At 38.7% G+C, this 72,089-nt stretch overlaps 4 protein-coding genes across 4 annotated transcripts; 1 reads left to right on the plus strand and 3 right to left on the minus strand.

The window, feature by feature from the left end:
- Nucleotides 1–2,758: 2,758 nt before the first annotated feature.
- Nucleotides 2,759–7,513, minus strand: si:ch211-153b23.4 (uncharacterized protein LOC335392 homolog). Its single transcript, XM_052573703.1, has 9 exons — nt 7,424–7,513; nt 6,855–6,968; nt 4,631–6,307; nt 4,443–4,542; nt 4,046–4,194; nt 3,855–3,967; nt 3,683–3,772; nt 3,478–3,600; nt 2,759–3,390 (listed from the first exon to the last, which is right to left on the minus strand). The coding sequence occupies exons 1-9, from the start codon at nt 7,476–7,478 to the stop codon at nt 3,163–3,165; spliced, it is 2,649 nt and encodes an 882-aa protein (XP_052429663.1). The 5' UTR covers nt 7,479–7,513; the 3' UTR covers nt 2,759–3,162.
- Nucleotides 7,514–8,258: 745 nt separating this feature from the next.
- LOC127970996 (glutamine amidotransferase-like class 1 domain-containing protein 3, mitochondrial) lies at nt 8,259–11,072 on the plus strand. The gene is made up of 5 exons (XM_052573734.1): nt 8,259–8,422; nt 8,893–9,005; nt 9,136–9,307; nt 10,380–10,581; nt 10,679–11,072. Exons 2-5 carry the CDS (start codon nt 8,898–8,900, stop codon nt 10,869–10,871), a joined length of 675 nt encoding a protein of 224 aa, XP_052429694.1. The 5' UTR covers nt 8,259–8,422; nt 8,893–8,897; the 3' UTR covers nt 10,872–11,072.
- Nucleotides 11,073–25,145: 14,073 nt separating this feature from the next.
- On the minus strand, nt 25,146–27,816 carry LOC127970995 (L-threonyl-[L-threonyl-carrier protein] 4-chlorinase). Its single transcript, XM_052573732.1, has 8 exons — nt 27,703–27,816; nt 27,572–27,612; nt 26,976–27,182; nt 26,285–26,558; nt 26,094–26,185; nt 25,873–26,012; nt 25,649–25,753; nt 25,146–25,561 (listed from the first exon to the last, which is right to left on the minus strand). Exons 3-8 carry the CDS (start codon nt 27,103–27,105, stop codon nt 25,472–25,474), a joined length of 831 nt encoding a protein of 276 aa, XP_052429692.1. The 5' UTR covers nt 27,106–27,182; nt 27,572–27,612; nt 27,703–27,816; the 3' UTR covers nt 25,146–25,471.
- Nucleotides 27,817–28,686: 870 nt separating this feature from the next.
- On the minus strand, nt 28,687–38,852 carry si:ch211-153b23.7 (uncharacterized). The gene is made up of 7 exons (XM_052573729.1): nt 38,638–38,852; nt 36,613–36,763; nt 35,916–36,059; nt 32,570–32,701; nt 32,280–32,486; nt 31,495–31,620; nt 28,687–29,534 (listed from the first exon to the last, which is right to left on the minus strand). Exons 1-7 carry the CDS (start codon nt 38,727–38,729, stop codon nt 29,307–29,309), a joined length of 1,080 nt encoding a protein of 359 aa, XP_052429689.1. The 5' UTR covers nt 38,730–38,852; the 3' UTR covers nt 28,687–29,306.
- Nucleotides 38,853–72,089: the final 33,237 nt, after the last annotated feature.

Genomic DNA, 72,089 nt, shown 5'->3' on the forward strand with positions numbered 1-72,089 from the left:
AATATTATAGGTCAGTCGTTTATAAATAAAGAATAATTTCAGATACTAAAATCATATGCAACTCAACATTATTAGGTTTCACTGACAAAAACGTTATACATTTTCGATGTGATTTGAAGAAAGCAATACTTATTGACCAGTTAGTGACTCCTGTAAATGTTTATGGTTATTTTAATGGCAGTTTGTCAAGTTATTTTAACCCGCCAAAGCGTCACCAACCTACAGCCTCACCTTGTGAGGTATTTGGCATTAAAACATTTGGTGTGTTACTGGAAACAGTTTACAACAATAGCAAACTACTGAGAAAACTTGATAAGCTTTATCTGAACATTATCTGACCCAGTGTTGAGAGGGATTTAATGAAGGCTGGGGATGAGTTTACCGACTCTAACCCTAACACTGTTTCTTCTTCATCTTCCAGAAGCTGTTTTAGAGCATTCAAAACAACGAAAAAAATAAAAAATATATATACATAGTGAATGAAATATAAAACTATATCCTTCCAGAAATATAGCCTAAATAAAGCCAAATTAAAGTCTTATGTTCATGGTTGAAACAACACGCAAACCGGTTTAAAACAATGCTTTTTCAAGAAATCTGAAGTTGCTTCATGTCACTCACTGTTTAACTTGTAATTAAGCTGCCAGTTTGTCAAGGTGTCAAGTTTTTCATTGTAATACTCCAAAGTGTTATCAAGCTACAACCTCACCTCCTGCCTGAGGTTTGCTGTCATTAAAATATTCTGTTTGCAGGAGTTTGAACATTTTCAAGAATTGGCAATGTTAGAACAACGCTGTATGATTTCTGAAATGATATTTAAAGGTACAATTTGTAAGGGATTTGCAGTAAAATATCCAAAAACCACTAGGCTAGTGTTATATATTTTGTCCAGCTGATTACAAACAATATCTCTAATGTTTTTAACTACTTGTAAATCATGAGAAAATTCCAGGGGGGCAGGGTTTCATATTTTTTTTGAAGCACCCCTGGGCGCCGCCATTGACTAGCGGACCCCCACCTGCTGTTAGCATTCCATTGACTCCCATTCATTTTGGCGTCACTTTGACAGCGAATAACTTTACATCTGAGGCGTTTAAAGACTCCATTTGTCCATTCATTATTTCTAAAGAAACACAAAATTTTAGGAGGCATGAAGTCAAGGGAGAAGCCCATAGAGAGTCCATAAAAGCAACAGGACAATATTATTCAACAACGTCTGCTAGATTCGGTGGGTGATTCAGATTTCTCTTGGCACAGCGATTAGAAGACTTACAATTGTCAGACAGGTTGCTCACGTGACATCTACGTCATCAAGCTCAGTGCTTGCTTCTAATTGACTTTATTTGTCTCTGTTGAATCCAATGTGGTCGCTGAGTCCATTTCTTTTACTGTCTATGGAAAATTCCCATTCTAAACAGTGACACGGGGCAGTGCACTCGCCTGTCAATGATGTTAGTTACCCTTTGTGACCGCCTTTACTGACGTAGAAACCACATGACAACAGTGTCATGGACAAATGCGGAAGTAGCTTCGCGAAAAACTTCAAATAGAAAGAGATGCCAATCTCGCTTGTGTTTTACTCGACTGGTGAGTTGTTTTGATTCATATCTTTACAGAAAACCTATGCTATTATAACGATCGACAAGATTAGTATTATAGGGCATACACGGCAAACGTGGGGCATCGCATCTCTAGACCTGCGCGAGGACGCGTCTGATCCATAGTCTGATCGCGTCTTTGAATTGACTTTGTATGTAATCTACTCACGCAAATCATCGAATTTGCATTGAATCCATGATTTATCTTTCCGTCTGATTGATTGCCATCAGTGGTTGGGTAGAAGACAACAAATCCCATCATTCCACGCTCCTTATTAGCGTCATCAAACCAGGCGATTGTTATTGTTTTGGTAGTGCACCCTCTAGTGGCAGGTCCTATAACCTGTATCTTTATATTAAAATGTGATAAAACAAAATAAGATTTTTGCATTTTTCTATTAATAACACTTTGAAAGAAATCTGTTATTATTAACGAAGTAGAAGGCCATCACACCCCAGTATTTGAAAAAAATATTAAGAAGGTCTTACAATTTATGCAGACATTTTTGTGTTATTTCTCTTATCAACTCACTGGCTGATCCTGCACATCTAAAATATGCTCAAAGTAAATGCACTAAGGGGGGCATCTTCCCCCATCTTACCGTATATATTTTTCTTAGAGTCATTGCCAAATTACTGACAAATTTGTATTATTTATGTTTTCACTGAAATTCACATGTACACTTCTGTGGCTGTGATTCCTACTAAATGTTGGTTCATTAGGCCAAACCAAATACAAATCCATGAAAAGTTTACAAAGTTTACATACATACAAATTTTTGCACTTGGTGGCACTAGAGGGTTCGAGGGGAACACCCTAATGTTGGCAGAACCTATTAGACCAGGGATCCTCAAATCTGGACCTCGAGATCCACTTTCCTGCAGAGTTTAGCTCTTTAGAGTTTAGCTCTAGCATGCTAATCAATGCCAATTAATGTCTATGGGATCATTAGAGAATCCCAGACAGGTGACTTTGATCAGGGTTGGAGCTAAACATTGCAGTGCATCGGACCTCCAGGGCAAGATTTGAGGAAGGGGGTTTTAGACCCATCCCACCCCAGCATTTTACATTGTCTGTTATTGACTCAGCCAGAAAAAAACAATCAATGTTACACACTTTCAGTGCTTGACTTTTCACTCAGTGGTTTTTTACCATCCTCTGCATGACTGTGAGTAGATGTATTCAGTCAGGACTCCATATTTATTTAATTATCAATATTTTATACAAATCTACAGTTTATTACAAATATAAAACAACACATTGACAAATATACACAATGTTACATTGTAATATTTCACAAAATGTATAAATAAATAGAAAAGGGTTTACAATTACTAGTAAGATAATAACTGCACTTATATGGTAAAAATGATTAACAATGCATTAATATTGCCTATTTGCAATATTTAGGCCTATTACCATCTTTATTCATGCATATAATTGTAATGTTTTTGTTTCCTGGCCCATTTGTCCAAAGCATCTCATGTTAACACACTAAATGGCTGTACAATACATATTGAACAATTACAGTACAATGGAAATGCATTGGGTGTTTGGCAGTTTCTATAAAGACTCTTCCTCCTCCTCCTGATGGTCATGTTGGCTGAGATCCAGAGAGCTCTGTGAGTCGGCAGGGGAATTTCGACCAATCCCAGAGTCCGTCTGAGTCTCTGACAAATTTGTCTGTGAGACACTGATATGACTGTGAGAATCTGTGACATCCATCTCAAAAGCTGTATTCATCTGACCATGCATGTGCTTCTTCTGAATGTCCTCGAAGATCTGAAGAACCTTGAGGAAATCACAGCACAACAGATTTGCTGTTAACTTCAGACAGCTGCATACGATTTTGAAAAATGGTACATGTGTGCTAGTTACCTTCGATTTAGGAATAAGCCCAACACGGAAAAACCCAATCTGGCCATTCTCAATTTTAGTGCAGTCTACCACTGTGGAGGCGATATTCTCTGGTGACGGCCCATCACACAACACCCCATCTACCTGCAGGATATACGCCAATGACAGTTAAGTCACTCAATTGGAAATACCTATGAATCTTCAAACAAATAAACCACCTACATACCTTGTCTCCAAGTTTAGAATAAACTTGGTTATGATGGGTAGTATCTGCCTCACCGGTTGGATTAGCAGAGGTTACCGCAATGGGACCCACCTAGTCAAACAGAAATGCATGGATAATACTGTAAAGGTGTATGTTAAACAGCTTTTTTATGAGCAAACATGACCATACATACTGCATTAATGAGGTGTGTAGCAACAGTGCAGTCTGGGTTTCTTATGGCTATGCTTTGCGGTGTGCCAATGTATTTGGATGAGTCACCCAATCCGAAGAATTCCATCCATGGAGCTACAAATAAATGGAGAGGTCTGGGTTATGACACAATGTGGTACACAACAAGCACAATGTGAATATCACAGTACCCACCTCTAGCTATAACTAAGCTAATGGAGGATGGCCAAGCAGCTTCCATAAAGTCCCAGAGGAGAGGGCTGATCTGGTCCCTGACTGGCTCCAACTGCTTTATAGATGAAACCCATAAGGACATGGGTCTTTCTTTCGCCTGTTTCTTTACCCTATTAATGTGGGATTGCATGGTTAGGTGACACTGGTGGAACAGATACCAAAGACTTTTAAGTATGGTTAAGGGATCTAAAATATGGTCATGCAGAATAGGCCATTAATATGTGCTTTATAAGTATTATTAAATAGCCAATATGCACATAATATGCATGATAGTAAGCAATTGGTAAATAGTGAGTTTTGGTCCTCAAACTGAAGTGTTACTGATAAACTTGAAATAGAAGTGGAGAAGGTAACTGACCTATAAGCTTTTTCAACAGCTTGTGGGCGGTTACATGCTGCTACAAGCACATAGACGGTGTCTGTGGGCATTCCACATATGCCCCCGTTCTTCATGATCTCTGTCATAAAAGAAAGCAAAGTATATTGGTATAGACACGCATGCATTCATGTGTACACCAATACATAGCAAATTTTCAAGTGACTCACCTGCAATTTGCTGAACGGATGAGGACTTCTTGGCTGGAAGGTGAGGACAGCTGTCTTTACCTCCTCCAAAGCCGCTCAACTTTATGAAAGGATCACCGAAAGGCATTTGTGGGCTTTTAAAGGTGCAGTTGAAAATGCTGGCCAGGAACATGTAGAAGCTGACCAGCCCGAGGATAATGGTCACGCCGATGTCATAGCCGTAGGGCAGCGCGCCTACTGCATCCAATAAGAAGCTAATGAGGATGAGTTGGAAGGTAAAGGTGTAAATGAACCAAGCCTTGTTGAGAAACAGGGCTCCAGCTGTAACTAACACATTGAAGACCATGAAACTGATGATCCCCACAGCTAGGTGTAGGCCACGCACATCTCCATAGAGGCCTCCGAAGCGCGTCAGTCCCCACACTGTCCACAAGATACCATAAAGAACGAAAGTCGTACTCTCTAGGGTCTTTCCTCGAGCGAATGCAACAGAGCCAGATATCAGGTGCAGCACACCACCAGAAACCACAGCCCAAGGCAGGATCAGAATGGACAAGGGGTTTCCACTAGTAAGCGAGGCTGTGATCGAAAATGCGGCCAGGACACTGCAGCCGTGGCCCAACACCTCAGCATCTGCATATTTAGAGTAGCCCAGATAGGGAGCGTGTAGCTCTTTACCATTGGTTTGTAAGACAAATCTATTACTGCGGGCCAACAGGTTCTTAAGGAAGCCTGCACCTGTAGGGATCTTGTTTGAGGAAGCCATGTTATAAAGGGTTATAAAGAGCACAAAAGCGGAGGCAACAAATATGGCGGCCTGTACGCCTTGTGTTCCCCTCTGAAAGAAGCTTTGGGGTTCAGATGCGATTGCAATGCAGTATGCCACAAAAAACAGCTGGTAGATGGTGTTCACAAACCCTCCCTGCAAGTTAAACAAGGCCAGGATGAAAAACAACACTGAGAATACAACTGGGAATGGCACTGGGGAATAGGGCACCTGCTTTGTGAAGTGCACCACTAGTGCGGTGTACCCTTCAGTGAACCTCAGGATGGATGTGAAACCATAGAAAGTGGCTGCCAGGGTGTCCATAGATCTGTAGCTCTTAACACACACACCCAGCTGGAAGACACCAGCGGTCCACAGCCAGGGCACATGGCCAGAGAAGAGCTTGGGGACAACACCAAGCAGAGGACAAGCTAGCACACTAGCTGACAACAGGTTCATGATCAATCCGACTGTCACAACATCATTAGCCTCTTGAATTTGCACTGGTTTCATGCTATCTTTGTTAAATGTTCCGGGGAGCTGAATCTTTCTCTGTGTGATGTACGATAACAAACGGCCGCTTCCGAAGTAAGCACCCACAAAACAGACCATGAGGTAGCAGACGGCGGTGGCTGCCTGTCCGAAGGCCGAATCTGCCAGACCTGCAATCTGGTGGGCGCACGCTAGACATATGCTCAGGGAGATGAATGAGAGGACAACCTCGTGACATAAAATAGCCACGATGCAGATGACAAGCAGTGCCAGAGTGAAAGCTGCAAGGCCTGGCACCATGGCATCCCGCAGACCTCTGCTGCTATTTATTATGTTTTCGCCTGCAAGTATGTGCACTAAACCTGAACCACACCATAGGGCTGACACCGTCAGACACAGACTACCAAAGAGTACATTGTGGGCCTGGCTGCGTCGAACACCTGGATAAAAGGACAGTGAGAGGAAGAATGATGGACAGAGAGAGAAAAGATTACACGGTATGATTTATGTTGTAAAGTTACACAAAAATAGTTTAAAGGTGAAATGTGTTATTCTTTACAGTATATATATAATAATATATATAATAATATATATAAAAAAGAAACTCTTGAATGTTGTCAAGTCAGAGAGCTCAAAAACAGCAATGTTTTGATATTGTCACAGTGCCACACCCTTTTCCTAAAAATCTATCTACAAATAATCTACTTTGAGCTTCAAGTCTACATGTACTACATTTGTAACATTTCAAGCTAGATATAGTGACATTTATTAATGAATTAATGAATTGAACAAGGAAAAAATCTTTTTGACACTATACAACTAAGACAACAAAGACTATAGACACAGATTAAATAAATAAATAAAACTTTTGATCAAATTGTAAATAATAAAAAAAAATCAGTGAATGTGATTTGCATTTCTGTGTGCAATACATTAAATCTTTTTTTTTTTTTTTTTTTTTTTTGTCCAATAATGTGTAAGACATACCTGAATAAACAAGCAGAGCAGCGAATATGAGGAGCAGAACTCCAAAAGCTGTGTTTGTGATCAGAGGTTCCTCTGGAGAGCTCGCATAGTTATTCACCAGAATCAACAAAGAACCTATTCACAAGACATTATTATTATTATTATTATTATTATTATTATTACTATTATCCTATGAACATTACGTTTTTTTTTTCCTTTTAGGGAGAACAGGGTTACCAGAGATAAACAGAATCAATGTTTTCACACCAGTGTAGTACAGTAAACACGTTAGTTTTGCCCTCATACTTGGATGAGGGAAATAATAAATAATCCTTAAATAATAAAACACATATTAAAAAGAATTAAATTTACAAGAATTACTATTATACTTAGCCTATTACAATGACAAAAAAAATTGTTATGCAAATGATTTTTTTTTTAAATTTAGACATTTCTTGCGAAAAGGTTTATTTATTTATGTATTTATATATGTAACTTCGAGATAAATAACTGCGATTATAACTTATATACTCTCTAATAAATAATTTCTAAAATATCTTATTTTGCTTCTTCTGTTTTCTGCCACCTACCCCCAGAGATGCCCAGGACACCGATGGAAAAGTGCAGTGATTCAGACTCCGCCATCCTCAGTCAGATGCGCTCTTCTCACACGCGCGCGGCTTTATACACACCCGTGACGTCATGCGACGTGACGCCAGACATGCGCTTAAAAAAAAAACTCTTTATTTCCTCCTATCCTGGAGTTTCCTCATCCTTTATTACACTTCTGGAAAATTACAACAACTCTTTTAATACAAAACAAAATCAATTCAATCAAATAACTTTTATTTATTCAAACCTTTGCCATATACGTAATTATTATATAACTTATTTTAGCCTTTTTGTTTAATTAACTGAAAAAAAAACATAAAATATAGATTTTGTATGAATGCAGATTTATTTTTAAAACCAAAAACACGTTTTACATTAATTATTATAGGCTACATTAGTTTCAAATGAATTAACGAAACAACAAATATAGAGCTCAAGATGAAGATAAGTGTTATGAAACTGTGGTTGTCAGATGGTAAAGTGATATGTTCATAACTGATGTGAAATACTGTTCCTGTGGATAGAACCTGTGTGAATCTGAGGAGAACTGACTTCATACAAAGAAAAGAAAAAAAAAAAAAAAACTAAAACACACGCAAAACTTGTGCTGCATTTATGCAAGTACTTTGATACTTATCAAATAAAGATATAGGCTACTAAAGTTTATAACCTAATATATACTCCAGAGCTCTCCACACTTCCCTCTTTCATTCACGTGAAGCTAATCTTCAGCCTCGGTACAGTGTGGTTAATATGGCACCAATACAAACACATACAGTTGAACTCAGGTATGAGGTATGACTAAGCAAAGTCTGTTCGGGAGAAGAGAGACAATAGCCCTATAGTTTAATTTTTCCTTCCATGAACACGCCTTCATGGGAGGAACTGTCCCGACTCGATATAAGCAGCACTCAAGTGCGTGGAGAGAGAAACACTCTTCACTTCTCACCTCACCTCAACTCAACTCTCTTTACAAGGTAAGCTGCAGCCCTGCATTAAACGACCGCAAGTCTAGGTTTCATGAAAAGTTTAAGATTGTTGAACATCGAAACATCTTTTATTTTAACAGCAGGTATGCAATTTTCTGTTTTAGCCAACAGTTCTGATATTTCTTAAACTTACTTCAAAATGTTAACCATCGTTTTTTATCAGCACGTGAAAACCTTTTGTAATAAAGAAATAATCCCTGAATCCGGGTTCTGTTCAGTGCTTGTTTACGTGAACTCCGTGGAAACTGATCTGGTGTTACCTTGGCAAGATCTCTAGGGCACGAGTGTTATGTAAATATTTAATTCTGTCTGTGTGTAGGTGATTGCCACCTGCTGCCTGCTTGCCACATCTTTTCTCAGTGCCAAGAAGAGTCCCTTACTGTTCGAATGAATGCGTGGAGTTAGAGGCCAGCATTAATATTTCGTTTCTCTCTTTCTGTGTGTGTGTTTGAGCACAGTAAGCATGGTAAAGCGCGTGGCAGTGATTCTGGCCGGCTGCGGCGTGTATGACGGCACAGAGGTCCACGAGGCGTCTGCTGTGATGGTGCACCTCAGTCGAGCAGGTGCCAAGGTAAAGCACGCAAATAAAACAACACAAAGCTTAAAAAGGGTTCGAAAGAACACTCTGAAAATCTTTTTTTTTTTAAACATAAACAGAACATGTGAAAATGCGCTCTCACACGCAGCTCGTTGCTTTGCAGGTCCAGATGTTTGCGCCTGATGCTGAGATGATGCATGTGGTGAACCACTGTGAAGGCAAGCCCGTGACGGACACGAGGAACGTGCTACAGGAGAGCGCGCGCATCGCCCGGGGTGACGTCACAGACCTGGTCAAGTTGGACGTCGGCGCCTTTGATGCGCTCATCATCCCAGGTGATCAAACACGCGCCCACTGCACGAAGGAGGACTATAGAAATAAATATAGAATGATAACTTCATTAAAATACAAATGAATGGACGGACGATCAAGTTCTGTTTATTATAAGTGCGTGCTGCAGTTTTGACTTCTGCTGCTTCATTATATTATGACAAGTAACGTCCTTGATATGAATGTTAAAATTAATTGAAATCAACATGGCATCCATTTTTATAATGTAAGGTGCACTTGTTGGCACTAGACTGTTTATTTATTTAGGCTACTTATTTATTTACCTACTTACCTCATAATTTAGAAATAAAATACTATTATCTCTGATTTTAAAATTGTTTACTTGTGCGGGTCTATTTTGGGCTTGTAAACACTTGATTGTGATGATTGTGTAGCATATGAAATATGTAATACATGTAAAACTATTTTGATTTATATTATTACAGCTTCCAAGAGTGCTTAATCATAAAAAGAGTTGCAGCAATATATGGGATCATGATTTGCTTGGGCTTAAGGGGAACAGTGCAAACTGTTTAGTCACTGGCTTGATTTATTGATGAATTAAAAACAATAAACCATTGTGCAGCATGAACCTCCGACTGTAGGTCTTACGAACCAAAAACCACTGATCACAGATGAGACATTAGAGTTAACACGCTTACATATTGTTCCATTAATTTCTGTAAAAGTCTGTTTGCAAAACTTGTCAAATGCCACTGGTTTACCAAAGAATCCACAGAGAAATTAACTGAACCAAACTCTACTGAGACTTTCACATAGCTGAAAATATGGAGTTTCAAGCTAGACCAATATCCATTTTTTTTTTTTTAGCAACGTAAAAAAAGAAAAAAAAAGAAAAGAAAGTTGACTAACTTGTAAGACTATCTATGCCTTTTATGCAACTGGCCGTGTCAGTAAAAAATGTTTTTAGACTAACAAGGAAGTTTTGAATTCTGAAACTGAAAGTCTGAAACTTTAATTAATAGCATAGTGACACCTTGTATGTTAATTTCAAGGAAAATTAGATTTCTTTCTTCATTCTTTGGTATTAAATTTAACTATTAATGTGCCGTACAGGTGGTTTTGGAGTGGCTAAAAACCTGAGCGACTGGGCCACCAAAGGCAAGGAATACTCAGTTGAACCTGAGGTTGAGAAGGTCATTAAAGCTTTCCATCAGGCCAAGAAACCCATGGGCATGTGCTGCATCTCTCCTGTGCTGGCAGCCAAAGCTATTCCCGGGTGTGAGCTGACCGTCGGCCACGACTCGGAGTGTGAGAAGTGAGTCTGGGCAGGTTTTTGCTCTGGGTTCTGATGATGTTAATGGTTCAGAGGTGCTTTGGATCTGAACTCAGTGTTGTCTTTCTTATGCTTGCAGGTGGCCATACGCTCAAGTGGCTAAAACCATGGTTGAAATGGGCTGCAAACACTTGAACAAGAACGTGGGCGAGGTGCACATCGATACCAAGAACAAACTGGTGACTACGAGTGCGTTCATGTGCAACGCTCCGATCCATGAGATCTATGACGGTCTGGGTGTCATGGTCAAAGAAGTTCTCAAACTAGCTTAACTTTCACTGTCTAAATATTGTTACATCAATAGATATGTTTATTTATTTATAAATGAATAATGTTGTCATCTAAACCCAGAAAACAACCCATCACAAAACCAATGAGACCAGTTCGTTTTCAGTAAAACAGGGCAAACATACTGTCAGTGTTTATATTTTTGTGGTAGTCTATTATCAATAAAACTGAACAGATTTTAAACATTTCCTTGTTCATTGATGTGTTAATGTTGTTCATATCATTATAGACAAGCTCAATTATTATTAGTATTAGTATTATTTTAACTTTTCTTGTACACTTATTTGTTTTTTCATTAAGATTGGCAGCTCACACCCCCAAACACTGGCATCACTAAAGTGGATTTCAATTTCATAAAAATAAAAATAATAATAATACATGCATAAAAATAAAACACATATTAAAAAACTAATATACATTTCAAATAATATTTTGTGACAAATAACACATTTGACAAATTAAAATTAAACAAAATACAAAGAGCCAAAAGTTCAATACACTTGGTTAAATCAGACAGTGTGATCATGTTAGATAAGAACCTAGGATATCACACACACACACACACACACACTCACACACACACACAAACACAGACACACACGGACAGACAGAGAGAGTGAGTCAAACTAAAATTTATTTCATTCAAGTTTTGGGGTATAATATTTATATTGCTATCTTCACTTATGTAAATGAACTATAGTGTCCTTCACCCACTAGTAAACAAATGTAAAAAATTATATCTGGTGCCTGAATAATTTTTGGTTTGACTATATATATGTATACAGGTGCATCTCAATAAATGTCGTGGAAAAGTTAATTTATTTCAGCGATTCAAATAAAAATTAAGAAACTTGTGTATTAAATCAATTCAGTGCACACAGACTGCAGTAAGTCCTTGGTTCTTTTAATTGTGATGATTTTGGCTCACATTTAACAAAAACCCACCAATTTATTTTCTTAAATGATGATGTTTGTTCCTCCAAATTAATTTAATAAATACATCATGTGACTGTATTACAGTCAACTCATCCTAATAAGGCCCGTACTCCAGGCTTTCAACCAAATGAAAAGGACGAGCAGAGACAAAAATCACAGATAACAAAATTTATTAATCAATTAAATTACTACCACCACATTAACTCGACAGTAATAATTAAAAGACCCTTTCGACCGATGGAAACAGGTCAACGAAATGGGCTTTGTTGTGGTTGGCCTACAGGGGCCGCCCACCATACACTGACCAACACAAAAAAATTCAAAAAAATACAAGAAAAGAGGAATATAAAAAAAATAAACTAATCAAGTTAGTTTATTTTCTCTGATTGCAATAACCAATTTACTGCTCAAATAATAAACACAAACACTTCAAACCAAATAAAGAACACAATTATGTAAATCCACCCAACACAAACCAAATAAGCCAAAATAAGACAAATTAAATGAATAAAAAAAAACAATCACCCACAATAACTACACTACATTCTTGAGCAGTTCTAATGTAAAGCAGATCAAAGAAATAATACAACTCGAATAACAAAATAATCAAAATACTAAATCAATTAAAAAACAACCTAAATGATAATAGCTAATAATTACAACAAAACCCAAAATAAAATAAAGAAACAAACAAACACACAATTTCAGTTAAACTCACACACACACACAACAACTACAATCGGCAAATAAATAAAAATCAAAAGGATTGCGTCACCGTTAATCTGCTCCGTAAGTGAGCGATGTCAATATGCAGGAAGCAACCCCAAATACAATAACCCCAGATTACTAAATAACTAAAGTTAAACCATACATAAAATTGCGCCAGCGTGGTGGCGAACACCATGCAATCCCGAAATCAAGTTACGTCCATCACTAGATGGTTCTAAGGTGGTAAAGTCAACTGCCACTATTTGGTTGGGCTTAGATGCCAACAAGTGTCCCGTAGGGGCACGAGCTACTGGATAACTGGGCTTTGAAATAGTACACTGTTGACAGTTCTGACAATGCTCTTGTACATAGGTGCTCATATTTGGCCAATAGCATCTCCTACGAATTAGCTCATAAGTCTGTTCCCTGCCTTGATGGCCATGCCCATCGTGCAACTGCGTAAATACCTCGTTCCATAAAACCTCTGGTAATACCAATTGGTCCACCTCCTCCCCACCATCAGGAAGTTGGAGGTGGCGGTACAACAATCCCTCCTTAACAAACAATCGACCCCATTGTCGCAAGAGCTCCAGCCCAGATTTCGACATTGACTGACGCTCCACCTTAGAAGGGTACTTATTTCTGGAAAAAAATGCAAGGAACTCACTCAATGTTGGATCATCTAACTGCATCTGCTGGAGCTCTTCCTTAGAATGAAATGGTAAGGCGACAATGGCATGTTGCTCTGCACCTACCAACTCACCTTCATCCTCCTGTTGGATGTCAACTGTATGGAGTATCTGGGGCAATGGCGTACCAAGGGACTGCGTCCGAGTGCAGGAGGAATACTGCCTTGATAATGAGTCGGCATTACCATTAACCCGACCAGGGCGATACTTTACTTCAAAATCAAAAATTGCCAACTGAGACACCCACCTCTGCTCAGTTGCACCCAACTTGGCTGAATTCAGGTAGCTCAGTGGGTTGTTATCTGTATAAACGGTACACTGATGACCCAGGAGATAATCCTTAAATTTTTCCACCATCGCCCATTTAAGGGCAAGGAGTTCAAGCTTCATGGAACTGTAATTTTCCATATTCTTTTCTGTAGGCCTCAGCCCTCGGCTGGCATAGGCCACTGGTCATAACTTTCCACCTTGCTCCTGACTAAGCACTGCCCCTAATCCCAAATGACTAGCGTCAATGTCAAGCACGAAGGGCTTCGTAAAATCGGCATAGGCCAACACCGGAGCTGCCACCAATTTCCCTTTGAGAGACTGGAATCCCTGCTCACACTCTGGGGTCCATCAGCTCTCTATGGGTCTACCTGAGCCCCTCTTTTTCTTTGTCCCACCCAACTCCGCTACCAGGCAATGCAGAGGAGCAGCCAACTTGGCAAACCCCTCTACAAAACGCCGATAATAACTCACAAAGCCCAAAAATGATCGCAACTCTGCAACGTTACTAGGTCGCCTCCATTCTGCCACTGTGCTAATCTTACTGGGATCGGTAGAAACTCCTCCTTTTGAAACCACGTGCCCCAAGTAATGAACCTCCTGACGGAAAAAACAGCATTTCTCCAGTTTGGCCTTTAAGCCCTCCTGCTGTAACCGGCTAAAAACCAACTCCAATCGTGCAAGATGTTGGGCAACATTGGTGGAAAAGACAATGATATCATCCAAGTACAACAACAAGGTTTGGAATCGTTGATCTCCAAACATACGTTCCATCAACCGTTGAAATGTACTTGGGGCATTGCACAACCCGAAGGGCATCCGATTAAATTCGAAAAGCCCAAAGGGTGTGCAAAAAGCAGTCTTACCCTTGTCTTGCTCTGCCACAGGAACCTGATTATAGCCACTTACTAGATCAACCGTTGAAAACCACTGAGCCCCAGAAAGTGCATCTAAGGTCTCTTCGATGCGGGGCAAGGGAAAGGCATCCTTCCTTGTCTTTTGATTTAACTGTCGGTAATCGACACATAACCGTATGTTGCCATCTTTTTTTTTTTTACGACAACTATAGGGGAAGCAAAGGGGCTACTACTTTCCCTAATCACCTGACTCGCAAGCAATTTTTGCACATGTTCCTTAACCGCAACATAGTCAGAAGGGGGGATTCGCCGATACCTCTGCCGAATAGGAGCAGAATCCAAAAGTGGGATCTCAACTGATCTCAAGTTGGTACACCCCATTGATTATTTTTTTTTACATGATGAATCTCGAACAAAAAGAGATAATGCCGGATAAACAAAGCTAGATACTCCTTCGACTTTGCTTAATCAATCAATCACCTTTATTTATATAGTGCTTTAAACAAAATACATTGCATCAAAGCACTGAACAACATTCATTTGGAAAACAGTGTCTCAATAATGCAAAATGATAGTTAAAGGCAGTTCATCATTGAATTCAGTGATGTCATCTCTGTTCAGTTGAAATAGTGTCTGTTTTTATTTGCAATCAAGTCAATGATATCGCTGTAGATGAAGTGACCCCAACTAAGCAAGCCAGAGGCGACAGCGGCAAGGAACCGAAACTCCATCGGTGACAGAATGGAGAAAAAAACCTTGGGAGAAACCAGGCTCAGTTGGGGGGTCAGTTCTCCTCTGACCAGACGAAACCAGTAGTTCAATTCCAGACTGCAGCAAAGTCAGATTGTGCAGAAGAATCATCTGTTTCCTGTGGTCTTGTCCTGGTGGTCCTCTGAGACAAGGTCTTTACAGGGGATCTGTATCTGGGCTCTAGTTGTCCTGGTCTCCGCTGTCTCTCAGGGATGTAGAGGTCCTTTCTAGGTGCTGATCCACCATCTGGTCTGGATACGTACTGGATCCGGGTGACTGCAGTGACCCTTTGATCTGGATACAGACTGGATCTGGTGGCTACGGTGACCTCGGAATAAGAGAGAAACAGACAAATATTAGCGTAGATGCCATTCTTCTAATGATGTAGAAAGTACGGTGTTATGTGAAGTGTTTCCGGTTCCGGTTTACCTAATTAATGCAGCCTAAAAATCCTTTAACGGATTTGGATATTAAAAGCATATTAGTATGTTATGTGTATGCCAGGTTAAGGAGATGGGTCTTTAATCTAGGTTTAAACTGCAAGAGTGTGTCTGCCTCCCGAACAATGTTAGGTAGGTTATTCCAGAGTTTAGGCGCCAAATAGGAAAAGGATCTGCCGCCCGCAGTTGATTTTGATATTCTAGGTATTATCAAATTGCCTGAGTTTTGAGAACGTAGCGGACGTAGAGGAGTATAATGTAAAAGGAGCTCATTCAAATACTGAGGTGCTTAACCATTCAGTGCTTTATAAGTAATAAGCAATATTTTAAAATCTATACGATGTTTGATAGGGAGCCAGTGCAGTGTGGACAGGACCGGGCTAATATGGTCATACTTCCTGGTTCTAGTAAGAACTCTTGCTGCTGCATTTTGGACTAGCTGTAGTTTGTTTACCAAGCGTGCAGAACAACCACCCAATAAAGCAGTACAATAGTCTAACCTTGAAGTCATAAATGCATGGATTAAGATTTCTGCATTTGACCTTGAGAGCATAGGCCGTAATTTAGATATATTTTTGAGATGGAAAAATGCAGTTTTACAAATGCTAGAAACGTGGCTTTCTAAGGAAAGATTGTGATCAAATAGCACACCTAGGTTCCTAACTGATGACGAAGAATTGACAGAGCAACCATCAAGTCTTAGACAGTGTTCTAAGGTTATTACAAGCAGAGTTTTTAGGCCCTATGATTAACACCTCTGTTTTGTCTGAATTTAGCAGTAAGAAATTACTCGTCATCCATTTTTTTATATCAACTATGCATTCCATTAGTTTTTCAAATTGGTGTGTTTCAACGGGCTGCGAGGAAATATAGAGCTGCGTATCATCAGCATAACAGTGAAAGCTAACACCATGTTTCCTGACGATATCTCCCAAGGGTAACATATAAAGCGTGAAGAGTAGCGGCCCTAGTACTGAGCCTTGAGGTACTCCATACTGCACTTGTGATCGATATGATACATCTTCATTCACTGCTACGAACTGATGGCGGTCATATAAGTACGATTTAAACCATGCTAATGCACTTCCACTGATGCCAACAAAGTGATCAAGTCTATGCAAAAGAATGTTGTGGTCAATTGTGTCAAACGCAGCACTAAGATCCAATAAAACTAATAGAGAGATACACCCACGATCAGATGATAAGAGCAGATCATTTGCATACCTGTCAAGTATCCCGTTTTGGCCGGGAAAGTCACGTATTTTACCCTTCTTTCCCACGGCCTCCCGTATTAGTATTTTCCCGTAAATCTCCCGTATTTTTATTTATTTATTTTTTTACCTGCGTTATTAATAAAATAATAATAATAAAAACATTCCCAATCTGAGCTCTGTCACTAGTCTCGTGATAACTCCCACCTGTAGTAGCCTGTCGCGAGGGGTGTTTGAGGTCAGATGACATGAGTTATAATGTGGGAAAAACAACAACAACGAAAGAAAAAACAGAGACGGATGATGGATGCTACAATAGAGAGTGAAGGCACACCTGCCAAAAAACCAAAACCCATGTGTAAATACCGTGATAAATGGGACTGCGAATTTACTTTTTTAAAGAATGCAAAGTCTGCAACAAATTGGTACAACAACTCACTAAAAGAGTAAAAGAAAAGTTGTGAAATGAAAAGAAAAACTGTAAAAGAAAAGCAATATGAAATGAAAAGAATGTGTGGAATTAAAATAAAATGTAAATGTAAAAACAAGCAATGTTAAATTAACAGAAAATATGCAAATAAGCCTTTAAATAAATGCTCTTCATATATACCCTTTTGTGTTTTCATTTGGGCTATAACACCTGTCTTAAAATGTAAGGGATACTGGAGCTTTGTTGGGGTGGTGGGACTGCTCGCAATGGGCGCTGGAAAATTTCCCTTATTTTCAAATCCAAAACTTGACAGGTATGATCATTTGTAACTCTAAGGAGAGCAGTCTCAGTACTATGATACAGTCTAAATCCTGACTGGAAATCCTCACATATACCATTTTTCTCTAAGAAGGAATATAATTGTGAGGATACCACCTTTTCTAGTATCTTGGACAGAAAAGGGAGATTCGAGATTGGTCTATAATTAACAAGTTCTCTGGGGTCAAGTTGTGGCTTTTTTATGAGAGGATTAATAACAGCCAGTTTGAAGGTTTTGGGGACATATCCTAATGACAATGAGGAATTAATAATAGTCAGAAGAGGACCTATGACTTCTGGAAGCACCTCTTTTAAGAGCTTAGATGGTATAGGGTCTAACATACATGTTGTTGGTTTAGATGATTTTACAAGTTTATATAATTCTTCCTCTCCTATAGTAGAGAATGAGTGGAACTGTTCCTCAGGGGGTCTATAGTGCACTGTCTGATGCGATACTGTAGCTGACGGCTGAATGGTTGCAATTTTATCTCTAATAGTATCGATTTTAGAAGTAAAGTATTTCATAAATTCATTACTGTTGTGGTGTTGGGAAATGTCAACACTTGTTGAGGCTTTATTTTTCGTTAATTTAGCCACTGTATTGAATAAATACCTGGGGTTATGTTTGTTTTCTTCTAAAAGAGAAGAAAAGTAATCAGATCTAGCAGTTTTTAATGCTTTTCTATAGGATATGCTACTTTCCCGCCAAGCAATACGAAATACCTCTAGTTTTGTTTTCCTCCAGCTGCGCTCCATTTTTCGGGTTGCTCTCTTTAGGGTGCGAGTATGCTCAATATACCATGGTGTCAAACTGTTTTCCTTAACCTTCCTTAAGCGTAAAGGAGCAACTGTATTTAAAGTGCTAGAAAAAAGAGAGTCCATAGTTTCTGTTACATCATCAAGTTGTTTTGAGGTTTTGGATTATGCTGAGGAATTCGGATACATCAGGAAGATAACTTAAAAAGCAGTCTTTTGTGGTAGAAGTGATGGTTCTTCGATACTTGTAACAAGGAGTAGAATTTACAATTTTGGCTATATGAAGTTTACACAGAACTAAATAATGATCTGAGATATCATCACTTGGCTGAATAATTTCAACACTATCAACATCAATTCCATGTGACAGTATTAAATCTAGAGTATGATTTCGACAATGAGTAGGTCCTGAAACGTTGTTGTCTAACACCAATAGAGTTCAGAATGTCTATAAATGCTGATCCCAATGCATCTTTTTCATTATCGACATGGATATTAAAATCACCAACTATTAAGACTTTATCTGCAGCCAGAACTAACTCGGATGTAAAATCACCAAACTCTTTAATAAAGTCTGTATGGTGCCCTGGTGGCCTGTATACAGTAGCCAGTACAAACATAACAGGGGATTTATCATTAACATTGGTTTCTCTGGATAATGTTATATGAAGCACCATTACTTCAAACGAGTTATACTTGAAGCCTGCCCTCTGAGAAATCCTGAAAACGTTGTTATAAATTGAAGCAACTCCTCCCCCTTTGCCTTTTAGACGCGGCTCATGTTTATAACAATAATCTTGGGGGGTGGACTCATTTAAAATAATGTAACCATCAGGTTTTAGCCAAGTTTCTGTCAAACAGAGCACATCTATATTATGATCAGTTATCATATTATTTACAAAAAGTGTTTTCAAATGGATCTGATATTCAATAAGCCAATCTTTATCATTTGTTTATCCATATTGCATTTGTTTTTTATTTGTTGAACCTCAATTAAATTGTTAACCTTAACTTGGTTTGGACGTTTTTTGTATTTTCTAGTTCGGGGAACAGACACAGTCTCTATAGTGTGATATCTAGGTGAAAGAGTCTCTATGTGCTGAGAATTAACTGACCTTTGTGACGGGAGGCAGCTAGCAGACGGTCGGTTTAGCCAGTCTGTCTGCTTCCTGACCTGGGCCCCAGTTAGTCAAGTATAAACACTAAGACTATGTGCCATATTTCTAGACAGAAGAGCAGCACCACCCCAGGAGGGATGAAGACCATCTCTTTTAAACAGGTCAGGTCTGCCCCAAAAGCTCGTCCAATTGTCTATGAAACCTATGTTATTCTGTGGGCACCACTTAGACATCCAGCCATTGAGTGATGACAATCTGCTATGCATCTCGTCACCATGGTAAGCAGGGAGGGGACCAGAGCATATTACAGTGTCTGACATCGTGCTTGCAAGTTCACACACCTCTTTAATGTTATTTTTAGTGATCTCCGACTGGCGAAGTCGAACATCATTAGCGCCGGCATGAATAACAATCTTACTGTATTTACGTTTAGCATTAGCCAGCACTTTTAAATTTGCCAAGATGTCAGGCGCTCTGGCTCCCGGTAAACATTTGACTATGGTGGCTGGTGTCTCTATATTCACGTTCCGTACAATAGAATCACCAATAACTAGAGCACTTTCATCAGGTTTCTCAGTGGGTGCATCACTGAGTGGGGAGAACCTGTTTAATGTTTTGATCGGAACAGAAGAGCGGTGTTTTGACCCACGACTACGCTGCCTCACCGTCACCCAGTTGCCCTGCTGCAGGGGCTCTGCTGGAACCGGACAATGTACAGGAGTCCCTGAGCTAGACGCATCCAAAGCCGTATCTAGAGCCCTAACATTCTTACTGTCCTCAATTAAAGTTTGGATGCGTGTCTCTAATTCTGAAATCTTCTCTGTCAGCCTAACTATTTCCCTGCATTTATCACATGTGAATCCCTCATCAGCGACAGAGATAGATAAACTGTACATGTGGCAAGAGGTGCAAATAACAGAACCCTAAGAGAACCCTGCCTATAATACTCAGATCTCTTTGTAGCCAATTACTGAATATACAGGTGCTGGTCATATAATTAGAATGTCATCAAAAAGTTGATTTATTTCACTAATTCCATTTAAAAAGTGAAACTTGTATGTTATATTCATTCATTACACATAGACTGATATATTTGAAATGTTTATTTCTTTTAAATTTGATGATTATAACTGACAACTACGGAAAATCCCAAATTCAGTATCTCCAAAAATTAGAATATAACTTAAGACCAATACAAAGAAAGGATTTTTAGAAATCTTGGCCAACTAAAAACTATTAGAATGAAAAGTATGAGCATGTACAGCACTCAATACTTAGTTGTGGCTCCTTTTGCCTGAATTACTGCAGCAATGCGGCGTGGCATGGAGTCGATCAGTCTGTGGCACTGCTCAGGTGTTATGAGAGCCCAGGTTGCTCTGATAGTGGCCTTCAGCTCTTCTGCATTATTGGCTCTGACACATCGCATCTTCCTCTTCATAATAACCCATCGATTTTCTATGGGGTTAAGGTCAGGCGAGTTTGCTGGCCAATTAAGAACAGGGATACCATGGTCCTTAAACCAGGTACTGGTAGTGTTGGCACTGTGTGCAGGTGCTGAGTCCTGTTGGAAAATGAAATCTGCATCTCCATAAAGTTGGTCAGCAGCAGGAAGCTGTGTTGACCTTGGACCTCAGAAAACAAAGTGGACCAACACCAGCAGATGACATGGCACCCCAAACCATCACTGACTGTGGAACTTTACACTGGACCTCAAGCAACGTGGATTGTGTGCCTCTCCTCTCTTCCTCCAGACTCTTGGACCCTGATATCCAAAGGAAATGCAAAATGTACTTTCATCAGAGAACATAACTGTGGACCACTCAGCAGCAGTCCAGTCCTGTTTGAAGCGAGACGCTTCTGACACTGTCTGTTGTTCAAGAGTGGCTTGACACAAGGAATGTGAAGCTGAAACCCATGTCTTGCATACGTCTGTGTGTAGTGGTTCTTGAAGCACTGACTCCAGCTGCAGTCCACTCTTTGTGAATCTCCCCCTCATTTTAGAATGGGTTTTGTTTCACAATCCTCTCTGGGTTGCTGTTATTCCTATTGCTTGAACACTTTTTTTTCTACCATATCTTTTCCTTCCCTTCTCCTCTCTATTAATGTTCTTGGACACAGAGCTCTGTGAACAGCCAGCCTCTTTTGCAATAAACTTTTGTGTCTTATCCTCTTTGTGCATGGTGTCAATGGTCCTCTTTTGGACAACTTTCAAGTTAACAGTCTTCCCCATGATTGTGTCGTCTACAGAACTAGACTGAGAGACCATTTAAAGGCCTTTGCAGGTGTTTTGAGTTAATTAGCTGATTAGAGTGTGGCACCAGGTGTCTTCAATATTGAACCTTTTCAAACGTTTCTAATTTTCTGAGATACTGAATTTGGGATTTTCCTTAGTTGTCAATTATAATCATCAAAATTAAAAGAAATAAACATTTGGAATATGTCAGTGTGTGTAATGAATGAATATAATATACAAGTTTCACTTTTTGAACGGAATAGGTGAAATAAATCAACTTTTTGCTGATATTCTAATTATATGACCAGTTCCTGTATTTTGAGCTTTAATTTAGGAGAAAATTTTAGTTCTAGTCTCTCAGCCATGTCAACACCTACCTTTCATTTGACTCATGAAGGCACAATATTTCACATTTTGTTTTATATAATTTTAATCCAGAAGCATCAGACAATGAATGTACTAACTGAAATATGGTAGATAATTGTTCTTTATTTTTCAAAAATAAAAAAAATATTATGTGCAAGTTGAGTTAATCTGATTGTTTATTAAAGATAGTAATTCCAATTCCACTTTAATGGAAATAAATTCTACTACAATAAGAAATAAAAATGGGGATATAGGACAAACTTGATGTACAACTCTAAAGATTGAAAATCTTTTAGAGGAATTAGGATATCAATTAATAGAACTATTCATATCTCTGTGAAACATTTCAATTACAGGAATAAATCTATCCCAAAAAAAAAAAAAACAAGATTGTTTTTCAACAAATTAGAAAACTTCATAAGACCAATACAAAAAAATAAATAAAAAAATAAATAATAATGATAATAATAATAATAATAATAATAATAAAATAAAAACATGTTTAAATAGTTTTCCTTCTGGAAAGTATGTTAATTTACTGTACATGTACTCAATACTTGGTAGGGGCTCCTTATGCTTTAATTACTGTCTCAATTCGGCGTGGCATGGAGGTGATCAGTTTGTGGCACTGCTGAGGTGGTCTGAAGCACAGGTTTCTTTGACAGTGGCCTTCAGCTCATCTGCACTGTTTGGTCTCTTGTTTCTCATCTTCCTCTTGACAATAGCCCATAGATTCTCTCTGGGGTTCAGGTCTGGTGAGTTTGCTGGTCAGTCAAGCACACCATCACCATGATCATTTAACCAACTTTTGGTGCTTTTGGCAGTGTGGTTAGGTGCCAAATCCTGCTGGAAAATGAAATCAGCATCTTCAAAAAGCTGGTCAGCAGAAGGAAGCATAAAGTGCTGCAAGATTTCTTGGTAAACAGATGCAGTGACTTTGGTTTTCAAAAAACACAATGTAACAACACCAGCAAATGACATTGCACCCCAAATCATCACAGACTGTGGAAACTTAACACTGGACTTCAAGCAATTAGGGCTATGAGCTTCTCCACCCTTCCTCCAGACTCTAGGACCTTGGATTCCAAATAAAATATAAAACTTGCTCTCATCTGAAAAGTGGACTTTGGTTGTGTATCTTTTTCTTCGACACTTTTTCTTTCCATTCAACTCTCTGTTAACATGCTTGGATACAGCACTCTGTGAACAGCCAGCTTCTTTGGCAATGAATGTTTGTGTCTTACTTTCCTTGTGAAGGGTGTCAATGATTGTCTTCTGGACAACAGTCAGATCAGCAGTCTTCCCCATGATTGTGTAGCCCAGTGAACCAAACTGAGAGACCATTTTGAAGACTCAGGAAACCATTGCAGGTGTTTTGAGTTGATTAGATGATTGGCATGTCACCATATTCTAATTTGTTGTGAATTGCTGGTTTCTTGTTAAATGTGAGCCAAAATCATCACAATTAAAAGATCCAAAGAATTAAACTGCACTGAAATTGCCCTGAATTTATTTAATACACAAGTTTTACAATTTGAGTTGAATTACTGAATTTTTTTTTTTTTTTTCACGACATTATAATTTATTGAGATGCACATGTATATATAAAATTGTGGGAAGTGTAGAGGTCCTCGCTTTGAAGGATTTTTTCAATCGGGTTTAGATCAGGACTCTGATCCATAAATTTAATCATTTCAGTGATCTTAGCTTCAAGGAACTGTTTTGCAGTGTTGCAAACTGCATGTTGCTGAAGAAGTTTCTGATAAAGATTTGCATTCACTCTGTCATGTAGCCAGGGTTTGTGGGGCCCCAGTGCAGGCTGAACTCGTGGGCCCTGTTTGAAATGGTGTAAATAGCACAAATGAAACAATGTTTAACTGAAAGTCATGACATTTGCCAAGTATGGTAACCCATACTCGGAATTGGTGCTCTGCATTTAACCCATCCAAGTGCACACACACACACAGCAGTGAGAAGTGAACACACCCCCAGAGCAGTGGGCAGCTATAGATCCAGCACCCAGGGAGCAACTCGGGGGTTCAGTGCCTTGCTCAAGGGCACTTCAGTCATGGGTATTGAGAGTGGAAGAGAGCACTAGTCATTCATTCACTCCCACCCACCTACAACTCCTGCCAGCACTGAGACTCAAACTGGTGACCTTCTGGTATCAAGTCTGGCTCTCTAACCATTAGGCCACAGCTGCCCCTGTACCCTAACCCTAACCCTAACCCTAACCTTCAAGGTTGTATGTGTCCAGATACAGAAACTGAATAATCAAATGTAAATAGCATTGCATTACAATATTTAAGATTTATTTTTGTTAAAACTACAAAGTAATTCAGTAGAGAGCAGTAAATTATTTTCTCCCATGTCATTTCTTGGATTAACATTAAGGACACTGACAGCAGCTAGTAAATTAGGCATGGTCACTTTAAGAGACAATACATTCAGTATAATGATACACATCTGATTTCTTTCTCAACTGTTTGCTTACATTTAAGACATGAACAACAACTTTTGAGAGGATACTTGCAAAGACGAGTTTGTGTATGTTTGTGTCGTTTCAATAGCCTTTGTCTTATGTGAATGACCAGCCTTTTTGGGGGACTATTTTGATACTATGAATTAGTTTCATCTGATCAGCAGTTCATTTTCAAATATCTCATTTAAGGTTTTATTATTATTTATTTGTTTAAATACTGTGCATCAGAATACAATAAGTTTATGAAATATGTTTTTTTTTAAAATCCTGTTAGGATGAATCTAGACCCAGAGCAAGAGACAAAGTAATGAGTCCAAGACACAGACCAAGACCATGCCTAAACTCTCTTTGGACTTCAAAAAACTACTGTCAGGATTTTCTGCAGAAATACCATTAAAAAAATAAAATAAAAATAGAGCTAAAAAAGCAGTGACCGTTATTTATTAGGCTGACCTTATGCATTTGTAGGTGTTTCTCTTTCAACATTTATTAAGGTTTGCAGTAATGAGTTTAGTAGTATGTGTGACATTACTTAAAGCCCAGGAAAAGCATGTCTTTACGTACTGCACTGGACCTGGATGCAATAGCTGCTAATTTGTGCTGCTCTCGGTGGATAGCATTATGTGCTGTTGTTGTTGCTTTGTCTTTCTCTATTTGTTGTATCATTTGCAAATGACTTACAGTAAACATCCAGAGGTAATATTTAACAATTTATTGAGCATTTCAGATCAGTTCCATATTCAGAAAGTGACAGTCAAAAGACACATACAGTTCAAAATCCCATAACACATGATTTCCTGAAACGCCTGAAAGATAAATACCCACATTTTAACTTAAAAAGGAATATATGACATATAAATATAAATATAAACTTTAAAATTGTCACAAGTAATGCTGAATAATAAGAAAAAACTGGTAGAATGACTGAAACGCTATTCCATGTGACACACACATTGTAAGAGCTTAATTAGTTCATAAAGCCAAAGCATCCATGTCCTAAACAAAGAGGTCATAATAAGCCGGTCACAGTCCGGAGGTTTTGGAGAAATGGTTGTATTTGTCAGTACCGCTGACCAGCACCGTGGCAGGAAAAGTCCTGGGACGCTCAGGGTCCTGTCAGCAAAACACACACATATTTATATGCTTTTTCTAGCTAAATGTCTGTGGATATGTGAAATGTAGACTAAGTGACATGTTTACCTGGATTGGAAAAGTGCATGTAGGGACATATCGGATCACATAGCCACAGCGCCTCCTATTAGATGTGTTGGGATCACTGGCATGAACCAGAAGTCCATCATGGATCTGAATCCAGAAGCAAACTTCAATTAAACTCAGATATAAGCTTGATTTGAATGTTTTTCATGGTTTTGACTGGTAGTGTGTTATTTTATCAAACTGTCTTGGCAAGGGATCATACTCACAGACATCTGACCAGCTTGAAGGGGGCATAAGATGGCCTTCTCCGTCTCCACCAGCTCCTCTGGGATCTCCTGATTGACACTAAGCATGTTGCCAGCTCGTTTTGCCTGGTGATGGGGCAGAAGACCAGCGTGGTGGCTTCCTGTTGGGAAATAAGTTTAGACACATTACGAACCAGACAAAGTGACACTGTCCATCTTTCAAACAGAGACTGTGTTCATACCTGGAATGACCTGGAGTGCTCCGTTGTCCTCGAGTGAGTCATCCAGAGCGAGCCAGACGGACAGAACAGGACCTCCATCAAAGCCCCAGTACCTGGAAAACAACACATGATAGTTACTGAACGCTCGGAACGCATATCTGAGCCAACAGAAACCGAAACTTTTTTATTTCCTTCTGTGGAATTGTGCTTACTTCATATCCTGGTGCCAGGCCACAAACGGCATCACTTCTGTCTTCTCAGTGCCGTCCTTTTCCTTATCACAGGTGTTGTTCAGTTGGATGATGCCATTGCTTTTTTGCGTTTTACGTACTGGATATTTACAAATGAATCTTGAGTCCAGGAGGATGACGTCTGGCCCCAGAACCGCTGTGACCGCCTCCAGGAGCTTAGGGTGCTTGGCGAGGCCCATCACCCACTCCAACTCCTTGTGGACATTATGAAGGCTGTAAGCGGTGTAATCTTCACCTGTTGAGGAACACGTGGATTAATTCAAGTCCAAACATCAATTCAAAGGCTTACCTGTGTCCCTAGAGCACAGGTATATTTGTAGCAATAGCCAACATTATATTGTATGGGTCACAATTATTGCTATTATTTTACTTTTATGATTTTTTTTTTTTATGTACTACCATAAATATATCAGAACTCATTTTTTGTGTATTAACATGCATTGCTAAGAACTTCATTTGGACAACTTTAAAGGTGATTTTTTAGGTTTTACTCCCTCAGATTCCAGATTTTCAAATAGTTGTATCTCTAACAAACCAGACATCAATGTAAAACGTATTTATTCAGCTTTTAAGATAATGTATACATCTCAGTTTCAAAACATTGACCCTCATGACTGGTTTTGTTGGCCAGGGTGGCAGCACTGAAGCTCACCATGTTTTCTCTCCAGCTCAGCGAAGGCGTCCCGAGCCTGCCGCAGCTCTTCAGGACTCAGGATGGGAATGGCCGACATGTACCCCTGCTGCTCGTAAAAGGCCTGAATCTCAGCCGCGTCTCTCTTCATGTCTGAAAGTGCAGTGAATCTTCCTCTGGTCTGCTGGAGATGTGCTGAGAACGTTTGCTTCTCAAGGGCTTTGCAAACTACACAGGGAAAGAAAGCCCGTTTTTATAACCTGGTCAGAAAGATGGGAAACAGAACTTTGCATCCACATTCAGTCATTTCCATTTTCGACCTCTGAAAAACCTCCTTGTTTTGGCTCTGCTCCACCCTACTTATTCATGGCACATTTATTCCTGGCTGTTTTTGCAGGAGCAGAGAGCGCTCTAGTGACTGGAGGCAATGGTCCATGAGCAATTAAATGGGAAGAACATGCTACTCTTAAGTGCTTGAGGGTGGAGGTGAGCCTCGGTTAGCAGATCTGGTAAATATTGGCAGCTAGAATGCATACTCAGGCCTTACCATCTATTTAGTAAACTCATTTCCATTGCTAAAGTTCACAGAGTTCACAGAGACAACAAAAAACACATACCTGAGATGCTGTTTTCCTATAGTGCTGAGTCTTGGTTCAAGCTGTAGACAAAGTTGAAAGCACAGCATAAAACAATTATAAATCTATGGAGGAAAGTATGGAAACTGATTCATATTTTATGCTGCCAATACCTGTCCTTTGCTCTTGGCTCTTCAGGCTGTTTCGTCCTGGGATGTCTTGCTCTTCACTTTCAACTGTGTTTTTATACAATCAGTTTTGTATTAGGCTCCTCCTCCAAAATGACATCATGGCACATATTTCTATTTTAGACACCAGGATGAAAAAGAAAATATTTGAACCATCCTATCATATGTGCTAGGGTGTGTAAGAATGACAAAACATGTCACAATATTCTGAGTTAGTCAGCTGATGATGCTGGAAATTTTAGGAAGCATTTCCTTTTGTGAGTAATATTCTTTGTGTTTATCTGTAACTGGATGATAATTACTCAAGAACACAATGCTATTGTTGTCTCTCTCGGTACGTGATGAAAAGGACCTACATCGTCACCTGCTGATAAAATAGAATCATTTATTCACACATGAACATTTTCCCAAACCATACACTTACCACACATTACACTATTTATTTAGCTACAATCTATTCAAATCTGTGAAAAACGTCTAAAGGTCAACAAAATGGCTTAATTATTAATATATATATATGTATATTAATAAAACAGTATTGCAGTACAAGTCAAAGGGGGAGATTTGGAACTATAAAAAAAAAAAAAAAAAAATATATATATATATATATATATATATATATATATATATATATATATATATATATATATATATATATATATATATATTTTTTTTTATATAGTTTTTAAATAGTTCCAAATCTCCCCCTTTGACTTGTTTTTTTGTCCAGGGTGACATTTTTTATTAAGTAGAAAAAGAAAAATCCTCCAATAATAATATGATCATTAATATACTAAATATGTGTTTTCAACATATATTTTGTTATGTCTGTTATATAATATAGAAATAGAGCTATAAGCAATTTCCTTCTGAAATATAATTATGTCAGTGTTTATTTAATATTTGTACAGTATGAGTAAAATCGTAATCAAAGAGTTTCGATGGTTAAGAATTTACTTGACAAACATCTTCTTTAGTAATGCAGTTTTATTAAAACAATACTTTTTTTAAAAACATTATAAATCTGATGTGCTATAATAACACATCAAAACCTGACCTATATAACATGGGCAATGTACAGAGGAACCACAAAATCAGACATGAACTTTAATAAATGAGATTACAACTGAGCAAATATCCTGGAAACAAAATAACAAAAAAACAATCAGTTTATCACAAGGAATGAGCTGAATGCAGGGAATTCCAGAGGCATGGGCTTCCTTGTCGCCAAAGGTTCAGAAATGTCTTAAATCGTTTCCTTCTTAAAGTGAATTGTTTTTCTGTAAAAAGTCAGTTAATATATTACCAATAAGTCAGTTGACATATTAACAAGACAAAATAAATGTGCTTATAAAGATTACGGTCTATACTATCTGACTCGGATCGTTTGAGATTGGTGTTTTCAGTCAGTGAAGTGGTTCAGATTTATTTACACAGAGACGAAAAGTGCACAGTTTCCTCACAGTCATTGTACAAACACAGTCCTTTCAACAATACAATAAAATAAGAACCTTTTATAAATAAAGCAGTCACAAGGAAACTCTGGAGTTTTTGAAGATACAGAGTAGCATGAATGTGTGTGTGTGGGTTCAGGGGAAGTCCGGCTGGCCGTGATGCTCACAGTGTTTGGGACACACGAATCCCCCGCGCTGCTCTTCTCTGGGCTTCCTCCGGTCAGATCTGGGCCGGTCCTGCTCGTTGTTGCAGCGGTGCACCAGAACCGGGTCTTTCTCGGCTGGAGATTTCTTCATCAGCAGTCTCTGGAGAATACGTTTGTCTGAGCGCTCCTTCTGGAAATCATCCTCGTACACCTTCAGCTGAGAAAACAAACCACATTTAAAACAGATGAGATATCTGTCTGATAATGTTTTTGCAATATCAGACTCTAATGATACAGAAATGAAATGGCAAATAAATAAATATTAATGCGCATATCCGGTTGTCAGTCCATAAAAATAGAAAGAGAAGATAAGACCAGATAATCATCAGGTTTCCTGTGAAACACTATCTATTTTAGTGTTTAAGTTTAGTAAGATGCATCATCTCCAGTTTTTTGTAACATAATCTAAAAACAGAATTAATTACTAACTACTAATTACGTCTTCAACAGTGTAATTAGATTACTGTGCTAATTGCTCTGTCTAAAAGCACTGTATTACTTATTACTAATTACTTTTTAATTAATAGACCAACCTTGACCGCATGCAACTGATCTTTTATTGAAATAATATAAAATTACATCAATTATTTTTGAACTGACCAAAGAAAGGGAGATGGTTCTGTTAGTAGAAATTACACTTTGGTGTTAAATCAACTATTGTTTTACATCAGAACAAACAAATTACACTACAGACAAACTGTATTCCCTTCCTTTACTCTTTTAAGGAAACATAATTCAATTATGAGAATTAATTCTAAAGTAATGGCCCATCACTGATAATCGTTTATGACATATTCTACGTCACTGCAGGGCATCACAATTAGTTTCACTAGAAACCATCAAACTTCATTTCCTCTTGCTATAATTTTTTTTAATACAATGGAATGGAAATCTTTGACATGGAAATCAGATGAGTGTGACCTGCATTGATATACACAGGTGACAACATAATGATGAAAAAATGGATTCATTTCCTCATAGAAACACTTCTTTCAACTTGTTCATGAACTGTTCATTATTCTGCTTCTGTGTTCAATAATCTTTGCATTAGCTCAATGGGTCTGCTCTCTGTCACTGAATCAAACACTTAACAGGGTCACAGCATTGTGATAGTCCACTTTATAACTCTAGCTTCCTCTCATAGAGAACTAGTAGACTGGGAGGTTAGGGCTTGTTTCACAAGTTGCCATGTTTTACATAACAAAGTTACTTCATAATGTTACTTCACCCAAAAAATGAAAGTGCTGTCATCATTTACTCACCCTCAGGTTATTCCAAACCTGTATGAGTTTCTTTTTCCGTTGAACACAAAAGACGAATATAGGTTGATTGAAAAGTTGATTGTCCCTACTGACTTCCATTGTAAAAAAAAAAACAAAACAATGGAAGTCAATGGGGACCATTAGCTTTTCTTTTCTTTTTATTCTTTTCTTTCCTTTCCTTTCCTTTCTTTTCTTTTATTTTTTTTAAATATATATATATATATATATATATATATATATATATATATATATATATATATTGTGTTCAGCTGAGGAAATTATGACAGAATATTCATTTTTGGGTGAACTGTCCCTTTAATTAAGTACCATCATAATAAAGTTTTAGCAGATATTAGTAAGGCAGTCTACTAAATCTAATATTCTAATAACTGCTAGCTGACATTGAGTTTGTCAGTTATTATAATTAGTAAAATGTCTCATTATAATTAGTAAAATCAAAATAAAGTGTTAGCCCAGAGTTGAGAGGAATCTACCTCCAGACAGAGGGAGATGACTGTGTTTGGTAGGAAACAGTGATTAGCTAGTAACATGTGCCACCTGGTGGTGTGTGTGTGTGTGTGTGTGTGTGTGTGTGTGCGTGTGTGTGTGTGTGTGAGCTCTCATGTGCCACCTGGTGGTGTGTGTGTGTGTTAGTGTTGAGTGTGTTTGAGTGCTCTCAGGTGCTCATCTGGTGTGTGTGTGTGTGTGTGTGTGTGTGTGTGTTAGTATTGAGTGTGTCTGAGAGCTCTCATGTGCCATCTGGTGGTGTGTGTGTGTTAGTGTTGAGTGTGTTTGAGTGCTCTCAGGTGCTCATCTGGTGGTGTGTGTGTGTGTGTTAGTGTTGAGTGTGTTCACCTGCTCCTGCAGCAGGGTCATCTGCTGACGCATGTCCGCCTCTCTGCGCCGCAGACGCTTGTTCTCCTGCAGCATCCGCTCGTGGTCCTTGTGCTCGGTCTTATAATCAGCCTCGTAGATCTTTGTCTGTGCATGGATAAAATCAAAGTCTTTTACAGTTACCACAGAGTAAAACATCCATGAAGCACACACACACACACACACACACACACACACACACATATATATAGGTAAATAAATGCAACTTACATTACTTAAACTATTACTTATATTAATCTTAAATTATACTACCAAATTAGCCTTTGTTTTCATTCCTAAGCAACTTTGGATGAATGCGTCTGTAGAATGTAAATATTTGACCTTTGGTTTGCCTCCTGTACTGGGGTTTAATGTTTAACTCTACAAAGCCCACTGTGTCCTGTCTGATATGCAAATATCACTGTGACAAAACCTGTTTCTCACACCTTCTGTCGTCTGTTTGCTAGTTCATACTTTTTATTTTAAAGAAAAAGAAAATGCAAAAACAACCACCTTGAGCTCATTTTTAACATGCTATCTTTACTGATTTTTAAACAGTCTTTGATATTGTTAGTAATATTTCCAGATGAACTCTTACTGGACTGAAGCAGCTCGGCTTCACTTGACTCTCCATCGATCATTTTATCAAATAAATCACATATGCATTATCTCTCTATTTCGATCTAAATCTTTTAAGGGTTTACAGGGTATATTAACAAGTCTCTTTTCAAAGTGACGTTGAATGTTATGCACAGATGATAACTCACCTGACACCGCAGCGCCTCCAGCTGTTCTTTAAGATCCTGAACTTCTCTTATAGGGTCAGATTGAGTCTCTATTCCCATGCCGGTCAGTCTGAGACTGGACTTCGTGCCCGGAGACGCAGGAAGCCCCGGAGTCGACCGTACATCCAGAGACGGCTTCGAGGGGCTCTGGACCAGCTGAGAGTCTGAGGAGCCACTGATATCTGGAGTCTTCCAGAGAAAACATCAAGAAACGTGTTGAAGGATAGTCACCTACTGTAGCACACGCAGCCGATCTGATGCTGTCAGCTCACCTGAGTTCCTCTAGTCCACTGCTGGAGATCTGTTTGGTGCAGTCGGCTCTCCAGCAGTCTGATATACTCCTGCAGATGCTGGTTTTTCTTCAGCTCCTGCATCAGTGTTTGCTCATAATACTCCCTCTTGTTCTGCACACACAAACACAAACATCAGAGCGATTCACAGCAGAACATCTGTCACACAGTGGCGTTCCATGCAGTGTTAATTTTGACAGCAAATTCGGATTTAGTCTTAGTCTTTTGAATAACACACCATTTAGTTTTAGTCACATTTCAGTCATCTGAAATGTTTTAGTCTTAGTCTAGTTTTAGTCTTAGTCTAGTCTTAAGTCTTTTAGTCTTAGTCTAGTTTTATTTTAGTAGAACAAAGTCAACTTAGTTGACTTGACTAAATGTTTCCATCAGTCTGTTATGGAATGGTATTTATAAAATAAACATAAGGCCTGCTCTCCATGAAAAATATACATGCTCTCTGAAAAAGATATGCATTCGTCCTGATTGATATGCAATGCATATGACGTTCTTTCAAGATGAAGTACAGTATTATTGAAATAGACAACCACCTATATTATATTTGTATTATATGTTCATTCTATTTCTTTATTTGTGCTATTTACACAAAGTTTACATTTTTTTAAGTTTGTTTTGTTCATTTAAAATAGCACTGCATAGTCTTCACTGTAAAATAAAATACACAATCAAACCAAAATGTATTCAGACACCTTCAACGTTTCTTACAATATCACAGTTTATTTGCTGTAGTTTATCTCAAGTTTATATCAAGTTTCATCTTGATAATGTCGGATGCAATGCTTAATTTAGTTCAGTCTGTGGTGTGAAAAGGTTGCATTAGCAATTAAAGAAAGAAACACTTAAGCAAAACATGCTCAGGTCCCTAATAATTTCTTTCTTTTTTTTTTTCTTTTTTTTTTGTCACTAGTAAAACAATATAATCTATTCTATCTGATTTTTGGATTGACTTTGGATAAATTCTTGTTAAAACTACAAAGTAATTCAATCAAGAGCAGTGAGTGATTTACTTTCATTTTCATACATTAAAGACACTGACAGCAGAGCTAGTAAATTATGCGCGGTCACTTTAAGAGACAAATGCATCCATTATAAAGATACGCATGCGATTTCTTTCCAACTCTTTACTTTCACTGAAGACATAACTACAGACTTTTTCGAACACACTTTCCAAGACGGGTATTTCGACATATTTAGTATGTATTTGTTGTCGGTACAAAAGCAAGAAGACTTTGAGACGCGTCTCTGCTTGCTCTCTGAACACCAGAACACCGCGCTGCTGAATTGAGCTCTTTCACTTTTCGCTCTTTTTCTTATGTTTATTTAAAATGCGATTTGTATTTGTTCGTTCAGGTGCAGGAGGACGCAAACGTCCTGAAGGAGAGCTCGGTTCAGTGTTGCGCGAGTAACCAGCTGCTCTGCTCAGTTCAACTTTCCCGCATCGTGGGGCTGAAGCCAACTTGATGTGTTGAATGCTTGGTTGGAGCACGTTATAAAACGTATTCTTAAAATACACATTTCTGTTTTAATAAATGCTCATATTAAAACATAGCATTACACATAAGTAGGTACAAAAATAATCAGTGATACATTTACGACCCCATAAAAATTTGGCTCGCAATGGCATTTCAAAAGGTCGCAGTGTAGTTCCCTGTGTAAACAACTTAACTGTTATGAAAACGTCCTCGAAATTGTGCGAATTTCTGCAAACTCATCTTTGTTCTCTTTTCTGTGTAACTGCTGCTGCGTTTGTTTAGCTGTTGCATTTGCATTTGCGCGGCTTTTTAAAATGGCTCGGCTGCTTTTGCATAGATCAACCTACCCTCAAAGATTCGCTCTGATTGGATCTCTTCTCCATTCGTCCCTCCCATATATTTTCGTCTCATTTTTATTCGTTGACTAAAGTGTCAGTTATATTTCGTCACGTTTTTCGTCATCATATCTGACTTTATATTTAGTTTTTATTTAGTTTTCGTCCGTGAAAAAGGTTAGTTGACGAATATTTTTCGTCATAGTCTTCGTCAACGAAAATAACACTGGTTCCATGAAAATATACGAAAAAATGGACTGATATTCCACATTTACAAACAAACAAACAAAAAGGTTCCATTTAGAACCAAAACAATGTAGAAATAGAAATTTTTAAGTTGCACACAGAAAATTGTTGATGGTGAATAAATGGCAAATTACATTTTGAGGTAACCTAACCTTTGAACGTATAACTTTTGAAGATCTTACAGTATAACCAGGTGCTTTTTTAAATCCCCAAATAGCCACATAAACAGTACATGAACCCTTTACAGCCAAAATGTTCTTTGCTGAACTTGAGGCTATATGAAATGTAACCACAACCTCTAGCCTTAAGTTACTTGTTATTGACAAACTGTCCTCCTAACCTGCTTTAGAATGAGCAACACCTGTCTAACCATCAGTGCAACAGATGAGATCTGTCGACCGGCAGAGCACGAGAGCCTGGACCTCATCCAGCTCTACATAAATCCACACTCCGCTGTCTTTAGTGTCCAAAGCATGTGAGCTTCATCAGGATCAGGGTTATCCTGCCTCATATTCCTGCCTCTTGACCATGCAGAGCAGTCATCTGAACTAATTACTCCAATATCCTCTGACGTCTTCAGATATAAAGAGCTCCAGATGTAATAAATCAGGTGAGAGGTGACTCTTCACACATACTGCTTCTCCCATCTCACAGAACCAGGCTCCTAACATCCCAGCTGACAAAAGTATGTTTTCAGAATGCTTTGCTAATTTTCCCATTAAGTTATGGAAATCTTGTTAATGCAAATGTTAAAGACATAATTCAGTTAAGAACCTAAAACCTTCCATGTGTTTGTGCTGCTAATGTTCTTTAAACATGAATGCTTCAATGATATTACTGGAAGGACCTTTGGTCTGGTCTGGTCTTTAATAATGCACAGTAAAACATTAGCACAGAAACATTATTTATACATTGCTCATGATTGTTTTTTGTTTTTCACACATGAGGGTGAGTAATTTATGACAGAGTTTTCTATCCCTTTAAGATACAGATCAGGAAGAAACAGCTACACAAAACACACACACACAGACAAAAAATAAAAATAAAATAAATAATAATGTTAATAATAATAATAAAATAAACATGTCCAACCAGTGGAGCAGGACTGTTGGCTCAACCGTTGACTGTGTTGCTAGGTAAACTAACAATATTAGCAATTGTGTTTAGCGGAGGTAGAGACACTAAAAATAGACCCTTGTCCTTTGAAACAGCGGCGGTGTACGAGTGTGTGAGTGTGTTTCTGCCCACATACTGTACCTGTTCATGTTCCACTTTGAGCAGCAGTCGGCTGTTGAGCTGTTTGAGGGCCCTGCTCTCCTCCTCGAGGGCCGCCACACGCTGCTGGAGCCCCACACTCGTGCTGTGATAGATGTGATCCCACTCCTCGTTCAGCTTCATCAGCTGACACACACACACACACACACACACACACACACACATTGCATTTTTACACCAGTGTGGAGACTTTCTGTTGACTTTGTTTTTATATATTCATTACATCATTTTTAAGTCCCTTTACTACTCCAGTGTCCATATAACGTACTGCACTATGAGTGTATGGACATTTAAACCCCACAAATAAAGCCAAATCAATCTCAGCTACACAGAACACCTTATTTGGTCTAAGTGTGTCACCTTCTAGAGGAACTGTGGGATAAAAAGAATGTTTATTTTTTTTCGAATTAAATTTGAATTTGATGTTTTAAGCTGCTGTAATTCTAAAAACTATTAACTTTTTTTTTCTTTTTGTAAGGTGAATTTCACAATTTCACATAATGCACTTTTAGTACTAACAAAAAGGTATTTTGCACTATAATATAATCACATGGTTCATGAATATGGAAACATATTTTTTTTTTACTGATGTTTGTAGCTTGTAGTCAAACCATGTAGCTGATTATGAAAATATAATCTGAGTAATAAGGCTGAAGTCAGCGCTGGTGGTTTATTCTACCTCTTTGTTGAGTCTCCGGAGCTCAGTGTTTTTGTTGAGGAGCTGAAGCTTCTCCTCATCAGAGGAAGTGATGGACATGCTCTCTGTGATGAGGGTTAAGTGTTCCTCGCCAGAGAGGAGAGACTCCCCCTGTGCTGCCTCCTCCACCGGCCTACAACACACACACAGACACACACACACACACACACACACGCACGCACGCACGCACGCACACACACACACACACACACGCACACACCCACACACACACACACACGCACACACACACACACACACACACACACACACACGCACACACGCAGATTTTTAGATAAAAAAGTGAGGCCCAAAAGTGTCCTCATAAATCACCTTCACATTATAATAACTATGTCATACCCATGTTACTATACAAATATGTGTCCTCATAAACCACATAAACACACACACACACAAAACATTTTAGGATCTCACATTAATATTGTTGTTGTTAATATTCTTATAATTGTTATTATTAGAACCACTTTGTACAGACAAATGCTGGCTTGTTTACAACGTTTCACCCTATTTTTAACCTTGTTTTCTCACAGGCTTCCTGTTATAGGTTCCTTTCACTCTTGACTAACCCTAATCTTCAAATCTAGCTGCAGGCATGTTTCGAATCGGAGGAAGACATCATTATTACGCTGTTTGGGGACATTTGCACATCCAATGCTGTTTGGATTTTGTCAGGTTTGGTTATTCTTGTGAAGATCCTCTTGAGAACAGCTTACATGAGACAGGCCAGACCACACATATTACATGTTAATAAAAAGACATTAAGTACAATCAGTGTGAAGCCGTTCCACAAAATAATAGCAAATTAAAAACATTAATAATATATACCTGTAATTGCATTGTAACGGGATAATTTGAATGGATAATGAGAAGCTAAATCAGGCGAATCATTAAAGCTAAAACCTCTTGTTCTTGACAGCCTTGTTCTTCATATCCATAGGGAACAGCGCTGTGCTGTCATTGCTGTCGAGGTAATACAGTAATAGACAGATGGAGAATCTCAAGCAGCACAACTAAAGTCATGGATGTTATGCAAATGTTCCCCGAATTCATTACAGCCTCATGAAGAATGACTCATGCTAAGCTGTGACTAAGTATAAACTAATAAAAGTTACTCAAACACATCACCAGGCCCTATAAAAAAGAAAATGAAAATGAGTTGAAAAGCCCTGGGAAATTAGAGCTGGGGTGTTTCTGTTAGTCCCTTCCTGTGAGACTTCGTATGTCTTTCCCCTTTAGGATGTCGCACAAATATATCACAATATGAATGCACTTTACACATTTCGGTAACACTTTAGTATAGGGTCCAATTCACACTAATAAGTAGTTGCTTATTAGCATGTCTATTATTAACATATTGGCTGTTTATTAGTGCTTATAAAGTACATATAATGCATGACATCCATAATCCTACCCAATACCCTAAACTTAACAACTACCTTATTAACTATTAATAAGCAGCAGATAAGGGGTTAATTGAGGCAAAAGTCATAGTTAATGGTTAGGTAATAGTGAGAATTGGACCCTAAAATAAAGTGTGACCCACATTTCTCATGCTTACATGAATTACTAGTATACTGGCTGTTTATTAATATTAATAAAGCACATATTAATGCCTTATTCTGCATGAGATTCCTTAATCCACTCTAATCCACTAGCAGTGGTGAAAATCTTAGTTAATAGTTAATGATGAGAAATGATCTATCCATCCATCCATCCATCCATCCATACACCTATCTATCTATATCATGGTTTGTGAATATGGTTATTATACAGAACCAGTGTGTATCTCATTTATCTTCCAAACATGTGACTCTTTGGAACACTATTGTACAAATTAAAGCATTCAATTGGCAAATTATTACAAAAATAGTGCCTACTTCCTGTTTAGACTTATTTGCTATAACAAACTGACTGTACACTATATAACTCTATGAGAGCTGCTGCTGACGTCCACTTAAACTAAAGAGAAGATGGTGTGATAGTACGCACTCAGACTGCAGGTCGTTCTCCTCCTCAGGTAAAGAGTGCTCTTTGCTGGAAGAGTCCTCTTCTGATAGTGACAACTGTGAACTTCCTTCCATCCCCTTTCAGATCTGATTAATAGCTGCAGTTTAATCCTCTCGTAGTTTTTCACTCCTAAATCCACAGCGTGTGTAACGTGCACAGTAGTGTGCTGATGTGATGTTATTCACTGGAGGGGAAGTTCACATATATAGCCCTTCACTCACATGCAAGGCATCACTAAACAGGAAGTGATGCTCAGTTTGTCTCAGACATATCCCAACTGCATGACCTTTACAATCTATTTACAATATAATAATGAATAATTAATTTAGCCAAATGCCTAGCTCTAGAATGTGATTTATGATTTTAGAAGGTGATTTTATACGTTGTATAAGGGTTACTAGACTGAGATAGAAAATAAGGAAGTGATTTGATGGTAAGCAGCAGGGAATTTCCGCTTCAGCATCATCTGCTGTCCGTGGGCTTTCTGAAAGACTACTATTAAAAACAAAACCACGACATCTCGCTGTTAACACATGAGCGAAAGGACACTGGGGGATTGTGTTTCACTTCCAGAATGTCTGTTTACTCATACTGTTAACTCATGAACCATGGTAACCATACTTTCCACCAAAATAGTTACAGCAATTACGACAGTAATAGAGTAACAAATGCAATATTGTTTCAGTTTTGTATGACTTAGTACTGGAAAATACCAAGTTCCTTACGAACAGTTCTGTTTTTGCACCAAAATGCCTGGATAATACAGTCTTCCCCATGGCAATTCACAGTTTACAATACACTAACAGGTAGTTTGGTTTTGTAATTATAACATGTATATGTACTGCTGGATGATGACATCACTGAATTCAATGATGAACTGCCTTTTTTGCATTAATGTCACACTATTTTCTAAATGCAACACAGTTTCTAAAAATAAGTGACAAATTTGCTGTTTTGATGATTAAAAGTCATGAAAAAGAAGCAAGGGGCAATCTTACTCCCTGCCTGCAAAAACATCTGATAAATAGTAAATAATGCTATTTTAATTTTTAAAATAAATGGACACCAAACAATAAAAATAATACAATCATATAACAATGTAGCCTGGAATGTAGTATCCTGTAAAGTATGTGCTTTTTATGTTTATGGCAGCACTAAATAAAAATAGCATATAGTGATAGATATCAAACGCAGGTGCAAATATAGATAGTGTATCATCTTTATTAGAATTATATACTGTATGCTGCCTTATTGTGACAATAAAAGCCCTCCCTACACCTACCCTAACACTAGCCTATACTTCATTTACAGCTTTTCGATTATTTTCTTCATTTTAATAAAAAATAAACACCTTTCTGATAAGAGAAGTGAAAAGGGAGAAGAAGGAGTTCAGCAACAGGCGGATTCTAACTGGGGTCAATCGTGACATTAAGACTGCATTAAAGTGCTTTATTATCTAAGCTATTGAATCCATTGTTTATCGACTGTCTTTTGTAGTGTTGTCCAGCCCAACCACATGTTGGTGGGTGGTGGTAGTACAAATAGCTTTGGTCAACAAGACTGGCTATATGCAATTATTGTAAATAGACATTTGGATTATTTTGACTGTACTGTAGACACAGTGACTGAACTGTAGACACAGTATGCAGTAAGAAGTATGCTAGTGTTTGATTTTGAAAACTGCAGATGTGATGTGGGAGATGGAGTAACGGTCCAGCATTAGTTAGACCAGTAGCTCCTGTCAGCTTAAGGTGAAGGAAGTGCTTTACCAATGGCTTTATTGACCCTGTGTGCTATCAGGACCAAGGACACAATGTGCTCTGAACGTAATCCATTCACTCTGAAACAGAACTGAAGGACAAGGGTGATGACTGAAGGAGCTGTTAGGTTCGCTAATTAACTACGTCCTTGTGTTTCATCAGTGTTAAACATTAAAATCAATCAAAAAAAATCAAAAGGCTCTGGGATGTTCGAGCTAAACTGGATAGCAATAACCTAGTCATTAATGTCACAACGTCTTTGTATTGAAATATGTAGTTATACATTTATATTTATTTATATATTCGGTGTTACTGTTCATTTACCAAAATAATATTTAATAAACAAAATATATATAAAAAAATATTTTTCAGGGGCAAGAAAATACTCTAATCTAAGAGTAGTTTATTTGTAATCTAAATTTAGTATCAATCTTATTTAAAGGTATTGTACTGTATGTTCATTCGTTTTATATATATATATATGTTATGCATTGGTGAGGATGAAGGAGATCAACAAAAAGGTATTTTAATTAGAATATCCAGGTGACAGGTAAATAAATCCACATTAAAACAACGAATAAACATCAAAGAGAATGGACAAAATGCAAAAGAGGAAAAAGGCTTTAAATAAGGCGGCTGATGAGGGGAAACCAGGTGGAGGGAGTTAACTAATAATGAATAATGAGCAAATTAATCAAAAACCATGGAAACAAACAAGGCAAGGAAAAGGGAATCACAGAAAACTAAACCAAAACAGATCATGACCATAACAAAATAATATAGAATAATTATAAATTAGAATATATTTAGAATTATACAAATTATATAATTTATATCAATTTTTGACAATTTCTATATTTTGAAGAAAAAAAATATATATATATACATTTATATTAAATCTAAATTATATATTTATATATGACCACAGTATTGCTACTGGATGTAGGGAGTTGATGAAATCCAGAGTAATGTGTGCCCAAGGTCAGGACAGAACAGGGAGAGAGAGAGCAGCAGACCAACAGGAGGTAAACTGGAGGCATAGACCGAGTATGTGCCCATAAACTGATGGATATCCTTCACCATGGCCATAGCGCTAACAATCAGCAGCCAATGGCCTCCTCACTCCTGGATGGTAAGCCAACTTGGACTGTAGAGCAAATTGCCAGCAGACCTGCCAGACAGCTCTCAAATCCATCCTAGGCCCACTTTACACGGTCTTTCGATACACCAAGCAACTCGCCCCACCATACAGGCCAAAAGAGAGATAGAATAGGGGTGAGGAACACTGTCCAAAGCAGCAATGCACAATAATAAAGCCTCAGGCTTACCATTCCTGGAACATTGCTGTTAAAGGGGTCATGGAATGCCTCTGGATTTTATCTTGTACTGTTATCTGTAAACTCAAAAGGTGTTTTACCGCCTACATTCCTCATAGATGAACCCTGCTATGATTTAGGTCAAAACACATAAATACTCATATCAAATTATGTGTAATAACAGACAAAGCAATCATTTTGGTTTCTGTGACGAGTGGGGCGGGGCCGAGGGATGTGAGAACGAGGTCTCGAGTCCCACGGAGGAGATGGAAGGATATAAAACTGGAGCGACGACAGTGAAGGACGAGAGAGGACCAGGCCTGGGCTTTATTTTATGTTTTGCTTTTTATTTGTGCTTTTTATTTTATTTCTTCAGTCGTCCGTGAGGGGCTGATGCGCTGTTTTGTGTTTATTTTGTAATTAAAGTTTCGTTTTGATTGTCGCTGGTTCCTGCCTCCTTCTTCCCGATGATTAGGAGGTTTTTATTATTACAGTTTCAATCTCCAATCTTCAAATCCTAATGCTGGGATCAGAAGGAAGGCAACACAAAAACCAAAACTTGTTCTTTCAAACCTTGGCACTGCAAAGCATCTTGTTGTCTTCAGAGCATCTTAATAGATTGGTTTCTGTGTAGACCTAAGTTCGTTTCTCCCGTAAACACTAGGCTACATGCACAGATCGGTTGGCAGGGGATAAACAGGCAGTGATGTCAATCTTGTTCTGTGGAGGCGGTGCCTATTCACACTATTACATCATATGGTGCTTTTCCATTACCAGTACCAGCTCAACTCAACTCGGCTCGACTCACCTCGTCTCGGCTCGGCTTGCTTTTCGCTCAGTTTTCCATTGCAGATAATACCTCCACAATAGTACCTGGTCATTATAGCAATGACAAAGGAAGCTGCCATGACGTAATCTTCTATGTGACACACACCACTACCAACACACACAGGACAATGGAGGAAATCGAGTGTATGCTGTTTTTGATCCTCAGGACGTGGCTATTTCTCACAGCAAGAAGACAAATGTTGTTTCTGGAGAGGCTGAGGGCAGCAAAACGAAACCCTGCTGGCGTGGTTATTCAGGATACTTTGTCTGGCGTGTGCAATAATGACGCAGTGAATAGTGGCGATTCTCTCTTACCAATCAGTAGTCTGCTGTGTTTTCATGTCACATTTTGGTATTGCCTCAGCTCGCTCAGAACCTCGCCGGAGTTGATAGAAAAAAAAGTGTCTGGAAGCAGGTACAGGTACAACTTTTACACAGTAGGAAACCAAACAAAGGTGAGTCAAGTCGAGCTGGTTCTGTGTAGTGGAAAAGCGCCAATAGACTAGAACTTTCCACAAGCTGTCATTTTGGCAGACTGCCCTCAATTTAAGATGTTTTTAGACTAACAACAAAGTTTTGAGTTCTGAAACTTACAGGATGTTTTTATAGATCAATGTCCTCTTACATGTCAAAAGATCAAGGGAATTTTGGTTTCTCAGTTGATTACCCCTTTAAGACATGACAAAGTCACAGCGCCAGAAGAACAATGTCCACCGAGCCTGTTAGGAGTTCATGGTCTGATGTGCACATGTTCCAGTGTTCGTTCCACAGCCTCTGCCAGCTGATGCCATTTGCTCAAGGCAAGAGTTTCCAGTTGCCAGTTTCATAATTTCTCTCTTTGGGAGGCAAATGATGGTATTAATAGTCACAGAGATATAACTTATTTACCTGAGGAGATATCTAGATCCACACAGACAACTGCCTCTGATATGTGTCCATCCCACCACAGTTGGCTCTAAAAAAAAGGAGCCAATGTGAATTTGTTTTTAAAGCAGGGCTGTCATATTCCATTCCCTGAGGGCTACTGTCCAGCCCTAATGAAACACACCTGAACCAGCTAATCAAACGCTTCCAGCCAGGTGTTTTGGAGCTGGTCGGAGCTACTCTGCAGTTTGGCACCTGTGACTTTAGAGTTGAAGTTAACACCATCAGAGGGGCCTCCTCCTGCTGAAACTGAGGATGAACTGCCAAGAGAATTTGGCAAAGCTCAGGAATTGTTGCAGTTACTGGCCAGCAGTGACAGCTCTTAGATTTGCTGGATCCATGCGATTCCACTCCACTGAAATAATGAACCCAAGAATAGTATCTGTTCTGAACTCTAATGCAATTCAGCATGCGATAATCCATACTCAGGCCCAAAGAGCTGCTTTTCTTTTTCACAGAGAACAACTCTGCTCCAGGCAGAGATGAAGAGCGACAAAAACAAAAGACTGACAAAGTGCCAGAAACAAACATTTCTCCATGGCTGCCATTCAGGTGCGGACAAAGGGAAAAGATGTCCGCTGGGCAGAGAAGTGCCAGGTAGGAGATTGATGGCACAATCATACAGTCATTGTGGAGGAAGAGAAGCAGCTCTAGAGCTCCTGAAGACAGATCATAATACACTGCCTTGACCCGCGTCACCAGATCCACAATCCTGACTGAACTGGAGCTGATGCAGCTGGACTGAGAGTTCAGAGACTCAGAGAGTGACCAGAGCATCCGCTGTTTTTTGTGTTCCACAGTGCTGCATTTATTTATTTGTTTGTTTTATTTTTTGCTCCGTTACTTCTAATTTTTTAACCTTTAAGTACAATTTTAAGTTGTACATTTGTACTGTTACTCAAATATTAAAAGTACAGGTACTTGTACTTCTTAATAGTACTACTTAATTGAGTACAAAGTTCATTGAGTATCTGTATTTTCCGTTGAGTATAATTTTTGAGAATTTTTCAGGCCTGTGAGAAGCAGACTGAACTGTGCAGAGAGAGGGCGTTAGCCCAGGACACACAGGTAATCAGGAGATTTTAACAGACCGAGAGAAAGAGAAGATGAGAACAGACAAAACACCCTGAGACCGAAGAGGTGCAGAGCGAGCCTAGATACAGAGACAAATAATGAGAGAAGAGAGAACAAGTGTGAAACTGTGCTTATCGCCGAAGGCAGTCAATTGTGTGCAGCCAAGAGTGGGGAAATGAAAACAAAGACAAAAGGAGAACAGAGTGAAAAGAACAGATAACAAACCCCAGTCCTGACACCATACTTGCTAAGATATTTACTGCATATATCTTTTATCATTAATTTACTTCTTTTTATAACAAAAATTGCATTTAGACAGAAAATCTAAGTCTGTCCACTTAGGTTAAATAATATCATCTCTGCTCAACAAGCAGCATGATTTCATGTCCACCATTACCTTTTATAATAATACCAACACTTGGTCACACTTCATTTTAAGATCCAATTATTGTCATTAACAATCCATTAACTATGACTTTTGCCTCAATAAACTACTAGTTTGCTTTTTTTTTATTTAGGTATTGGCTAGGATTAGGGAAGCAGAATATGCTCATGCAGAATATGTGTTTCCTATGAACTAAAAACAGCCAATATACTAATAATAGGCATGCAAATAAGCAACCTTTTAATAGTGAGAACTAGTCCTTTATACTAAAGTTTTACCATAATAACACCCTAAAATTGAACTATAGTATAGTCTTACTTTGTAGATTCCAAACCTACACTTGACCTCTTCTGAATCACACGAGCCGCATGCACACAGTGTTCAGTGTGATCTGTTTTGGGCAATCCTACACAGTGCTCATAACTTAACCAAGCACCTATGCTAAGCCCTCTCAAACAGATATCACCAGCCTGCTAGATAACAGTACTGAGTAAAAAAATAAAAAATAAAAAGCTTCTAGGATTGAACTTTGTAACAGCAGATTCTGAGGAACTGTAGAACACTACTCTCATGCAGATAAAGATAAACTGTATAAAATAGACTAATGTACTTGTGCCTCAGAGAAATTCAGACAGATAATACACCAAGACATACAAGGAAATGCACAACAAAACACAGGCCTACTTAATTAAAGACAGAAGCAGTGGAGATGAACATGATGAATAACGCTGTAATAATAATAATAATAATGCTAAGAGAGATTTTTAAGATTTTTGTCCAAAAATACCTCTTCCGGTTTGTCACAAGTTTGGGAAAGTTTTTTTCGAGTATGGGTCTGTGTGACGTTAGATGGAGTGGAATTTCCTTATATGGGTCCTGAGGCACTTCTGCCGGAAGAGCGCGCGCTCCCGTATAGCAGAGCACTGAGAGCACAACAGACTTCACTGATCAGAGCGAGAGCGTCGCCAAATGTCACAAAAGAAGTGTGTTTTTGGTTGCCAGGGCAAGACAACCCTGCACAGATTACCAAAAAAAAAAAAAAAAAAAAAAAAAAAAAAAACATTAAGGGACAAGTGGATGGAGTTTATTTTTACAGAGCATCAACGGAGTTGTGCAAGTGTTTGTGTTTGTTCCCTGCATTTCGAAGATGCTTGTTTTACAAACAAGGCCCAGTTTGACGCCGATTTGCACATCGTTTATTTCTTAAGGATAATGCAATCCCAACGAAAAAGGGTCACGATCGTGTGTTGGAACCACAGGCGGTGAGTAAAACTGCTTAAAATATCTCTGTGTTGTTAACTTAGCTATCGGCGCGTAAGCACTTCAAGTAAACAACATGCGATGTTGTCATCAAACTGCACTTTCCACATGTACAGCTTTAAGAAAAATAAAAAATAAAAAGACGACATAAAGTGGAACTTAGTCATTTTCCAAAACCGCTAAGCAAATATATACAGTTTCAATACATACCACATAGAGACGTCCTGCTGTAGTCGTTGCTGCTGCTGCTGCTCTTGTTCAATTTCAGCCTCTGGATCTGATTCTGGATCATAAATATATGCTGAATCTGACTGTTACCGATGGTTTGTTTTGGATGATGGTTTTTTCCTCACAGTAATGTCACAGCTTCCAGACGCAAAAGCTTACGCGTGCTCGTGATTCTTTAGCTCCGCCCACACGTCACGCCTCCAGCCGATCGTGTTTTTCTGTAAAAAAAATGGTACAGACTATCTTTCTCTTATGAATATAATAAAACTAAAGACTTTTTGGAATTATGAAGGATGCAGTACTACTCTATAGGTACTCAAGATTAACAGGAGATTGAGTGAAAATGAGCATTTCACCCCCCCCCCCCCCTTTAAATCATTATAATAGATCAGCATTAAAATGCGTATTTCATTGATAGCTATTCAGAATGCTGTACATGTAAAAAAAAAAAAAAAAAAAAAAAAAAAAAAAAATCATGGTATTACCCACTGATTCGATTGCAGCAGCAGCTGGTGATACACAACATAATCTATCATGGGAAATCCTCTACATTTTACAAATGTTGACACATTATTGTTGCATGTAGCATGTTCAAATGTAATGTTTGTCTTTTTTTCTTCTTTTTTTTTAGTACAATTAAACAGATCTCTGCATTTCATAAAGTCGAGCAGAAACGCAATGATGCACAGATGAAATTATATTCAGTGTGAACAGAGCAGTCGTCTCATCTCATCTCTGCTCTTTGAGGTTCATTTATCTAAATAGCTCAGTGTGGCTCAGGCTTAATGCTCCTCTGTTTGGAGGAGTCTAATGGGGTCAGCCTAGTTTTAATGTGACAGCGCCTTTATTAATTCTTGGAGTTAATCACAAAGTACTTACAATTCCCTATTAATTGGCCTTTTTAATATGTCTGTGAAGAATTAATATGGCTGTGTGTTATTATTCAACATGAAAAGATTCATTAGAAGAAATGTGATGGTTGCAAATATCCTTTAAGTAATGACATAGAAACCCAAATGTAAGACCTTACGTTTTCTCAAGAAAATGTGAGTGGTTCTTGCACATACAAGCATTATGTTCCCAAAGCTGAAGTGTTCTGGGAAGTTGCTTGACAGATACTTAAGTCAAAGGAGTCGCTGTTTTTCGTTTCCCTAATGACTTCATGAAATAAAAGCATGAAAAACAACAACTACAGCAACAACAAAAATTGATATTTAAAATTTGCTTAAATTATATATGGAAAGCAATCAAAGAATACTTTAATTTTTCAAATGAAAAACTCTGGTCATTGCATTCTTGCATTCAACACTCTCTACAATGGTAAGTGCTTAAAAAAAACAGCAACAACAAAAACAACAACAACAAAAAAATTAATAATTTAGCAGATGCTTTTATCCAAAGCGACAAATGAGAAAAATAGAAGCAATCAGACCAACAAGAGAACAACAACAGTATACAAGTGCCACGACAAGTCTCAGTTAGTCTGCTGCATTCTGGATCATTTGCAGATGCTTGACAGTACATGCAGGAAGGCCCACCAGGAGAGCTTTACAAAAGTCCAGTCTGGAGAGAACAAGAGCTTGGACAAGAAGTTGTGTGGTTTGCTCTATCAGGAAGGGTCTAATCTTCCTAATGTTGTATAAGGCAAATCTGCAGGACCGGGTCATTGTAGCAATATGGTCTGTGAAGTTTAACTGATGACCCATCACAACTCTTAGGTTTCTGGCTGTCCTGGAAGGAGATATGGTTCACAGACCCATCAATATAGAGTAGTTGTGATGAAACGATGGGTTAGCTGGAACCACAAGCATTTTTGTCTACGGTAAGGTTGAGCTGAAGGTGATGGTCATTCATCCAATGTCTTTCGGACAGGCTGCCATGTGAGCAGCTAACGTTGGGTCATCTGGCTGGAATGAGAAGTAGAATTGAGTGTCATCAGGGTTACAGTGATAAGTAAAGCCATGCTTTTGAATGACAGATTCTAATGATGTCATGTAGATGGAGAAGAGAAGTGGTCCAAGCACTGAGCCTTGAGGAACCCCAGTAGCAAAAAATTGTGACTTAGAAACCTCACCCCTCCAAGACACCCTGAAGGATCTACCTGAGAGGTAGGACTTGCCAGTCGCAGGGCTTCAGTAACCATGAGCAGGACAGTGTCAGTTGGGTTGGTGCTTTTGAAGGCAGATTGGCTGTCCAGGAGGTTGTTTTGTACAAGAAACATAGAGAGTTGGTTGAACACAACTCGCACAAGTGCTTGCAATGAATAGAAGAAGGGATGTGTACCATGAAGAGAGGTGTTAATAATGTGATTAAGTGAAAGTATGACTAATGAAGAAATGGCCCGAAGGAGGTGAGTGGGGATATGATCAAGTGGACAAGTAGTAGGATGACTGGATAGGATATACATTTGGAAACGTCCGTCTACTAGAGTGGAGAGAAGGAGGAGAGACAAAGTGTATTAATCATTATGAAGATATCAGTCTGCGGTGTGGGGATATGGTCACTGATGATTCTCGTCTTATTTGTGAAGAAAACTGCAAAGTCATCAGCCGTAAGAGATGATGAAGGAGGAGGGGGAGGAGGACAGAGAAGAGAAGAGAAAATTTGAAAAAAGAGTCAGAACAGTTGTTAATTTTGTTGTGGTACTATGTTCTTTTAGCAGAGAAGGAAGAGAGGAGTGACTGATACACACTGAGGTCAGTAGAGTTTCTTGATGTGTGCCATTTCCTCTCTGCAGCCCTGAGTTTATAGTAATGTTCACTGAGAACATTGGACAGCCAGGGGGCAGATGTGTAGACTTGCTGGTCTGGATGACAGTGGGCAAAAGTTGTCCAAGCAAGAGGTTAGAGTGGGGCAAAGAGTGTCAGTAGCACTGTTTGTGTCCAGTGCTGGAAACTGAGAGGTTGAAGAAAATGAGGATGAAACCACAGAGGTTAGATGAGAAGGAGAGAGTGGGGATAGGTTGCGTCGAAAGGTGACCTGCAGAGGAATGTGTGCTGTGTCAGGAATAAGTGTGAGGTGTGCAGTGGAGTAACTAAAGTGTTTTCCATGGAACAACAGCATGTGTTGATGAGCTCCAGTTGGTTACCTGATTTCCGCACATAGTACTCAGCACGTAGTGATTACAGTTGATCTAAATAAGTATTTGAGGACAAGCTGTAGAAAAAGTTAAGAAAAGGGAGAAAAGCAATACTGAAGTGGCTTGTCCTTGCTCAGTGGAGTCGCGCAGGTGGAGTCGATGGTCTTTACACTCGTCGGTCTTCACACAAGGGCTGCCGCGACTGCTGCTGCGGTTAAACTGAACACTTTTATACTTGTCTGAGTACTTGTTATTGAAGTCAGCTGGCCACACCTTACTATTTGGCAAACTGAAACTGCAAAACACTTTGTCCTTTTCTGTTGCTTGACTGTTTCCTGATTAACACTTTACACATTGCTTCAACAGTTCCACATCTAAAACACTTTAAATACAAAGATGTTACAATTATAGCAGAAGCTGTTTACATTTAAGTTTTAAAGAGGACATATCCCTTTAAATGATTGTTAATTCAGAGAGCTAAAATCAGGGTAAAAATAATAAGTGGACCTCAGGGAACATTATAAAATAATTTTAATAAATGCAGTTTATGACCGCATTAAAGAAAAGAACACTCATAATATTTTTTTTGGAAAGCTCGATTATTACCAGGAAGGGAGACAAGCTATCCTAAAATTTAAAGCCATGAGCCTAAAATAAATTATTTATGAAAAATGTGGCATATGAAGCTTAATGAAACATTTAGCTTTGCAATATGGGGCATATAAATTAGATTTTGAGTGACAGTTGTTTCACCTGCCCACAGGCTACTTCTTAGTCTCTTTATTTATTGTATTCATAAACCTTGTAATATGTGACCGAAGAAGAGGACACAGTTGGTGAGGTTTGATTTCAGACTTCCAGAGAGGCTGCTGGACTGTAGTGAGTCATGGCATTAGCCCCCGGATACAGACAGCTCTCATAGATCACGCCTTTCCAATGAGTGCTGCTGCAGATTTCATTCATGGCCTTTAATTGGAAAAGTGGTTCTCATCTCTCTCTTTTCCAAAGGATTGGTTTTCCTCCAAGGGCTTGTAATATTAGAGTTCACTGCTTTTGCAAAAAAGTTTAATTTGCTTTATTCCCCTGCTCTTGATTAGTAAGCAAACTGCTTTGAAGGCATACAGTGAGTCAGGTAAAAAGGCCAGATGTCAGAAATGAGGTTTTCAAAGGTATTTCAGTCTGGTTACCTTGTCTCCCAGTCTGAGAAATTAGGATAAGTCTGACCAGTTTAAAAAAAATAACACTGATAAAACCTGCCTACTAAACACGTTACGACCAGGCCAGATAACCATCTATGACCACCATTTTTTTTTCAGCAGGATGTTTGTATAAAATCAGGTACTTATAACAACTTAATCTACACTCAAATCTTCATGTACAGCACATGTTTAGAATTACGATCACAATTATATTTTATATTCATATAGTTTATACTTTTTCAAATGCATGCAAAGGATTTGATGTATTTGACACAAAAGGCAAACAATTATTTAATAGATATTTTGAATGAATGAATGATATTACATATATATATATATATATAATATTATCATATTATATAGTGCTTTATCATGTATTGTTGTACACCCAAAGCACTTTACAAGTATGTGAGGGGTCTCTCCTCAACCACCACCAGTGTGCAGCATCCACATTTTGGAGAACCTATACCCACCCTACTCCAAACATAGCTGCTTCTCAACTAAATAAAATTCTTCACAGGCAGATAAATATAAAGTCATATTTATTGCCAAAAATGACCAGAAAACAGTATAAAATATTTCAGAATACATGTAAAATAAACAACCTCCTTGACAGCAACCAGTCTGGTTTCAGAAATGGATATTCAACTGAGACTACCTTGCTCTCAGTTTTTGGAGCCTTAACACTGGCAAGAGTGGATTCCAAATCCTTAACACTTATCTTGCTGGAGCTGTCCACTGATTTTGATAGAGTTAACCACCAGATCCTTCTGTCAACGCTACTGGCAAAGGGCAATTACATTTATGCATTTAGCAGATGCTTTTATCCAAAGTGACTTACAACGCATTCAGGCTATAATTTTGTTTTACCAGTATGTGTATTCCCTGGGAATCTAACCCACAACATTTTGAGCTGCTAACACAATGCTCTACCACTGAGCGACAATTGGCATCTCATGAACAACACTCCAGTGGTTTGAATTTTATCTCTCTGATAGGTCCTTATTGAAAAAAATTCTCATGGCATCTTCTGTCATTCAGAAACATGGCTTTTCATATCACTGCTATGCTGATGACACTCAACTCTACCTCTCATTCCATCCTGATGATCCGATGGTAGCTATTCACATCTCAGTTTGTCTAACAGACATTTCTTCCTGGATGATGGACCATCACCTTCAGCTCTACCTTGACAAGACAGAACTGCTTGTGATTCCAGAAAACCCATCGTTTCATCACAATTTCACCATCAAGTTAGGCACATCAACCATAACTCCTTCCAAAACAGACAGAAGCCTTGGAGTTATGATTGATGATCAGCTAACTTTCTCAGACCACATTGCCTGGAGATTTGCTTTATTCATCATTGAGAAGATCAGGCCCTTTTATAGAACATGCTTCACAACTCCTTGTTCAAGCTCTTGTTCTGTCCAGGCTGGACTATTGCAATGCTCTCTCGGCAGGTCTTCCAGTCAGTTCTATCAAAACATTACAATTAATCCAGATTGCAGCAACAAGATTCATTTTTAACACGCTGAAAAGAATACATGTCACACCTCTGTTTATCAGTTGCACTGGCTTCCAGTACCTGCTCACATAAAATTCAAGGAATTAATGTTTCCCTACAAACCACCACTGTCTCTGTTCCCCTTTACCCAAATTCATTACTTCAGACTTATGTGCCCTCTAGAAGCTTGTGTTCTGCAAGTGAACATCGCTTAATTGTGCCATCCCAAAGAAGCACAAAATCATTTTCAGAGACTTTTAAATTAAATGTTCCCTCCTGGTGGAATGACCTGTCAAACTTAGTCCGAGCAGCTGAGTCCTCAGCCATCTTCAATAATCAGATAAGAATATCTCTTTCTATTAAAAAATTAATAAATCAAGGTTTCTCTATTTTTTTCTAACTTTTTGTGTTCTATCTTTGTTTTCTTTTTATTTATTATACAATTAACAAAAGCAAAAAAGGCCTCTAACACTAGCTTGATCTAATCTTTTTCTATTCTGTCTGTTTTCTTTTTATTTATTATATTGATTAAAAATAATAAAACTAGCTTGAGACTTGTTATAGCACGTGAATGTCATTGATCTTTTGTTGATTGTGATGACTCCCAGTGTCCTCATATGTAAGTCACTTTGGATAAAAGCGTCTTCTAAATGTCTAATTGTAAATTAGATCTCAATGCAAACTGGATGTTACAGTCGTTATGTTGCCACAACAACATCTATGATCAAAACTGTTCACGTGCTACAGTCTAAGATTAAATTAATTTCCATTTAACCAGTTTAATATAGTAAGACACTGAAATGTGGACCTTTGTTTATGTTTATTTTTGTTTTTGTTTTTTTTTATTAAACTGTACATGACGTGTGAACAGTTTGCTATTTGTGGTTGTACATTAGTATGGACTCAATAACTTTAACGTTAGCTAGTTTTATCAGTGCTGAAGCACAAGATTACATTAACGTTCTGCTTTGTATTAATTGAGACTGGGGTTGAATGCTTAGGGACATTTTTGCACTGTTTTGTTTGAGTTTAGGAAATAGATTCTATTGCCTGTCCTCTCAGGATACCTGGAATCAGTGTTACAAATAGTCCAGGCACATTGCTTTTCCATTTTTGTAGCATTAACACCATCAAACCGAGGAAAGCTTCGGATCATCCATTGTTTCTCTAAAGTGCTGAAACTGAAAGATGTCTGAGTTCTGGTCCCCATACAACTGGTACTCGACTGCCATTGGCTCATCTGCATTCGAGGGGAGGGGCTTACTGATAGGTTTATTATTGAATTATTTTATATTGAAATAGGATTAACTCCTTCATTATTTCTCATGGATGCAGCATGGGAGCGTGGCTCAAGAACATTCTGCTTCAAGCGTCGAGAGAATGAATATGGACAAGTGTGGACCAATGATAATTCTCACAGGCATGAGGTGTGATAAACACTAACACAGAGAGGCATCTGTGAGATACCATACTGAATTCAATTCTAGAGTCAGTCATGGCCTCTATCATGCAGATCATTTATTTTATTCTTCATGGATGAGATTTCTTTTCTAGAGCCATAAAATGAGTGCAAAGCAATTAAATGGTTAATTCGCCTAAAAAAATAAACATTATGCCATTATGCTCACCCTTATACAGTGAATTTCTGAAGTATATCCTGAGCTTACTTTTTAATACAATGAAATTGACTGAGCTAACTGCCAAAATTGCAAATATGCACCATAAAAGCATCATAAAAATGATCCATATGACTAATGTGCCATTCAGTAGCTTTGTGTAAGGAAAAGAGCATAAGTCACTGAAAATCTTGAGATTCAGGCCAAATCATCAGCAGGTTTATGAGAATTCATGAGAGAAGCAACAATTTCTTCTTGACCCATTCTCTTGAGTTGGCTCTTATCAGTGAATGGATTTATTCAGTTCACAAATCTGGCCAGAATTATTCATTTCGATACATGTTTGCAACTTAATGAGGAACATTTTACACGAGGGGAGATTTATCAGAGAATAATGAATCAAATCTAGGGATGTAACAATGCACCCCGAGCTGGCTGAAAGTCGATTGGGGTGGGACTGTGAGTTAATATGAATGTATCTGGAGAGCAACTGACTGTCTTTAGAAAAGTTTAGATGGTATTTTCTTTTTATCTCATCTCTATATAATGGATATTAAAATAGTGTTCATAATCGCAGTGCTGCTTTGTTTACAGTGGCAACCAAGGAAAAGCTGTATCGCTGCGAATAGTCTAGAATAATCTAGACTCTTCTTGAAAATGGCCAGTATATTCACACAAGTTTTGTAGTGGTTGTTGTGAGTTTTATCAACCGTGAGCTATGAATCATGCCTGCCGTAGCTAACTGCTTTATTACATACTGTGTTTGATTTGTGGATTACTATTTTGTTCAATAGATAAGTGTTAATACAAACACATTTGTTCAGAAAACATTGGCATTCTAATAATGTTTTGCCTCTGTAGTTAATTCTGTAGTGATCATACAAATAGTGAAATGAAACAGGTGTGGTTGGTTCCACTTCACCTTTTTTGACTGAATGTGCTGTCAAGCGAGAGTCTGGACTTAACCTTCTAGTGAAACACTGAGGGGGTGTTTGCCCATAATGATGTCACAGGACAACCCCTCTTAGTCATCTCATTATGAATGCTTGCTATTTCATTGCTAGATATTATTATTATTATTATTTTCATGTGATCTGCTCCGGATGACTATTGTTTAGTGTGTATGGGTTTTTCTGAATTTGAGGAAGTAAAATGAAAAATAGTTATAATCAAATGTATGACTTCACAGGGTGTCCCCAGTTTTCCCAAAAAGGACAACTTCTGGGACAAACAGCATGTTGGTCATTATTGAATAGCATTGCTATCTGTCAGTGGTCATTGATTATGGCTGATTTCTTCCTGTGATCCAACCAGCAACTTGAGCCTTAAACTTTAAAACCCTCAGCCCCAGGAAAGATGAATGACTTTTAACCATTTGCTCAATTTAAATTCTTGATTGTTAATCAGTTTAGATTAAGAATCCATATTCTGCTCTGTGAATTTGCTGCTGGTTTTATCCTGGCCTTCTTCAAAGTCATGGACATGCATCTCCAGACATATGGCAGATGTCCGCTATCTCTCTCTGCGTGCCTGACAGCCCAGTCGATGCTTTTAATCAGCTGATTGGATGCCAAAGCAAATCCCATTCCACACAGAGGCAGGTGAAGGGAATTGATTCACCAACAAATGGCCTTGGGAGGTTCAGTGCAGATGTTTACTCAGTGTTTGTCCAGCTATTTTTTTTCTGATCCCTGTAATGTTATAGCTCTAAACTGATAAAAATAACCCAGGCTCAGCATAAAAAAAACATGCATGTATCTACATTTTTGCAAAACTCCAAAAACTTAAACATAACTGTAGTTTCCAGCTGAAGTTATGAAACTAATGACTTACTAGTAACACTTTAGTATAGGGACCAATTCTCACTATTAACTAGTTGCTTATTAGCATACCTAATATTAGCATATACTGTAGCTGTTTAGTACTACTTATTCAGCACATATTCTGCATCCCCAATCAGTGTTGTAGACTGTATTTAATTAACTTGATATAGGTTGAAAAAATATTATCAGTTAAGGGTAAAAAGGCCACATATCACAGAATGTGTCTCTTATATGCAAACTGAATAACAGATGATGTATCAGATGTTTTAAAAAGTTAATGTGTTAAGTTCATGAGACATCCTGACCTGAGTCCTGCTAGCATCTCACATCACAAGAAAATCACCAATCATCGAACGTGTCAATCATAGGGCCCTATGAAATCAGTTTTATTTTTTTCCAAATTCATTTTGTTTTCCATTTTAATTTTCTGGATCACATTTTTTTCTGTTTTAATTTTTGTCAACTACTTTTTAATGGTTAAATTTAATTGTATTAATCAAAAAACATGTCTAATTAATTAAAATCATAACGCTTATACATTTTCACAACAATTTATTAAAAGTTTAACAAAAATTACTTGATTAGGGTTTTATTTTTTTCTTCACCATATGTTCTATTGTTATCTAATTATGTTTTAGCATGTCTAATTATTTAAACGCAAAAACGCTTAAAATAGTCTTATGAAAAGTTTTTTTTTTTTTTTCCCTCAGAATTTATGTTGTGTATTTACATTTTTTCTGGTTATCTTATCTTTTAATTATTGAAATTTAAGCAAACTTAATTTTTTTGGGAAACAAAGGGGATTTACTTTTAAAATAAAACATGGAAGAAATGCTGTGTGATTATTCCTTAAAAAAATATTTTTTGTTTCATTTTATTAGTAGTAGCAGTAGGCTACTGTATATACATTCTGCTGAACATTTCTGGCAAACATTTCTACCAAGATGGCGGCGCCCTGTTTTTTCCCTGCGACAACTCAGGGCTACCAAGATGGCGGCGCCCTGTTTGGCTGCGGCTGCATGGGCTCATGACAGTTTCGGATTTTCTGACCAAATTAGTTTGTCTACAACGACGAAAATAGCGGCCACTCAACATAAGATAATGTATGATCGCCAGCATCTACTGGAATTACGACCATACAGCGACTTCGGGTTCTTAGACAAAAGATCCCAGGAGTGTCTAAGTAGCCTGGGAGTGTTACGCCGGCAAGATCCAGCAGCCGACAGTTTAGTAGACCCGCCTACCAAAACAAGCCGACAGAGGAGAAAGCGGAGGCGGTGTGATCGGAGGCGGAAGCGCGGCTGTCGGGGAGAACTAACAGCTAGGCTAAAAGCTAACCCCCACAGAACGCCGCTTCCATCTATCTTTTTCTCAAATGTCCGCTCCCTGGATGGAAAAATGGATCACCTGCAGCTGGAACTAACATCAAAACAAGAGGTTAGGAACTGCTGTGCTTTAATTCTGACAGAGACATGGCTAAACACATCAATCCCGGATAATGTTGTTAGCATTGAAGGATTTGCTACATTCCGTGCTGACAGGAGCCACAAACTCAGTGGTAAATCCCGGGGGGGGTGGGCTGTGTGTTTACACTAATAACAACTGGTGTAAAAACGCTAGGATAGTCTCAATACATTGTTCATCGGACATTGAGCTTTTGACTATAATCTGCAGACCAGTCTACCTACCCAGAGAGTTTAGCTGTGTTATCATCACTGCTGTGTACGTGCCTCCCAGTGCTAACACGAAGGTGGCTATGTCTGTTCTCTATCAGACCATCAGTGAGCTGCAATCCACTTATCCTGAGGGCATCTTCATTGTTGCTGGGGATTTTAACCAGGCCAACATGAAAACAGTTCTCCCACATTTCCACCAGCATGTGGAATTCGCAACTAGGGGACAGAACATATTGGACAAGGCCTATACAAACATCAAAGGTGCATTCAGAGCAGCCCCCCGCCCCCAACTTGGCTCGTCAGACCATCTATCTGTTATGCTTATTCCTGCATACAAGCCCCTGCTCATCAGAGGGAAACCTACAGTGAGGAAGGTGAGAATATGGTCGGAGGGGGCTATGGAGTCCCTCCAGGACTGTTTTGAGTGCACTGACTGGGACATGTTCAAGACAGCTGCCACCTACAACGGTTATATGAGCATTGATGAGTACGCCATATCAGTGTCAGCTTACATTAGCAAATGCACAGAGGACGTCAGCGTCATGAAGACCATCATTTCCCGAGCCAATCAGAAACCCTGGCTGACTGCAGAAGTATGCAAGATGGTAAAAGCACGGAACATTGCCTTCAAGTCTGGTGACGTGGAGGCTCTGAGAACAGCAAGAGCAAATCTGAACCGTGCCATCAGGTTGGCAAAGCGTACTCACAGTAAAAAAATTCAGGACTTGTTCCATGATTCTTCCAACATCAGCAACATGTGGAAAGGCATACAGGCTATCACCAACCACAAGGTAACTCCTCCATTTGGAGGTGAAGCTGACTCTGTCCTCCTCGATGAACTAAATTTCTTTTTTGCGAGGTTTGAGGTACTAAACAGTACCCGTGCTGAGAAAGCAGTTCCCCATCAGCAAGAAAAGACACTTTGCCTGGACATAACTGATGTGCGGAAGTCTCTGAGGAGGGTAAACATCCGGAACTCCAGGCCCTGATAACATACAGGGGCGAGTGCTCAAGGAATGTGCAGACCAGCTGGCTTGTGTTCTGACGGATATTTTTAACATCTCGCTAGACCAAGCCATAGTGCCATCGTGCCTAAAGACTGCCACCATTATCCCAGTGCCAAAAAAATCTTGGATCACCTCTCTAAATGACTACCGGCCCATCGCACTGACTTCCATCATAATGAAGTACTTTGAAAGGCTGGTTAAAGACTACATCATCTCTAGACTCCCTCTCACGTTTGACCCCTTTCAGTTTGCCTACCGGCCAAATCGCTCCATTGAGGATGCCATCTCCTCCGCTCTACACTCGAGCCTTGCACATCTGGAGGAGAAGAACATGCATGTTAGGCTGTTGTTTCTGGACTTCAGTTCAGCTTTTAATTCCATCATCCCTCAACATCTGGTAGACAAACTGAAACCTCTGGGCTTCAGCACCCCCTTGCGGAACTGGCTGCTTGATTTCCTCACTGACAGACCTCAGTCAGTACGGGTTGGACAGAATACCTCCAGCGTCATCACCCTCAGTACAGGCTCACCTCAGGGTTGTGTCCTGAGTCCTTTGTTGTTCACCCTGATGACACATGATTGCGTCCCTAGGCATGTCACAAATCATATCGTGAAATTTGCAGATGACACAACAGTGGTAGGCCTCATCAGGGATGACAAGGATCTGGCCTACAGAGAAGAGGTGGAGCAGTTGGCGGGCTGGTGCAGAGATAACAGCCTGATCGTGAATGTCGACAAGACCAAAGAACTCATTGTCGACTTCAGGAAGAACCAGCCCAGCCATGCTCCACTACTCATCAACAACATAACCGTGGAGGTGGTTAGCAGTACAAAGTTTTTGGGGGTGCTAATCACAAACGATTTTACCTGGTCTGTAAACACTGCATCACTGGTGAAGAGGGCACAGCAGCGGATGTACTTCCTACGGAGGATGAGAAGAGCCCATCTGCCCCCACCTATCCTCACCATATTTTACAGAAGCACCATAGAGAGCATCTTGACCAGCTGTATCTCAGTGTGGTGTGGAGGCTGTAGTGCCTCTGACTGGAAGGATATGAGAAGAGTAGTGAGGACAGCAGAGAGAATCATCGGCACTTCTCTTCCCTCCATTCAGGACATTGCAGAGAACCGCTGTGCATCTCGGCCCAGAAAAATCTGTAGCGAATCCTCTCACCCCCATTATGGTCTGTTTATTCTGCTGGCCTCCGGAAAGAGGTTCCGCAGCATGCGGTGTAGGACCACCAGGTTCTATAACAGTTTTTTTCCCCAAGCCATCAGACTGTTGAACACTTAGAACACTTTGTTGCATTGACATTTACACTGTACTGAAACTGTGGCCTATGCAAACGAAATTTCGTTCTGTACACACTTGTTGTATACTGAATGACAATAAAAGTCTGTCAAGTCAAGTCAAGTCAATACTTGTCTTTAAACAGGACTTTTATTTTGACGGGTTGTCGTGAATACAGTTCTGTGTATGTAATGTGATGTTAGTTTTACTCAAATAAAACAGTCAAATGCTCATGAAGTGACTCTCAGAGCAGTTCTGGAGATGTTGTTAATGTGTTCACGTCCTCATTTAGTGAGATGCAGTGCTTTAAGTGGGCCGGTTCGCACCAGTACTCAGTACCGCCACTTCCAAATATAGCTCTTGAGCATACCGCCACCTTTCCGTGCGCCCAGAAAGTGCTTTTAGTGTACCGGTACGCTCATTTGGACATCTGTTTTAATAGAGGTTTTAATCCTTTGCCTGCGCTTCCGCTTTTCAGAGCGCCCTTCACAATGCACGCTTCCTATATCGCGTCTTTTGCGCGCTCAAGTTCGTTATTTCCAATGTAGGCGCGCGTAGCGACGCGCTCTTTTTTTCCATTCGCGTCCACACCTCACAGAGTTAAAAACATCTCATCTTTTCAGAATGCCGTAAGCATTCGCTGCAGGTCAGAATCCTTTTGCACATCTTATTTATGTTCAGTAGCTCTTTCTAGCTCAAGCAAATCCACAAACTAATAAAATTATTTATGATTTTTTTATAAGGTCGTCTGTTGACTGCTGTACATAAAACCCCTTCAATATAGTTGTTGTTACCTCAGGGGATGAGGGGAGTCATCAAAAAATAAAAATAAATAAATAAATAAATAAATATATATATATAGGCTATAATAGAGTACCGGCACCTCTTTTGGGCCACTTAAAGCACTGGTGAGATTACAGAAGATGAAATCACCACGAGCGTCACGCGCTTCCCTGTGTGTAATAAACAAAGCTGCACTTCTGCTAACACAGACACGCACAACATGCAGAATTCATATTTAAATAGACTTTTCCAGCTTAATATTTACAGGTACTAGTCCATATCGTGATTTGCTGTAAGTGCAATGACCTACTTTTGATTAATTCATTCAAAATTTATTAATTCATTCAAAAATAATTCTGTGACATTCTATGTTAAACTCTAAATTCTGTTTTTATGACTGGATTCCGAGACTCGATTCGTGTTTTCTGCATCGCGGAAATCATAGGGCCATACAATCATATATAATTAAAAAAAAATATTAACATACAGTAATAATCAGAAAATATTTTGATTGGGTCTCGAGTGGACTCAGGAATAAGTCTGATTCCAATTATGTTAGAGTCTGAGGCAATACAGAGTCAAAATGCACACGAGTCCATGACAAGACCAAGACCATTAAAATACGATTAAAATCGACCATTAAAATAGAGTTCAAGACCAAGTCCGAGTCTCGAGTACTCAACACTGTCTCCAATCCTAACCAATACCTAAACTTAATAACTACTTTATTAAATACTAATAAGCTGATAATTAGAAGTTTACTGAGGCAAAATATGTAGTGTAATGGTTTGTTAATAGTGAGAACTGACCGTTCGCAAAGAGCTTGATTGACAGATGATCGGACCAATCATAACACTAAAACATCCATCTTGTTCAACAGCTATAGTTGGAAACTAACAATAAATTCATTTTTCTGCCTATCAGATTGTGTTTTATTTATGTCTACCCTAACTCTAAAAAAATAAGGCAAAAACAGTAATTAAGCATGTGATGGAAATGTTGCGCCCCTTACCATCCTGTGCTGCTGTGTCCTAGTCATGTCCAGACAAAAACAATAAAGCCCATTACAAATAAACCATTTGTTGCATCCAGTGGGGACATAATTACTGATTATAATGACTTATACTATCTTTTTATGCGTTGTGTTGCGTATCTCGCTGCGTAAACAAAAACCATGTCTGCATTTGTGATCAGTGTCGCTACTCTACACTGCTCAAAACTCACGTTTGAATCATCAGTGGCAAATTCTTTGAATATGAAAATGTACTTTAAGGCTGTGAGTCAGAAGAATCAAACTGTCCTTGCAAAATTGGAACTGCCTCACTTTATAGAAACAGAAACCGGCATTGTAGGCTCCTCTCACAGGAAACAGTTCTCAGTAAAATGTACTGCACACATCTGAATATTTGGGTCGAACTGTTCTGGAACAGTGTTATTAATGCAACTTAACCACTGATTTCTAGTTGCGTCCTCTTTTGGAAGGACAAACGAAGCAGTTTCGCTTCTCCACAACATGGCAGTAGCGACAACAGTGAGAATAAAAGTTACCCCTTCTATCTTTTGTTGAACATTTTGGTGGCGTTATGCAAATCTTCTCGCAAAGTGACATAGAGATGTGGGGGCATTTTAGAACGAGCCATTTTAGGAGGGCGTGGTTGACTCTTAAAGCTGCAGTCGGTAACTTTTGACGCTCTAGTGGTTAATAAAGAGAATTGCTTGCGTCTTGCGGAAGAACATTGTAGCCGGAGCTACATCTCTCTGTTTATGTCTATGAAGAATCACAAAGGTACTGGGTTACTCCGCCGCGGTACCCCCGAAGCAATCTAAAATAGTACGGATATAAACACTTATTATAGGTGCACCCTAGTGATTCAGGACAAGCCAAAAACACGGTTTGGAATTGTTCCACAGTGGAACGATGGAAGGGCATGCCTGGAAAGTCTCTGCTTACATGGTTATGGCTTTGTCTTTATACCATTTTATAAAACAAGACTCACTTAAATGAATTAAAGAAAGAAATAAAGAAAGAAAGAAATATGTTGTGTTTCCAGGAAATAAATGCAAACATGTTTTGGAATAACATGAGGTTAAATGATGACAGAATACACATTTTCAAAAGTATGCAACTATGGCTTTAATGTAATAATACAAAAAATGCAGTTGTTACAATTCGATATAAGATAACAAAGGCAAATCTTTTTTTATTTTAGTGAAATAGCATTCAGATGAATTGTGCTCAATAAAACCAAGAAAACATGCTTTAAGAAAATAAATCTAGCACAATATGATTGTGTTTTATAATACCAGGGTTAGCTGGCTTTTGCTGCTGCATGCCCCGTGGCTGTTAGTTAACTTTTTGCCAATGAACCAACATAATTGTCTTTCCATATGGCAACTGTTAATTCAAGGTCAAAGGAATAATTTAATGCAATTAATTTTTATCCTGGCTAAATGATGTGAGTTTTTCCAAAGATACTGACCATATAATACAGGCATAGTAGGTATGAAAACAAATTCAGAAGAAGAAAAAAATGCTGGATTTCAGTGAAATATGTGTATTGCTTTACAGCAGTGAAGTGAGTCTTATTAAGTATGTTTAATAAATTTACATTTTGTCATATAAGGAAAAACAGAGAGAGAGAGAGAGAGAGACTTCTTATTTATCATAGTGGGTGATGTGTGCTGCATGTCATCATTATGTCCCTCAGTACCTTGCTGATAAAAGCTCAAATCAAAGGCTTTTTACTCATATGGCATAAATTCATAACAGCTAGAAGTTGTATAATTTGTGTCTTGCAGTGATCTCCCACATTAATTATCACCTGTAATAAATATAATGAAGCCCTGAGTCATTTCACTTTGTTCTCTGCAAAAAGAAAATCAGCAGGTGATGTGGACCATCTAATAACCTGAGGAGGCCAAATGTGATGAAGGAAGACCCTTTTCAGGCAGATAAAACTGGCTGCTTGAGAATCAACCAATCATGAGCGTCACTGTGCTCTGCGGCTCGCGGAAGCAAACAGCTTAAGTTTCAGTTTTCGAAAGGTTATTATTTTATAAATAATATAATATAGTGTCGCTGTACTTATTTACAAGTTCCTAGTATTGTGTGCGTGCAACTACCAGTAAGTATACTGAAATTTGTTGTTGTTTTACCTCACAATAATTTCGTGGCATGTTGCTGCTCATTGTCATATAATGGCGGAACTTCGTACTGCTCGTGTGTTTAATTGTTGAGGATGTTGTTAATTAATGGAGGTGTTGCTCTGCAAGCCTTACGTGCCACAATTGAAATAATTTATGTTGTTCTTGCACAATGTGTAACATTGTTTATTTTAAGGAGTAACTCTACAGCTCATAATTATTATATATTCAGCTGAATTTGGCATGTTGTATATTGTTGCAGTTAATGGGCTGCAAAGTAATCTTTGCACAGAGCTGTAATGTACTACTGCATTTCTAAATTTGTATTTTCTTAGTAATAAGCATTTATTATAACACTGCATTCAGGTCATACATGACAAAACTATCATTTAATTTTGATTGTGTTCAGTTATTTATTATTGTTCTGCGTAGTTAGAAGATATATATTTTTTTTTATCTTCATCCCTGATATATATTTTTTTAGTCAGGAAGAGGATGGGGTGTCAAATGGGGGGTCAGAGCGTTTTTTTGCAGGGTCTTGGAACCCCCCAAGACCCCCCTGGCGCCGCCGGTGTGGGTGGACAGGACTGAATATTGTTTAAGTGGCACAATCCAATGACAAGATGAGCAGTTTCATCTTAGCTCAAGGATACTCTTTACTTGATCTGATTTGTCAATTTAGACCGGTAGTTACATTAGAGAAACTAAGTACTTTTCCTGCTTTCTTGTCCTGGAGCAGCAGCATGTGTTATAGATCTGTTCTGCCAAAACCAAATTCATTAACATATTTATTAACATACAAAAACATACTCTGAGAGTCACCGTGACAGAAATATAGGTCTGGATTGACTGTCCAGTGTCCCTCTTTGACCCTTTCCTCATTCATCAACTGGGTTTTATTTGGATTTCTTGATTGAGAATTTTGGTAGTCAGGATGCTAACTCATCAGGGTAGGAAAAGGTGACAGACAGGCCAATTTGATACTTGAGAAAGTCGTTTTTTTCTTATTCTTGTTGCTGATGCCGTAGCAATCTCAGGGGTGACTCCCAGATTCACTCCAGTAATTAAATGTTTGTTGCTCCAAAAACATTGCAGTACATGGATGTTGTTCCTCTTAGAAGTATGAAAACAAGATTTTTCTTCAATTGTGATTGGATTTTATACAGAAAGCGAGCAAAGAGTCTTGATACAACAGCATTTCATTTTAATTTGTACGGTTCTTCTGTAATTCTGCTGGGCTAATTATTGGAGCCTACTATTTATTTTCGCATAGCATCAATATTTTTGTAAATACTAAGGTCAGGTAAATGTCAGAATTTCTGTCACTAATTATGAAACATAGGTTTAGTGCAGATTTTTGCGGTTTTTGCACTCATTTTGCATGTGGATTTTGCAAGGATGGGAATATTATAATTTCTTTAATATTCTGTAATATTCTAGTGCTTCCTGGAGCATTTCAGAACAATGACTAAGATCATCTAAACTTCTGAAGTTTTGGATGATTGACTTATTTAACTGTTTATGTTAAACTTGTTTTCGTTAGCTAAGTATTATACATGTAGAATGCTATTTCTATGCATGAGTACTAATAAATTAACTGGATAAGTTGGAACAAATGTAATTGTTCTTAATAATGAACACTTGGCAGTGAGGGAAACATACCTGTATCATCTCAATATTTAAAGAGTTGGAAAAGGGAAAATCTGTTAATGATGCACAAAATTAACATGATTTTCATATTCAGCATGTCAAACTTTGTAAAGAAACATTATTAATAAAAGTTAAACAAAACTTTTTATAAGAAAAAAAAAAACATTATTTATCGGGTAACCAATTATTCTGATTAGACACTGCACAAACAATCTCAATCAATTTACTAAGTGGCTAGGCTTTGTTTGTTATAATGAGAGGATCTGTGGGTGATTAGAACTCAGTAAACTTCTGAAAACAAAACGTGTTATAAGAATACCGAGCAGATTCTGACTAACCTATAGTAAACTCCTCCTCAATGAAGAAAATAAAAAACAACAACACGTACTTATAAAGCAGAGCACATAAAGACACATATACTCACAGGTTGGTGCTGAGATTGTATATTTGTATACTGACCTGGAATGCCTAATTATTTGTTATAAAGTCTGGGTATTTTGCAAAGCGAAATGTCATTAAACACATCTGAGAATTTCTAATTATTTTGAGGAATCCTGAGGAATCAGGATCATCTATTTTCAACAGGTCAGGTCTGCCCCAAAAACCTGTCCAATTGTCTATGAAACCTATGTTATTCTGCGGTGTGTGTTATTCTATAAACCTTTTGCTACTCATCCATCCAATGAGTAGCAAAATATATGACCAAATCTTAGCAACACGGACTTCAGAATCTTTTTCTTCCATGAGAGTTTTCTCTATTACCCATGACATCGAAACAGTCCTCCATTTGGAAAATATCCTGAAGATGAGCTTCATGGTGCTGTTTGCACTTGCAGAATGAAATGAAGCATGCAGGGAAAGCTTAGAGCAACCAAAAGCTTAATGAAGCTAAGGAAACTTTCTGAAGTCATCTCTATGTGGTGAGGAGCCATGCTGCTACAATCAGCTACAGCAGAAAGCTTGTGATTTTGTTTGGCCAGGGAAATTACAGGAAAACACTCATGCTGTTTACTGATTGTAGCACTCATGAGAGGCCAGTAATGAGACTTTACTACAGCAGTGGATTTTTTCACACTTGGAAGAAGCGCTTTTCTATTTTTTTTTGGATCAGACATCTCAACTTACCCTTTTGTATTTTATTTGTTAAGTTTCTATTTGTCAGCACTTAAAACAATTAAAATTCAGTTAGAGATGCTGCCTTCAACTAAGGTCAGAATGAGATGAGAGCACAAAAACCTGCAGCCACCTGTCAGACCAGACATACTTTTTTAGTCTATGGAAATAATATATGTGTATTTAGATTCAAAACAATGATCGAGAAAAGTATATAACCACAAAGGTATTTTTCCTTCTTTTCCAACTCTTTAAATATTGAGATGTTATGTCGCCCTCATTGCCAAGTGATCATTAGTAATAATGGTGACACTTTATTTTATTGGCCAATTCTCACTATTACCTAGTTGTTTATTAGCATGGCTATTACTTACACATAGGTTGTTTATCAGTACTTATAAATCACTGATTTTGCATGACCATATGCTACATTCCTAATCCTACCCCAAACCTAAACTTAACAACTACCTTACTAACTATTAATAAGCAGCAAATTGGGAGTTTATTGAGGCAAAATCATAGTTAATGATTTGTTAATAGTGAGAATTGGACCATAAAATATAGTGTGACCGTAAGAACATTTCCATTTGTTCCAAGGTAAAGGGATCAAATGTTAACACTGTACAATAAGGTTTTAATTTCTTCAACATTTTATTTTAAGCTCCAGTTCTTTTGCCTCAAACTCTGAATTTGCTGCTTATTAATAGTTAGTAAGGCAGTTAAGTTTAGTTATTGGATTAAATTAAAGGAAAATTATGGTCATCATTAATTTGTGCTTTACGTACTAATAAACAGCCAGTATGTTGTTCATAAAGTAAAGATTTAATTATGGCACCCAAATGTTCATGTATAGGAAGAAAGCATTAATTTTTATTCTTGCTGTTGTCACCACTGCCATGTTGTTGGGATGCTGTGTGTTTCAGTGTGAAAGTGAAGCTACTTTCTTTGGCCTTCCAATAGAGGGCACAACTAGAAATCAGTTGTTAAGTTGTATTTACAACACTGTTCCAGAACAGTTAAACCCAAATATTCAGATGTGTGCAGCACATTTTCAGAGGACAAGAAATGTTTCCTGTGAGAGTAGCCTACAATGCCGGTGTCTGTTTCTATAAAGTGGGGCAATTCCAACTTTGCAAGGACAGTCTGGAGCTTATAAAAATTTATTTACAGGCTGTGAGTCAGATTTAAAGGATTTGCCACTGATGATTCAAACACAAGTTTTTAGCAGAGTAGAGTAACTGTTAGAGCTTGCTGTTTGTCGTTTCTCTGATCACAAATGCAGACATGGTGTTTATACGTGTTATGTTGATACTCAATGCAATGCGTAAAAATAAAGTATAATTCATTATTATAAGTAATTATGTCCCCATTGATGTAACAAATGCCAATTTGTAATGGGTTTTATTGGTTTTTTCTCATTGCGCCAGTGTCCTGACATTTTGTCCCACCCATCAGGCACACACGGCATCACAGTGTTGAGGGGCGTAACATTTCCATCACACACTTGAGGCATTCTGCCAATCACAATGCACTGGATAGCTGGCCAATAAGAGCATGCCTTGCTTTTCAGAGCCATGAGCTTTGTAAAAATCAATGCATTTCAGAAAGTCAGGTCATAGAGCAGTGGTTTTCAACCTGTGGGTCGCGGTGGTTGTGATGGTTTTGGTGGAAGCAGCAGTGGGCCGCCGGGGCAAGATGTGTCTGATGGCCTCAGACTGCTTCTGGGTGGCAGAGAACTGCTGGGCAAAGCTCTCTACCGCGTCGCCGAAGAGGCCATCCTGGGAGACCGGGGAGTTGAGGAGCTGAGCCCGATCAGACTCCCTCATGTCTGCCAGGTTCAGCCATAGGTGGCGCTCCTGGACCACCAAAGTGGACATCACCTGACCCAAGGAGCGCACAGTGACCTTTGTCGCCCAGAAAGCGAGGTCGGTAGCAGTGCGCACCTCCTGCAAAACCCCTGGGTCAGCACCGCCCTCGTGCAGCTGCCGGAGCAGCTTGGCCTGATAGACCTGAAGTTAGGCCATGGCATGCAGGGCAGAAGTGGCCTGGCCCGCAGCTCTGTAAGCTTTGGTCACAAGCATGGATGAGAACTTACAGGCCTTGGAGGGCAGCTTGGGACCACCACGCCAAGCGGAGGCGCTCTGTGAACACAGTTGCATCGCAACAGAATGCTCCACCGGGGGAATCCCAGCATACCCCTTGGCCACCCAGCCATTGAGGGCAGTGAAGGCGGAGGAAGAACCAGAATGGTTTCGGGCAGTTAAAGGTGCCTTTCATGAACTAGTTACTTCCTGGTGCACTTCCGGGAAGAAAGGAACCAGAGGGGGGTACTGGCGATCCGCATGAGCAGCCCCCAGGAACCAATCATCCAGCCTCGAGCGCTCGGGACAGGGTGGAGTATTCCAGTCAAGACCGATGCTCTCCGCTGAAATGACATCTTTAAAAAGACGCAAATCGGCCCGTATCTCTTTTGTGAGAGAAATTGTCTCTTTTAGAGGTGTTGAAGCGCTCAGGGGAACGCAGGAGCTGTCGCAGGAAACCCAGACGAGCCGCTGAATCGCGCCGTCATACCAACACCAGCTCTTGCTTGTAAACACTCCGGTGATTGCAGCAAGCGATGTGCTCGGCTCCGAAGCGAAAGCTTGAATGCGAGTTGCTCGTGTTGCTCCTTATATACCCGCTCTGTGGGGCAGAGCTCGCGATGCAAATTCCACAAACCAAGGTACTTGGTGTACCATTGGCTCGTTTTGTACCACTCGAAGGTGATTGGGCTCTCGGGCGAGATCCCATTCGTAACGTCGAACGTGACCGACTGAAAGGGAATGATAGTTAAAGACAGTTCATCACTGAATTCAGTGATGTCATCTCTGTTCAGTTAAATAGTGTCTGTGCATTTATTTGCAATCAAGTTAACGATATCGCTGTAAATGAAGTGACCCCAACTAAGCAAGCCAGAGGCGACAGTGGCAAGGAACTGTAGTTTCGTGTAGTTTCGGAACTTTCAGGACTGTAGAGGTTATTTCTAGGTGCTGATCCACCATCTGGGCTAGATACGTACTGGATCCGGGTGACTGCAGTGACCCTCTGATCTGGATACAGACTGGATCTGGTGGCTACAGTGACCTCAGAATATCCCCGCACAGCAATCTCCACCCAAACTAATCCAACCCCTTTTCACATGGGCAGAGGCCCTGCAGCTTTTACTCCAAAAACTGTAATATAGATTGGGACAAAAACAGAAAAAAAATAAAAATAAGGGAACACGCAAAAACAAAGACAAAGAGAACATGGTGTATGTCCAGATAAGCTAACAAGGTAAAGACATACAGCTGAAAGAATGAAAAAAAAAATCAAAGAGAAAGGGGTGATGGTAACTGAAGTCAAGAAGTGTGTCCTCTGGTGGATGTCAACAGGGCACAAACTGCTGACTGTGACAGTCAGAGGCTGTATCCCAAAACTTGGGCAGCTGTCCTGCTGCCTCGCTGCCATATGAGGCACTTTGCATTTAGTGTTTTTGCACAATGGCATGAAACTGATTTCGGACAGGCTTCTGAGGCAGCATAATGTTTTAATGGATTGCCAACAAAATAGAATGAGATTTGGTGATATTTAAATGAATATTTAATTACTATAATATTGATTTCTCGCTTGTTTTTGTCATCAACATGGGCTCATTGCACTTTTAAAACTTTATGAACATTTTCTAAAAATGTTATTGTAAGTTCTGTAAAGCTTGTCTAAATTAGCAATGGGAGTCAGAGTTTTGAGTGCCACCTCTCGACACCAGGGTAAGACAGCATCTGCTGGAGAGGTTAGTGACCTATGCATACTGAGCTGCATTCCTGATGTTGACAACAAACAAGAAAGAAAATTCTACCCATTTAGTCAGTTTGTGAAGCGACATGCTGCCTTAGAACTGTTTGGTTACGCAAGGCTGAGAATGGGAAAGTGCATAAATTACACACATAATGCACATACTTTGCACTTTGTTTTGACGCAAGAATAATAAAAGCTTCCTGTGTTTGTCTGTAAGTGGAAGCAAGAGAAATAGCAGAAAAAATGCATGCCTGTTCTATTCTAACCAAAATCACTTGAACTGTCATTATCATTATTTTCCAAGTTGTAAGCAGGGACTCCCCACAGAATCAAAAGAGTGACACTGAAGGGAACAAAATTTTAGATTTTGTGGAATGAATTATTAGCTGTTAATGACTTGCAATGGTTTTAAACCTGGTTTAGTAAACAAGAAAGATGGAGGGTAAACGAGTTAAATTTGAATGTTCCTGCCTCTCAGAATCAATACACATTTACAGAAATGCAATGCAGTAGAAAACTGAAGTGCTCATTAAAATAACTGATGCTCATTGTGGTTATGCTTCTGTGAGTATAAAGGATTTAATCTGAGCTCGTTCTGCTGTTCTTGGGCACATTTTATACTTTTCCATTGCTGTATAGTTCCCAGATTGTGATTGAGAGGGATAAATACATCTCAGGCTACTGCCAATACTCATTTAACAGCCCTACAGACCTGTATTCATTCTTTCCACACACACACACACACACACACACACACACACACACACACACACACACAGAGTGCCACATTACCGCTGCTAGGCAACACAGTGAAGAATGAGCCCTCGCTCATTGTTTCCTCGACAATCAGAGCATCTGTCTCAAGGTCTCACTCTTTCTGTTCCTGTTTACTGTAAGACAAAATCTACACGTCTATTGCCAAGAGTACAGTCAAGGGCTTTTCAAATTCAGACAGCTCAGGGGGTCACAATGCTTAAGTTTTGTAGCAATTTTTATGACAAAAAAGGCAAGTAGACTGAGAGTTCTGTGTTCAAAATCATACAATTTGATATGACAGGAGTTGTAAAGGCCTTTATGAAGACAGTTATTTGGGCTGAAACTTCAACCCTGTAATATATTACATATTGTTACATATTCCCTGTCTTGGACTTTTAGTTTTTATTTCTGTGTTTCATTGTTGCTTTGTTACCTTCATGTCTCCCTGCAGCTCTGCCCCTCTTGTTTTTTTTTACCATGGACATTCACTGAACTACACCCATCTCCTTGTTAGTTTTCCTGGTTACCATTGATGGCCGCTTTTGAAACACTGCTTCAGGAAGCTTCAAAACCTTTGCCAATCATTTGTTACAAAATTAGTTTCGGAACACATTTTAGAATGGCAAAGTCACCTGATTTAAGAAAAAGAGGCTTTGTTACATCATAACTGTTTCGAAACTTTTTGAAATTCCAATAGTTTCCCTTAAGGGGGGGGGGGGGGGTCTCTGTGAACCTGTGAATTGTGCAAGTTGATTGAGATCGCCTTCCAGAGGGCGAGCAATTGAATCAGCATCTCTGATCTCGGATCAGTTTTATCAGTTTGTAGAGATTTTTAATGAGACATGTTTGTAATTAAAAGCATGAGTAAACATTAATAGTCTCTTACTGGCCTGTTTAGACAAGATCTCCATAAAACAAAATGAGCTCTGCAAATTAATAATACTTATTTTAAAAACACACATTATAGAGACACTTCATATTTAATAGTATTCCATTATTTGGATTGCATTTAATATATTTTAGTAAAAAAAAAACAAAAAAAACATTTGCATTGTTTTTTTTAATGGATTTTTTAATGGAAGTTTTTTGTTGGATTTACGCAGTTTTTACCAGCAGACGTCACCCAGCTTTGTGGTGTTTTGAGTGCTTTGAAACAGCGTATCATTTTGTGAAGCATTTGGCACAATTGATTCAAAGCT

This window comes from Carassius gibelio, chromosome B14 (assembly GCF_023724105.1).
Source record: "Carassius gibelio isolate Cgi1373 ecotype wild population from Czech Republic chromosome B14, carGib1.2-hapl.c, whole genome shotgun sequence".
Classification (NCBI taxonomy): domain Eukaryota; kingdom Metazoa; phylum Chordata; class Actinopteri; order Cypriniformes; family Cyprinidae; genus Carassius; species Carassius gibelio.

Coding starts and splice junctions, on each gene's coding strand:
- si:ch211-153b23.4 (XM_052573703.1), bottom strand. CDS start 7,478: ATGGCGGAGTCTGAATCACTGCACTTTTCCATCGGTGTCCTGGGCATC. Junction 3,773..3,854: donor CTACACACCTCATTAATGCA/GTATGTATGGTC, acceptor CTGTTTGACTAG/GTGGGTCCCATTGCGGTAAC. Junction 3,601..3,682: donor ATTCTAAACTTGGAGACAAG/GTATGTAGGTGG, acceptor TATATCCTGCAG/GTAGATGGGGTGTTGTGTGA.
- LOC127970996 (XM_052573734.1), top strand. CDS start 8,898: ATGGTAAAGCGCGTGGCAGTGATTCTGGCCGGCTGCGGCGTGTATGAC. Junction 9,006..9,135: donor TCAGTCGAGCAGGTGCCAAG/GTAAAGCACGCA, acceptor GTTGCTTTGCAG/GTCCAGATGTTTGCGCCTGA. Junction 9,308..10,379: donor TGATGCGCTCATCATCCCAG/GTGATCAAACAC, acceptor TGTGCCGTACAG/GTGGTTTTGGAGTGGCTAAA.
- LOC127970995 (XM_052573732.1), bottom strand. CDS start 27,105: ATGAAGAGAGACGCGGCTGAGATTCAGGCCTTTTACGAGCAGCAGGGG. Junction 26,559..26,975: donor TGAGCTGGAGAGAAAACATG/GTGAGCTTCAGT, acceptor GTTCCTCAACAG/GTGAAGATTACACCGCTTAC. Junction 26,013..26,093: donor AGCACTCCAGGTCATTCCAG/GTATGAACACAG, acceptor ATTTCCCAACAG/GAAGCCACCACGCTGGTCTT.
- si:ch211-153b23.7 (XM_052573729.1), bottom strand. CDS start 38,729: ATGGAAGGAAGTTCACAGTTGTCACTATCAGAAGAGGACTCTTCCAGC. Junction 32,702..35,915: donor TCAAAGTGGAACATGAACAG/GTACAGTATGTG, acceptor TTGTGTGTGCAG/AACAAGAGGGAGTATTATGA. Junction 31,621..32,279: donor TGGAGGCGCTGCGGTGTCAG/GTGAGTTATCAT, acceptor ATCCATGCACAG/ACAAAGATCTACGAGGCTGA.